Source organism: Melanerpes formicivorus, unplaced genomic scaffold (genome assembly GCF_026170545.1).
Source record: "Melanerpes formicivorus ecotype bairdi unplaced genomic scaffold, bMelFor1.0.p_v2 SCAF_17, whole genome shotgun sequence".
Classification (NCBI taxonomy): Eukaryota; Metazoa; Chordata; class Aves; order Piciformes; family Picidae; genus Melanerpes; species Melanerpes formicivorus.
The window spans coordinates 14642333-14714421 of NW_027142369.1; the positions used below are offsets into that span (position 1 = coordinate 14642333).

General features: G+C 44.3%; 1 long non-coding RNA gene across 1 annotated transcript; it reads left to right on the forward strand.

Moving 5' to 3' along the window:
* The first annotated feature begins 27516 nt into the window (after positions 1 to 27516).
* On the forward strand, positions 27517 to 35033 carry LOC137446521 (uncharacterized). The gene is made up of 3 exons (XR_010988670.1): positions 27517 to 27548; positions 30447 to 30523; positions 34116 to 35033. It is a non-coding gene; the product is annotated as an uncharacterized lncRNA (long non-coding RNA).
* The last annotated feature ends 37056 nt before the right edge of the window (positions 35034 to 72089 follow it).

The following is a 72089-nucleotide window of genomic DNA, read 5'->3' on the forward strand; positions in this document are numbered from 1 at the left end:
AATACACAATGCAAAGCACTAGCTCACTGCATCCTTACACCCAACCACAAACATCATGTGGTACTAGCTGCTGGAAAGGGCCTTTCTAGTTAATGAAGACTCCAGTTTCCATTAGAGTTCCACAGTTAAAGTGGGTTCCCTACTCCTGCTTGCTGCTATTAGCCCAAGAGCTTCATAACGCTTCTGCACTGCCCAGATTGTCTGCCATTCAGTGATGAGTATTTTTAGATATACCTAGTGGTGAGATCTGTTATAAGACACCCAAATCAACCAGCAGAATCTGCCCTGTGATCCCAAATATGGAAGTTGGAGTGCAAGGCAGGCTGACTGCCCTCCCCTCCATGAGGCTGTGCACACTGTGGGATGCAGCCCCATGGGAAGCAGGTGGTCAGAGCTTGTGCTTCTCCTCTCCCTCTGCAATACCTCAGATGGTGTAGCAAACTATACCAGACACAATGCTGTTATTAATTCCTTTTCCTTAGGTCATGCTAGATCAAGGACCATGATGTGATTTCTTTAGGCACAATAAGGCTGGAGGGCTGGACATCTTCATGTTGCCAGGTTCTTAGAGATGATGATAAATTCTGCCATGGAGCTCTATGAAATAGTCCAGCCAGTGCTGGCCTGGTATTTTCTATACACCATTCATCCCACTAAGCCCATTTGCCTCCCACAGTGTGCTCAAGCTTAGGACTACTCAGCCTTCTATTTCCCCACCTCTGTTTGTAGGAAACAGTAGGGGTAGATCCTTTTCTAAGGCATCAAAATGAACCAGTTACTTGTGATGTTTGGAACTGCTGTGATTCTGAAGGCTGCTTATAGCAGGGTTTACTAGAGTTGTATAAATCTTTGCTTTAAATCCACTGTAAATATGTTACAGAATCTGCCAAACATGCACTAAAATATTTTGCTCCAGATATGCCTATGTCTAACCTTTTGGTTTCTAAGAGCTTTAATCAGTAATCTTCGGGTAGGAAGTTATTCATCTTTATTGCCAGGCAGTTCTCAGTGGTGGTCGTGGCAACAATCTTTTCATTGCTTCTGTGTTTAGTTGTTCTTTGACATGATAGAAGTCAGCTGCAGTTCAATGAGCTCACTATTTGTGCAACTTAATTGCTTGCTTCCTTTAATATGTACTCAATTTTTCCTTTTATGAGCAGGGTTGTTGGAAAAATTAAGCTTAAGGATACAGCTATCCACTGTTAATTAACCTCCTTCCCAAACACATTAGTAAAATAGGTCAAATGACTGTTGAGTGTTAAGTGTACCATTACTAAGGTATTTCTCAGCTGGAAAATGAAGTGTATATTGGATAAGACAGGAGTTTCCAAAGGAGCTTCCAGGACTTAGGTGTCCATATTGCACTGAAATTCAATCAGACCCAAGTGCCTAATTCCCTTAAGCTGGATTTTACAGAAGCTCTTAGGAGAGTGTCTGTAAGGAGTTTTGATTTGGTGCATGTTTAGAGCACTCATTTAAAAATAGACTGGGACTACTTCCTTTTGTTGCTCTCCAGTGGAATTGTTGGTTCCACTGGGATATGTGATCTGTGCACGCATGCGTATGTGTGTAGCCAGGAGCTGGCACAAAATGGGAATCGTTTTCATAGATATTTGTACTTTGCATTAATAAGGACACTGCATCTGTTTATTCTGTCCAAAATGACTAATATTATTATTCATATTTGAAATTCCTAGAATAGCTCTGTTATGTGAGGATGTATAAATAGTTTTGATGAGTATAAAATGTGCTCAGTGAGGGAACTGATCTATCAAAACAGCTTTATACAGTGATAGTGTAATTTCTTTCCATGTCAGAGAGATATTCAGATGGAAAAACCACTTTAATTGCAGTGATGATAGCTTGATTGGAATTTTGCCCATTTACCCCCAAAATCACACAGGAATGTAAAAATCATATTTAGAAATGTGGGTTCAGTTGGAAAGTTCTTAATTTTTTCAAGTACATGTATTTTACAAGGAGGTGGATAAGGCTTATATAAATGGAAGCTTGAAGATTTCCCATGGGAAGATAAAAGGCTGTGTTTCATTATGATTACATCTCTCAATCGCAGTTCTCTATCAGGAGACTTTTTCTAGAGGCCAGTGGGTCTTCCCATGTGTGTAAACTCTACTCATCCAGATATTAACGTGTGTAGTGGCCAGCCAAGGCCTGAGCCCACTATGTTAGGCATAGTCCATGTATGTAGGAGGCAACCCTTGCCTCAGAGAACTTCCACTCTGGACAGTGGTCACAAACTAGAACCCAAGAAGTTCCCCCTCAGCATAAGAAGAAAATTCTTTGCTATGATGGTGCTGGAGGCCTGGAGCAGGTTGTGGAGTCTCCTCTGGAGAGATTCTAAACCCACATGGACATTGTGATCCTGGGCAAGCTGCTATGGGTGACCCTGCTTTAGCAAGATGATTGATGATCTCTGAAAGTCCCTTACAACCCCTACCATTCTATGATTCTATTACTCTGTGAAGAAGCAAATGGAATCTCTATTTTATAGAGCAGGAATAAAATGCCCAAGGTGATAAGGTGGATCTGTGGCCTCCTTGCAACAGCAAGGAGGGATGTTATAACTTTGGGTTTGAATTGTAAACAGGAGGTTTGGACACTTAGTGCTGTATTTCCACAGGGAAATGCTGGTCTTTGAAAGGGCTTCTCCAAGCAGGGTTTCCTGGCATCATATCCCAACCCTACTGCACAGGATGTGCAGGGGCAAAAGACCCTGATCCCCCAGATCTCTCCTGTGCACTGTATCAACACATACCCCACTCAGAGAGTGAACACCATCCTTTCCACCACATTCTGCTTCTGCTCTAGTGGTTTTCCCTGCTATTCTAATATAGCTTCATAAAAGGCTTAATGGGTGCAAGAAAGTGAAAAATAAATCTGTTAGTGGAGGTGAGGCTCTGCATTTGAAATGTCTTCCCAGCTCACCAAAGCCAGGGGTGCTGGAAAACGTTTGGCTTCCAGGATGCAAGCTGGAGCTGTACACTCTCTGTCTCTTTTGTACCAGATCAGAGTGCCATAAAAAAGTGTCTGTAAATGACATTTCTGCCAAAAATCAAGGCCTCTTTAGCCACTGCCAGTAGTGTAATGGGGCCTATAATAAATGAGAATTAAGTCTTTACTCAGAGAGATGCACTGAAATTGCTGAAATGCTGCCTATGTGATACAGGCATCAGGAAATCACATTTGTTCCATGTGGCCAAAACCCACAGAGAAGCTCCACAAAGCACTTCATTTTTCAGTATGGCTGTAAATAACATTTTAGAGAATTAATAATGAAGCCCAGAGAACTTCTAGGCATGCATTTTCACCTTCCTTTGTAACTGATGATGCTGCACTTCAGGACACAGATATGATATGAGGTTATCTTCAGTAGCAATGCACCTGTACAATGCACTAGTATGTAGAGAGTGTGAAGAAGCTGAGGAGCTCCTACAAGCTGAGTGACAACCTCCAGCAAAGCTGCTGCTGGGGGCATAGTGGATGCTTCTTTCAGGATGTGGATGCTAGAGCATAGTTCATGTACTGCTGCTTGCAGCAACAGAAGCAGCCTATTTGTAGATCCTGGGACACCAGGCCAAGAAAACAGTGCAGGGAATTGGCAGTTGCTCCTTCACTTATATATCCTCTTGTGAAGTAAAACAGTGTGAGCATTGCCAAGCTGGTGTGCGTGGACCTGGAGAAAACGGTGGCAGTTGGTTGTGCCACAGGGAGGAGTGGAGCATGTAAGAGGAGGAATGACTCATGTAATAGAATCATAGACTCATAGAATCACAGAATGCTTCAGGTTGGAAGGCACCTTTAAAGGTCATCTTTGTCATATTGCTTGTGCTTGACACACCATCAGGACCCAACTGCTTCGAGCTGTTCAGTCTGGTGAACTAAAACTGGCCTGCATTTTTTGGGGACCATCTTAAAATGATATCTTGCATGTGGCCGTGAGAGGTGGTAGCCACGGAAGGGACAGGCGGATCGGCAAGGCTTTCTGCATCAGGGTCTTGCTGGGTGGCTGGGATTCTTGTCGCAGGCCAGAAGGTGGCACTGCGGATACTACGTTGGAGAGGTCCCATCTGCACCCGATCACAGAAGGAAAGAGGGGAAAATACTGCAGTAATGAGACACTGTAGATCGGGTTAGGTGGAAAGGTACCAGGGTCTGAGAGAATGTAAAGCAAGCAGGATGAATGGACAAGACAGCAGTTTGGATATGAATGGTGGTGAGGGTACACAGAACATCGTGGTGCTTAGCTTTATGCTTGCAAGATTTCAATCTGATCAATCACAGAACCAGACTGTGCAAAATATTGAAACTTGCAGTTCTATTGCAAACCCCCAAAGCAAATGAGCTTGGCAGGAAGGATACAAAGTGAGCATTGCAGAGCAGGTCTTGGCTTTGGCTGGACATTGTGGAAGGCTTGGTTGTTTTGAGATGAATCTAGGCAAAATGTTGCCTTAATTTTAGCCCTTCTGTGGATGACTTGGCAGTGCTAGGTTGGGAGAACCACTCCTACCTCTTGATTTCTTTCTGTCAGCAAATAATCACCTTTCTGTCAATGAATGTTCAGTAGCAGCAAGGAACAAAATGATGGACTTCGGTTTTGCTAAAAGAGGAGACTGGCATTGGAAGGAAGGAAGGAAGGAGCAGGTGAACAACTGGCTATGAGCTCATTGTTAGCACAGAACTCACCTCTGAGGTTACACACCCAGCTCCTTCAACCTGAGACTCTGTGTATATTTTGAAGAGGATTTTGTGCTTGGCTCCGAGGGAAGCCTCCTAAAGACAGTTTGATTGGAAGTGACTCGGGAAGGCCAGTGGGTGATTCATCATCTAAATGACTTATCCCTCCCCCAAAGGTTCTCTAAAGTTTCCTGTTAGAGCTCATGTGACCTGGGGAAAAGTGCTTTTTCTTTTCTCATTCATTCACTCTTCGCTAGCTGCTTGTGTAGGTATCCTGGGGTCTCAGAGAAAGTGGTGCTGTGCTTGGATTTGTCTCAGCTTAACTCCACTCTGTTTTCATCCACCCCAGTGTCAATCTGGAGGCACATATTAAAGTTAATTGTGATCCACTTGTGGACAGACTTACTGAGCACATCTCTTGGGTAGGGGCTTTAGCCTTTTCCAGAGCATTTCTCTACTGCTCCCTCTCTGCAGTTACATGGAGACACCTCTACAGGTGACAGGAGAATGAGGGTCTCTGTGTCTTAAACCTGCTAAACCCCTTGTGAACACCCACTCTGGGTCAGGTTCAGTGCTGACCAGGAATTGTGCAAGGAGCAGAGCAGAGCCTACATGGGGATGCTCGGAGCTTACAGCCCTATAGGGAGCAGCTGGATGAGAACATAAAAGGTGGTAGATTTCCCTTCTGCTGTCCTGCTATGGGTAGTAGCTGCCAGGTCATGGACAGTAATAAGCAGTTGGAAAGAAGAGACTTGCAAACTGGGAAGTGAAGAGGCACAGAAGCTGAGCAAAAGCATGAAGATCAGTGTTTTGGCCCAACCCTTTACCTGGAAGAGTGCTGTGCTGCAAGGGGGAAATAACTCACTGTGCTCTGCTCTTCGTCTGAATGCATAAGAAATTACTTCACTGCAGAGGGCAAAGCTCCCAGGCAGATGCAAGAGGCTTGTGCAGGGGAGGTAAGGTCTGCTGCATCCTACCCTACTCCCTTTTCCCCTCTGTGGGCAGACAGGGTGGCTCGCAGTGTGACCAAGCGTAAATGGTGTGGCTCTCAGAATTGGCAGGGAGGGAATTTTGTTGGGTTTTTGTTTTTTTTCTCTTGGTCAGGATTGCACTTGCAGTTTATGGCAAGCTGGTCTCTGCCCAGAGGCGGATCTAACTTCCTTGTCCTGAGAAGCCAGCCCCCATCCCTCCTCTTTCGGTGCTGGTGGAGCCCTGAGGTGGGGAAGGCCATGCACAGCTCCGAAGGGCACACGTTTCCTGTCTCTTCTCTCCTGGCAGGTTTTGTCTGCAGACACTGGCTTCAGTACCCCGTAATTACCTTTTTGGATTTTTTAATATAGTAACACATGGCTGGGCTTGTGGGAGTGAGCCAAGTGATGTCTTTGGACCATGAGGACTATAAATAACCAAAGGGATCATTTTATTTGGTTATGGAAGGAAGAAGGTCTTTCTTCAGCAGTCACTGCACAAACACAGCTTTGGAGCAAATAAAGAAGGTTGTTTTTTTTCTATATGTTAGGGAGCTATACCCTCAGATTCAACAGAACCCCTGAAAAGACAAAAAAATCTTTGAATTGCATTTCTCTGCAGAAGGACTTCACACACTGTCGAGCTGTCCAAATTATAGCTTTGTTTTCCTTTTAGTTGTGGCAATTATTGTGCTTTTGTTAAAAATACTATTCTGTGTCAATTCTAAGCTCTCGGCAGCAAGGACTGTCTTAAAATAAATGCATGTACAGTGCCAGGCACAACAGGCCTCATCTGTGCTGGGACCTTGAGGCACAACTGCCATATATACAGCAAATAGCTGGTTTGTCTAACAAGATGCAGCTTTTCAGGTCTAGATCTTGGCACTATGAATCTTGAAATCCCAAATTCCTCCTTTCCCTCCACAGTGTGCTCTGGGATCAGATTGCACTCTGCTGTCAAGTAGCCTCCCCTGCATATTTCACATATGTGGTCCCCAGCACATATTTCCACCATGGTGGTGATGCTCTTTGCCCTGTGTAACACCCTGCTCTCCACATCCAGATACCTACTGGAGCTGTGTGTTGCTCTGACCAGAAATGCTGAACAGCAGGCAACAACAAGACTTCATTCCCGCCCTTTTACCAAGGGAATCCCCCAGCAGCAACAGCCTGATTCTCCAGCATTTCTCCATGGGGTGGATGCCCTTCTATCACAGGATCACAGGATGTTAGGGATTGGAAGGGACCTCTGGAGATCATGGAGTCCGACCTTGCACTGATGTTGGAATACACCCTGCTCTGAGGCCTCAGTGCAGGAAGCCATCATTCTCTGGTAGTTAGCATTTTTGAGGCTGCACCTCAAATACTGGGTTTGTTTTTGGTTCCCTCACTGCAAGAAGAACATTGAGGTGCTGTAGTGGGTCCAGAGAAGGGCAACAAAGCTGATGAAGAGTCTAGAGCACAAGTCCTGTGAGGAGCAGCTGAGGGAACCGGGGTTGTTTAGCCTGGAGGAGGCGAGGTGGGTGTTGGTCCCTTCTTCCTAGTAATAAGTGATAGGACAAAAGGAAATGGCCTCAGTTTGTACCAGGTGAGCTTTAGGTTGGGCACTAATCAAAATTTCTTCCCTGAAAGAGTTGCCAAGGACTGAAACAGACTGCCCATGGCAGTGGTGGAATCCCCATTCCTGGATGGATTGAAAAGCCGTGTAGGTGTGCTGAGGGACATGGTTTAGAGCACACTTGACGGTGCTGGGTTAATGGTTGGATTTGATAATCTTAAAGATCTCTTCCAAACTAAAAGGTTGGAAGAGTGAGCAGTGAGCATCATCCCCACTGTATGGCTCACTGATGATGTAATATTTTGTGATTCCTCTAACTTGGATCTCACTGTTAACAGCTACACACAAGGCTTGGGGCAGAAATGTTTAGGCTTGTTATGTGTAGCTTTAGTTCTGCTTTGGAATGAGGATCCCACGATCTACTACCTGGGCCAAGTGCTGGATGAGTTTGTAGCACTTGAACACAAGCTTCCCCTAACTGAAAAGAAAGATAGTTGGAAGGGTTACAAAGGTATATTGTGCATCTCCAGAGCTTAGAAACCAGAGGGACCTTTCTCTACACTGTGTACCAAGATGCCTGGTGTGAATACATACATGGCATTTTGGAACATGGTTTAGTGGGCATGGTGGTGTTGGACTGATGGTTGGACTTGATGATTTTAGAGGTCTTTTCCAACCTTAATGATTATACATACACACATATATATTTATAAAGAGAGAGAGTATGTGACAAATATGGAAGGATACAATGGGGCCATTTCTACTCCATCTTGTGGATACAAAATGTGATCAAAGCGTACTCTGATAACCAAGCAAGTGAAGATTACTTAGAGCAGCCTTTCTCATTTCCTTTTGGGGAATGTTTTCTCCTGCACATGATCCAGCTCTTTTCCTAGATGAGTGCCAGACCAAGAGGTTTGGCTCCTGGCGTGTGTGTGTGAACTGCTACATTTCCGGAGGGAAGGAGCTGCTCATGCAGTTGCATCGTTACAAAGACGCCATAGTTGCATGATTGTCCTCAATTAATGGTGCTGCCAGGCCATTCCTAATATTTTTTCTCAGATGGGCACAGCAGTGCAGTGACTCTGATGGTGTGTATGTTTGATGTGGTGCACTGACAGCAGCAGTGTCTATCGAGAAGGACAACAACCACAGATTAAATGGCAGGGTGCTCTCTCTGTCGTGATGGGGCAGTAATGGGGAAAAAGCTCTCATTGTTTCCATGGCCGTATCAACTGAGGCCTACACAAGGCCCTCTTGATTAAATGAACTGGCAGCAGAACAGCAACTTCTTGTTAACCATACATGCCAAAAGGCCCTAACACAAACAATCCCCATTATAAATTAGGCCTTTTACAAACAATATTTTGAGAAACTACTTGCCCGTTTTCCATGCCATTATGCATTTTTAGGATGATTACATGTTTCTGCTGGATAATGGCCTTTTGCCAAGGGCAAAATGGAGTTTCAATAGGATTCATTATTAAGTGAAAAGTTTTTCTGCTCATACCTCCTGGAAGGAAAAAGCCACTCACAGATAAAGCTTGTGATGTAATTACGTTTTACTTTAGATAACCAGCAACATTACTTCCCAAATGATAAGTACTTGTTTTTATCCTTGCTTAATCTCACAAGCCTCTTGTAGTCTTTTAATAGGAAGTGGTGGCAGCTGTGAATGCCACTTGATCATTAGGGTCTGAGCAGAGTGCAAGGCTGCCCTGCTGCTAAAAGTCAAGACAGCTCCAGCTATCAGGATCACTGTTAGAGGAGGAAGAGCTGTCTGCAAGGGCAGACTATACCAGGCCACTTTTCAGTGCACTGCTAAATAATTATGTTCCATTATAAACCTTTCCCTTCACCCTGTTTTTTTTTACAGAGCCTGATATTCCCTTGAATTAAGACATGTTAGTCACATCTGCAAGGAACAAGACATGCTGAGCTTTCATAATGGGGTGTCAAAGTTTGATCCTACAAGGGGCTGAATGACCCTGGTAGGACCCAAACCTTGGATCCTGGTGCTGTGCACAGGAGTTCAACAGTGCCCAGTGTCACAGAGGAAGTACACACCAGCTTTGTGACTGGAAATTGCCTGGGGGATTGAAAAACAAGGCGGCTTGTAGTTCAAGCCATAATCTGGGCCTCATGAAGCCTGGCTCAGTTTTGAGTTCTTCCTCACTGTCCTCAGTTTTGGTCAGTCAGTCACTGCCATTGTTTCCCCTTTGTTAAATGTGAGTGGAAATGATTTCTCCTCATGGCCAACAGGATTGTTGGATCTTAAGATAAAGACTCTGTCATCTGTGCAGAATATCACGATCAACAGGCTTTTGCCTGTCTTAGTTGAGATACTGAGATGTTACTGTACCAGAAATCTCATTTCTCTGATGTGTGCTCATGTGACCAACTTTGTTTATAAAGACGCCCATCATTCTCCATTACATGCTTCCCCCATGATTGTTACAGGAATTTCATCAGGAGGGCAACAAAAAAAAAAACCCAAATCTTGGTTACTGTGAGAACAAAAGCTTCAATTCATGAAAATTCGAGGTGGCAAAAGCAATTTATTATATGCAGATAGCAACTATTGTCAAGTTTTACTGATGCCAGGATTTCATTACTATTACTGAGACGACAAGAAATTTACACTTTTATAGTCTGAGGTCTTTAGGAACACTAATTAGAGCATTTCAGTACTCCTGGATGGGGGGAAGATTTTATTCTGCAGGCTAACATTTGCTAGGAGGGGAATAGGGAGTTAAATCACTTGCCTGTGTGACAGGGAAAAGTCTCTCCTGACAGGTAAGGAATTAGGGGACTTGCCCTTGGCTTTGGTGCTTCATCCATCTCCCCTGGCTTATCCAAGGAGCCTGTCTCTTGATTCCTTGGAAAAGCACAGAATTAGGCACCTCCAAGTGGCAACTCAACCTACTGGACATCCACATTTCCCCTTGCTAAAATCAGTTTTCAAGGACCCTAACCAAGTAGCTGCTGTCAAGTTACTGAGGCTGGATGAGGTGATGCTGAATTGAGGCCACCTCACCCCAGTTGTGCTTGCCTAGCTGTGAAGAGCCAGGAAAACTGAGAGGAGGAGTAACTCTATGCAAGGTGTTACCCATACCCAGGGCAGGTGTGGGAGTTTGAGTGGGAAAGGAAAAGGTGGTCCTGGGATTTAGATAGTGAGGTGCATCTCTTGTGCTGCCACAGTAGTTTTGATGCCTTTATTGCCCTTTTATCTGGAAGTCCTAAAGGCAAGTTTATCCTCTCTCTGAGTGCTCGTCTGAGCTCCATCTGAACTGCAGGTTGAGCTTAGTGCTCTAAACTGTGTACACAAAAAATGCTGTAAAATGCAAATTATTTTGAAATATGCTCTGCTTATGCAATGTTTTTGAACTGTTGTCCTCTCCTTTCTGTGCTCAAAAGGAGAATCATTCTGTTTACACCACAAGGGAGACAGAGCCACAAAAGACTCGTGTAGAATTAGGGTGATTCAGAGCAAAAGAATCATAGAATCACAGAATCATAGAGTCATAGGATGGACTGAGTTGGAAGGGACCTTCATCATCTAGTGATCATGTAGTTCAAACCCCCCTTGCCATCTACAGGGATGCCTTCCACTAGACCAGGTTTCTCAAGACCACAGGAATTTGACAGATGGGTGTTTGATGGGTGTATAGGGAGGCACACAGCAGAAGCAATTCTTGTGTAGGCATACAAGGTCAGTGTCACAGAGGTGGCTGCTTGAGCACCTTTTGGAGGGAGTGCAAACAGGGTAAAACATACCCAGGTGCTGCCAGGTCCTGCCACCTCTTTTAGGCAGATTGAAGGACCAAGTGGTAGCAGGTCACAGGAAAGGATCTGTAACCTGCCATAGGAGTGCCAGAGGAGACTCAGGGATGATGCCCCTTGTGGTATTATCACAGCCGTATGCAGCTGAGTCATACAATGCTGCTCCTAGATTTACCAAGCTCTGCCTGGAAGTACTCTGGTGATCTGAGAGGAAGGACTCTGCAGGCCTGACAGTGCTGCGCTACGTTGGCTAGCAGATTACACTTTCAGCCAGCCCTGATAAAAGCAGCCGTGCTGCAGGCACAGTGTACTCCCCAAAAGGCTGTTAAATTCATTAGTCATTAGGTGTTTAATTACTTCTTTTCACTAAGGCTCAGCTGACCTCTAATGACCACTAGTTGTGTTCAGAATAGCAGGAATGAATTGAAACAAGCCCTGAGAAAGTCTAATGGCAAGTGACTTCATGCCTAAGGTTATGCAGGAAGTCTGTGTAGCAACCTCCTCTGCCATAAACCCAAAGCCATTCCTTGCTGCTGGAGTCACACTTCAGCCCCAGTGATTGTATTCCACGTACCAGGTTGTGTTCATGAGGACAAGTGAAAAGGAGGAAATCCTTTCACAGTTCTGGGAACTGGGAGCTCCATTCCCTGCTCTTGGAGATGGTGGAGAGGCATTGTCTTCTGAGAACTTGGCATGGAGCCTTTGTGAGGCTCTCCTGCACAGCACATGGGGAAACGGCAGGCCAGCAGGAGGGCTGAAGGCTGGAAAATTTCCTGAGGTAATGGGAAGGAGAGAGGAGAAGCACATTGGTGGAGAACAGCCCTTTCTGTTCTTCTAATAGCTGCGTCTGGGGCATCACAGCTACGCTCTTCTGAAGAGGAGGTCTGCCTTGCTCCACAGAACAAGTGAATCACATAGAAACACTGACCCAGAACTTGTGTGTGGAGACTCTTTTGGCATAGCAAAAATGAGGAGTATCCAAGAGAACACTTCAGAAAACCAGGTATATAGATATTACACTGAAAAGACCATGTCATTGTCTCCCAATTAGTCACTCCAGCCAGATGGTAGAAAGAAGGATAATACAAGAAGAAGGATATTAGAAGAAGAAACTATCTGGGGACATGGAAAACTAAATAGAAAACAGATTGCTTAAAAGCACTTGAATTTTCTGCCCATTTTTGATGTCAGTTACCTAAAGCATATTGAGGAACCAAGCAAAACTTAGGAAACCAAACAAATAATAAACACTGATAACCAGCAAGCTCCCCAAAGACCCTTCATGTCTCAGAAAGGGGAATTCCAGTGAAAATCACCACATTTCCAAACTGCTGATTTTAGAGTTAATCTTCCTGGAGCTCTTTTTAAACAAGGTCTGCAGCAGCTTATGTAGCCAGCTGAGCAGATGATGTGAATAAAAGAAATGAGGCACAGATCAAAAAAAAAAAAAAAAAGCATCCATGGTTTGGCTTTTAATTTTACCTCTTTGTCTTTTACCCAGATGTGGTTGTGGGTAGGTATCAGCCAAGAAATTGCAGGTGTCACAGTTATCTTGCTATTTACTGCGCGATGATGCTGGTACCAGCTATTCAATAATAGGAAATGACTAATGATGTGGTGGAAATTATGAACCAGGATTAATAAAACTTGAAAAGGAACAGTCTGGTCTGTTTGATCCTCTGAAGAGGAAGTCTGTCTGTGTACAAGTCTTTTCCCTGAGGTGATGTTCTTATTAGTCTGATCTGAGTAGGGAGCAAAATGAACTGGGTTTGGAAGTGGCTTAAAGAAGACAGGAAAAGAAGACATGAAGTATTGAAAAACATCCCTGGGTGACAGGCTCCTTTTTAGTGCTGCTGTGCAGAAGGGTGGTGCATGTGGCTTGCAAGTGAAAAAGAATTTCATGGAGAACTCCATTTGACTCAGATCTGATTTTACTGCTCTTTCTTCTGCCAAGTCCTCCTTAGGTAATTTTGCTTGATGAGGGACTACAATGCCTGGCTACTTTCAGAGCTGCTCAGCTTTGTGAATAGGAGGTGCCATTTTCTGAGTGCCATACCTGTAATATGAGTAAGTTCTTGGTGGAGAGCTGGAAGAAGACTGCTTTCTGAAGGGCTGTCACAGGTGTCATGATTTTAAAGCAACGAAAGACAAGTGGAGGGCTTGAATGGAGTAAAATCTGGAACTGAGCCTGATGGAAGAAGCTTCTGGACACTGAATGTAAAATGGGTACATAAGTCTTGCAAAACTGGAGTTTTCCTGGGTAAAACCACCACCATCTGGCATGGCACCAAGATGGAAATATGCTTGATGTGGCAAGGCTGACAATTAGGACACATGGTGGATTTCAGATTGTTACCACATGCCAATCATCTTTTCCTCCCTATGTCTAATAGCTGTGTAGCAGACGTGTAGGTTTGTCTGCAAGTCTGTAACTGACAGGGCAATGTGGCCTGGCTGGAGAGCAGTAGGACCTTGCAAACCATGGTAGTGAGGACACAAGGGAGCTCTTGAATAGAGGCTAGGAAAACTGGTCTGTCCTAAATGCCCTTTCATCTTCCAAAGAGGAGACTTGGTTTTGGTGTGGTGGTTTTTCTTTTTTCTTTTTTTTTAATTATCTCTTTCCTAGGTTCCTTGATGTAGCAAATTCCTACAACTACATTGGTGAGCCATTGGCGATCTCTTCTGCCCCTCTTGAAGCAGGTCAGAGTTGTAGGTTGCTCTTTTCCAGGAAGACTTGAAGGCAGTTCAGTGGGGTACAGAGTAGTGGTGCTGAGTGGCCTGTTTGATAATGTGTGATGAAAATGCTCTCCTGAAATAGATGGTGCTGTGTGGTTGCTGAGATTGCAGAGATGTGAGTTTGGTGTCATCCTGTCTAGTCCAATATTTCTACCAGAAAAATGTGCCAGAATTTGAAAATCTTGAATGCTCTTGTCCAATGCAGTTGTTTGCTTAAGCCCTCTTTGACTTTGCCAGTGTTTGAACCTTTTTGTTTTGTGTGAGAGAAACACCATCAAAAGGTCTCTAGCCTGGCAAGTGAAAACATGGTCAGAGTCAATGGCTTTCACTTAAACCCACTGATTTCAGAATTGTACTGGGTTTAACTGGAGAGAAGGGCTCAGGAGAGGCAGAAGAAGTGAGAGAACAAGGGAAGGGAAGAATTAGAAGGGAGTATTTGACTGCTGTCCCCTTGCACCCAAGAGAGCTCTTTTTTTGCTATACACTGGTGGCCCATGGCCATGCTAAAATCCACTAATCTTCTGGTATGTGGTTTGCCCTCTGATCTCCTTTTTCCAAGGTTAGTCTGGGGCAGAAAGCGAGTTTCAAAATCCTACCTGCCATTGTGGTAATTTGTTGCTTGTTTAATTTTCTGTATAGTCTCCAAAGTCTCTTCCTTGGAGTGTATCAAGTACAAAATATGACCCATTGTGTAATGAAACTCAGGCCATTTCAAGAGACCATGACCAGTCTCAGGTCTGTGTTCTGAGTCACAGGATGGCAACTATGTGCTTATCCTGCCTTGTCATTTACTTACTGTCTGGTAGAAAACATCCTTGTGTTGGTGATGTGGCAAGAACATGTCATGGTGGCCATGAACACCGGAGAGGTGGAGCCACGCAACTACTGAGTTGTGTGTCCATAGGACACTAATGTACCCTGCACTGTTGTTTTTTTAAGTGGCACTGTGATCACTTAGAGCTTTAACAGGGTGTCTAGAAAGGTGGTATATGCCCTATCCCTGGAAACATTCCAGGTGAGATCGTGTGGGGCTCTGAGCAGATTGCTCTAGTTGCAGATGCCCGTGCTGACTGCAGGGAGATTGGACTAGATGACCTTTACCGGTCTCTTCCAAATCAAACAATTCTATGATTCTATGATAGTGTTTAAGCTCACCAAGTTCATTAAATTAATGTAAATCACTTGGATCCACTCTAGTTCCATTTAAAGCAGTTGAGGGTCTGGCTTTAGTCTCATCTGGTCCATCAATTCAGACAGAGTAGTCATTACCTGATACCTGGGTATCTCAGGCCTTTTAAATGAATGAACATTTGGTTACATGTCAGTGTGTGCATGGAAGACAAGTCACCCCTCAGATTTTGGTGTTCAGTTAGCTGCTCCGGCTGGTGGACAAGCAGTCAGTTCATGTCTGAGCCCCAGAGGACCGTAGGTGACCCATTGGTAGTGGGGTAGTGTATGAGAGGCTGCATACCTTTTGTCTCCCATTTCTTGTGTTATCTTCCCCCAGGGATCAGTATGAATGGAGTAAAATCTTGAACTGAGCCTAATGGAAGAAGCTTCTGGACACTGAATGTAAAATGGGTACATAAGTAGTGGGAAACTGGAGTTTTCCTGGGTAAAACCACCACCATCTGGCATGGCACCAAGATGGAAATATGCTTCATGTGGCGAATCCTGTTCAACATCTTTATAAGGGACACTTATGACAGGACAGAGTGCCTGCTGAGCAAAGTTGGCTGATACACCTGAAGGCTGTGTGGCCATTCAGCGAGACTTGGACAGACTGGAGAGCTGGGCAAAGAGGAACCTAATGATGTTCAAAAAGGATAACTGCAGAGTCCTGCACCTGGGAAAGAATAATAAACTGCACCAGTACAGGTTAGAAGATGACCTGTTAGAGAGCAGCCCTGTGGAGAAGGACCTGGGAGTCGTAGTGGGCAACAAATTATCTATGGGACAGCAATGTGCCCTTATGGCCAAGAAGGCCAATGGGTATCCTGGGGTTCATTAAGAATAGTGTTTCCAGCAGATCAAGGGAGGTTCTTCTCCCGCTCTAATCTGCCCTAGTGAGGCCCCACCTGGAATATTGCATCCAGCTCTGGGCTCCCCCATTCAAGAAGGACAGGGATCTACTTGAGAGAGTCCAACAGAGGGCTACAAGGGTGATTAAGGGACTAGAGCAGTGCCTTATGAGGAAAGGCTGAGAGACCTGGGGCTGTTTAGTTTGGAGAGACGACTGAAAGGGGATCTAATAAATGTATATAAATATATGAGGGCTGGGTGTCAAGAAGGAAGGGGCATCCTCTTCTCACTTGTGCCCTGTGATAGGACAAGGAGCACTGGATGTAAACTCCAGCACAGGAAGTTCCACCTCAACATGAGGAAGAAGTTCTTTACTATAAGGATCACAGAGCACTGGAACAGGGTCCCCAGAGGGATTGTGGAGTCTCCTTCTCTAGAGATTTTAAGACCCATCGGGATGCATTCCTGTGTGACCTGTGCTAGATTCTATGGTCCTGGTCTGGCAGGGGGGTTGGACTTGAGGATCTCTGGAGGTCCCTTCCAACCTCTAACATCCTGTGATCTAGTTCTTTCCTCTATGTCAGCTCTCTTTTTCTCACTCCTCCTCTGGCTTCCCCATATTCTTTCACATTATTTATGCTTTCAAGTGAAACTCAGCTATGCAACTGCTTTTATATTTATAAATTGTATTGGGCTGACCCTCTCCTTACCCCTGAGCTGGTATTTTTAAAAGCCCCATTGTTTCCCACTGCTTCAGAAGGTTAAAAGTCCAATCTCATTACAAATGCTGTGCATATGTTGTTGTTTAGCATTGATACAATACATTACCTAAAAGTACACACAGCCAATCATAACTCTGACAGACTGTGTCTCACGTCATCACTTAGGTGGGATGGAGACACTGATGTTTTTTAGAGATGTTAAATCCTGCTCTCTGCTTTGCAATATCTGAGGATCTTCCTTTTGTCCTTTTTGGTATCATAAAGTGCTTTCACTCTCTGCCTGAGCAATACAAAGAAATATTCAGGGCTTGAAATCCCATAATCAGCTTTGATCATGCTGCTTTTGGGAAAGTAAGGACAGATGACTTTGTCTTGCTGGAATGTTCCTCCCTGTGAATACTTTTGAAGTTCTTTTTCTTACTCTTTCCCTCTTGATCTAAACCAACCTGCTCACATTTTGTTGCTATTGTCTTACTCATAAGCTATACACCGAGTTGCTCTTTTTCTTAGCCCTTTTGCTCAACCAGGATTTTCTTCAGACCAAATCTTTTACATGCTAAAGTGAACAGAAACCTGCCCAATACCTTGATCAAATTAATTTTAGTGTCATATATAATTCATCAGTAGGAATTCTTAGACCTGAGTCTTTAATATCACAAGACTTTGCTTGCATTTAGAACAGACCTGGTCCTGTCTACAATTACCTAGAAGAGGGTCGTAGTGAGGTGGGTGTTCTCTTCTCTCAAGTAACTAGTGATAGGAAAAAAGGAAATGGCATTGAGTTGTGCCAGGGGAAGTTTAGATTGGATATTAGGAAAAGTTTTGGAAGGGGTGATCAGGCATTGAAACAGCCTGCACAGGGAAGTGGTGAAGTCACCATCCCTGGAGGTGTTCAAAGAAGGTGAATCTTACCCCAGAAGGTAATGATAAAAGGTAGGCTCTCACATACAGCCTTGGCATCAATTTTGGGTGCAGAGGAGGGCCACGAAGATGATCAGAGGCCTGGAACACCTCTCCTATGAGACAGGCTAAAAGAATTGAGGCTGTTCAGCCCACAGAAGAAGAGGAGGTTCTGGGGATCTACAGGAAGGCTGAGGAGGGTCTGTGTAGGAGGACTTGTAGTAAGAGGACAAGGGGCAATAGTTTGAAACAGGAGTAAGGTAGATTCATATTGGACAAAAGGAGGAAGCTCTATACAATGAGTGTGGTAGACAGGTTGCCTCGGATGTAGTTGAGGCCCCATCACTGGAGACAATCAAGATCAGACTCAATGTGACCCTGGGCCCTGCTCTAGTTGGAGGTGCTCCTGCTCACTGTGGGGGGTGTGGAAAAGATGACCTTTGAGGGTCCCTTCCAACCCAATGCAATATGTGAATCTGTGAATTTTGTGTGTGGTAACTACAGTAATAGCATCTTTGTGTTACTGCTTCATCCACAAGAGCTTCCTGGACTCAGCAGTGGTTCCTTCTCTTTGATCTTTCCATTGGTTAGAAGAAATACTTGCAGAACAGTGTCCACTCTTGGCAGAAACGGACACTCAAGCGATTTGCTTTCTTCTTTTTGCTCTACCCTAGATGAATATAATGTTCTCTCATGTTGTAAAAGGCTGGTTTTGTGTCTCACAGTCATGTTTCAGTATCAGCAAATATTTTAGGTATGAGTAAAGAGAGGTACCCCACTGACAGAAGAAGGCTGGTGGAGCTTGTAATATCACATCGTAAATTCCCTCTTCTGCTATGAAAATGTAATAAAACATGTGGCACGGCAGATTTACAGTGGCAATGCTGCTGCTGCTGTGCTGAGGCAACTATTTTATCTCTTTGTTTTAAAACACATTTTTTACTGTGCTACACACAATGAGAATGTCCTCCAAGAACCAAAGACTATGAGTTTCACAGTAAGTCAAATACAATCTTACAGTGGCTCTTCATCAACTTCTTATACCATTATCTCTCTGCTGTTGATAAATTTTAGGAGTGAAAATCAACATGCAAATGTTTTATTTCAGCTGTCATTATCCTTTGCTTATTGTGAGCCTGGTAGTGCCCCCACCCATTTACATCATCCTTGGAAAAATTTAGTTCAATATGTCTTATATAGTCTTACTGCAACGTGATAGTTGTAAGCCTGACCACACATGTCAGGGGCTTCCCAGCTAGCTATAGCCTGGTCCTGTTGTACCATGCAGGTGGACAGGATCAAGCTTGCCTAGGAAGCTGTATTAACTCAAGTTGGTTCTGTGTAGGATGGTGGTAGAGGGGGACTGTGAGTAAAGTGGTCTGTGTCCCCATGTAAATTGCTTCTCATATCCTCTCTCAGAGTAGGTGTTTCTGGCTGTTTGCCTTGTCTGAGCATATCAGCTTTTTCCTTCTCACTGTCCTTTTTGTTGTTGTGTTCTGACTTGAGCAAGGAAAGTTGGGATGACAACTTTTATTAATCCAACTGACACCCCCATTTCCTTCTCCTAGAGACCTCTTGTGAGCCACTTTTTGTTCAGCCTTTATTTGTGCTTGGGATTGCCCTGACCCAGGTGTAGGAGCTTGCACTTGGCCTTGTTGAACTTCATGAAGCTGGCACAGGCCCATCTCTCAAGCCTGTCCAGGTGCCTCTGGGTGGCTCATCCAAAGGTGCCACCCATCCTGATTCAGCAAAGCATTTAGTCATGTGCTTACACCTATAGCAGTCCTATGAGCATTCATCATACAAACTGCAGTCAGAGTGAGAAGAACAGGAGAGAGGTACTCATGAGTTTGCATGTGCAATATTGAACAAATAAAGCTCTATTGCTTCTGGGTTGCTCACTGAAATGTTCCTGTAGGTCATGTGCCCTCAGAGGAATGGTGGGGAGCAGGAGCTGTCATCTTCTGTGCATTACTTTGACACTGTATTCATAAACCAGATAGATAAATACATACTGGTATGCTAGATCCTAGATGCTGTTTGCGTTGTTCTGTGTCTTGTGATTAAAGCATTCTGACTCTTGATGAGATATTTGATGGGAATTTCTCCATGCAATAAAACAAGTAGGTAAGTGTTTCAAGAACCTGGGAACAGGAAGGTTTCGTTGTGATGCTGCTGGTGTTCTCACACATAGGGAGTATGAATAGATTTTATCTGGATCATTTTTCTGGTGTACTGAAGAGGTCTGTTATTATTTTGTAACATGCTCAGTGGATGCATCAAAGTTAACTTTACAATTTTCTGACTCTTTTGTTGTTAGGGTAATAAAAATCCTCTCAAGGAAATTGCTCAAATTAATAAGGAGATATCCCATGATTGTTATGATTGACTTTAAATTGTTAATATATGTTTATGTGAATGCATCCATATAATGGCAATGATAAAATTTAGGAGGCCTATGCCTTCATGCTTCCCAAAGGGGGGATAAGATCATGGGTCTGGTTTTTAAGTTCTCACCAGATATTCTGGCTTCATTGTTTAAATTATAAAACTGCACAACTGCTTCCTCCCCATGTTTGCACCTCCATGATAGGCTGTACTGTTGACACCTAGATAACTCCCAAAGACTGGAAGGCTGCTATAACCAAGCAAAATGTATCTCACTGGTTTTCTACTCTATCAATGAGCAGATTGAAGACTGTTTGGGAAGAAAACTGAAAGAGTCTGTAGGTACCAACCTCAGAGGCTATGAGCACTGGAATTCTTAGCTAAAGAATCATAGAATCATAGAAAGATAGAATGATTTAGTTTGGAAGACACTTTAAAGATCACCTAGTTCCAGCCCTGCTGCCATGGGCAGGGACACCCTCCTACTAGACTTGGTTGCTCAAGGCCCCATCCATCCTGGCTTTGAACACTTACAACATTGGAGCCTCCACAAAGAATACCATGGGAGTCATGGGAAGAGAACAAGAGAGGAAGCAGCAATTGGAAAAGTGAGGAAAAAATTAGTGACACAGATAGGCATGTCAAAATTTCCTAATGGATTAGAAATATATTTTGTTGACGTCTGTCACCTGAAGGATGTCCTTCATAATTCATGTACCTTTGGAACCTCACCACAAGGGGTGAAGGGGATCACCCTGGAATGGCAGAAGAACATAAAATCTGACACCAAAAGCTCTTGTTTGGTAAGGAGAGCTTTCTATCTGGGAACACAGACAAGGCTCTGAGCCATGAAAAATGCATTTCTTTCAGAATTGCATCACATTAGCTGTGCAGGCTCGTATTTAATTACGGATTTTTTTTTTTCCTCTCATTTTGATGTAAAATACAGTATGTGTTTTCATTTCTTCAGTGGTTGCAGCATTTTCCTGTGCCACTGAACCCATCTGCTGTACAAATGTCAGGAGTGTAGTACTTCAAACACATGGGGGCTGAAATACCACTCATCTGACAAACACTTGCTCAGTAGATTGAAGGCCACAAAACAGAAGGCATTGGTAATTAGGAGCCCTGGACCTATGGAAAACAAAAATAGTGCAACTCCAAATGCTTCTAAATTTTAGCTGTTTTCTTTCTAATGCTTAAGAGAGGAGTAGAAAGTAGCAGCTACAATGGTGTGTCCGCAGGTTAGCGAAAACCTAACTCTCTTTGAAGCAAACCATGGAAGAATACCAATGAAAATCAAAGGAAGAGTCAAAATGGCTTCCACCGTTACTCACGGTCATCAGAGGAGGCTCAGCCAGCCAGTGATTTCAGATTAACACACACATCCACACACAGACAATTTCAGCCAAGCCAGGAACTCTTTATTCTATGGCTGTGAGGAAAGTTAACTATTGTGTCCTAAGTCATCTGACATTTTTCCCAAATAGCAGAGTTTCCTTTCTTCTTCTGGGGAACGTTGCATTTTGCAAAGCGAGTGTGTTTATGATAGATTCCCACATCAGAGGTGGTGACATCAGTGATTCCTCTTGCAATTTCCCATCAGTACCCCAGGGACAGGGCTGGTCTTCCTTTGGTGGCATGCATGGAGCTCTAGGGACAACAGGTGCTGTAATACACCAAAGTTCTAGTGCTCTCACCAGGCATTAGAGCCGGTGGAAACTGCAGGAAGGAGGAGCTGCACAACGGACAGCCTGTATCAAGGCCTGGTTGCTCTGTATTTCATGGAGCGCAGTGACTATTATCATCCCATTGGCCAGTGGTGGCACAAAACAGTGACTGTGTTGCAGTGGCCATTGTGATGGGAGGAATCTTGATGCTCAGTTCCAAAGTGAGAAGGTATTCTTAAGTGTGCAGCCTGATGTTCATTTGAGTGGGTTATCTTCTGATGCGGGTAATGGAAAAGGCAAACAAGAGGAGGGTGCAAATCAGCTCAATCCTCACTTGCTGCTGCTGCTTCTTTCTTTTCAGATTCTGCAGAAAAACAGACTTCCTGAGCATTAGATTAGAACCCTCCCAGACTTTGGTCTCTGCATCCCCAGGAGAAGGTCTGAAGATCCACTCCCTCCTCCTCCTTGAGGCAGAAGATGGGGGAAATCTATGCTGTCCCAAGAGGATCTGGTGGAAGCTCTACATATTCCTCCTACTCCTGTGAAACTTCCCATGCTGATGAGCCTGCTACAGGTGGTCTGGGGATGTGGGTTATCTGTAGTTTTATCTCTAAGAGAGTGAGCTATCCGTCAAATGAAAAGTAGGCTGTTCACTGAGTTACACCAAATATCACTTTTCCCTGTGGGGTTTTTTTTTTGGGTTTTGTTTGGTTGTTTTTTTTTCATTGCAGCATATACTGGGGATATCCCTCTCAGGACACTCAGTGAAATGCTCTAATCACACTCCACATTACTCCTGGAGATTGAAAAACACTGTGGAAAGAGACTGGGCTTGTTTAGGATTTAAGAAACAACTTGCTGAGCTCATTTGACTGTCCATCATTTAGCAAACTGCCCAGTGCTCAAGCATAATTTTCCAGTTAGCTTGCTGCTACTCTTTAAGGTGTCTGATGAACATCAGCAGCTGAGGTGATTAATAGCTAATCATCTAACTTGGCTGCTAATTGCTTATTTGACCAACCAGTTACCTGTTTGTTAGGTTTTCAGGTGGCCATCAGAAGCAGTCCATTTTCTGATGGCTCCATCATGACTTGGGTGTACAATGAGATGGCCCAGCTGCTAGTATATTTTCAAACCCAATCTACAGAAAGCAGTTTATGTTCTCAAACAAGGACTAAGACTCTAATGAATTTTAGACTATTATATGACTTTCCCAAGGAGACACCCCTCACCAGAGGGACTTTAAAGGTTTGCTACAAATATGGTTGGAGCTAATCCCACTGAGGTTGCCTGGTTGGAAAGCCTCTGTGTATTTTTATATCCCCACACACCATGTGTTTCTCTTCCGTGTAGTCAGGAAGCAGATTCTCATCCTCCTGCCATGTATCAGGTGTTATCTGACCTACTTAAGGAAACATCTAACTGAGGTTGATGGAAGATTCGCCCATGTAATGGCATCATTAACAGCACCCATGATAAAAGTGGAGTGTCATCCACAGTGATTGTGTAGAGCATTGCAGGTGAGCTGGGATGTCTGTAAAATCTGTGCAAAATGAACTACAGCTGCAGGATAGGTGATTAAGTTCATTTTCTCATGCTGTAGCTCAGCCCTCTTTAATACTCATTCAAGAACTCTTTCTCTTTTATAGACTGAAATAGGCATGAGCCCATTCCTTTTCACCCTTCCTATGACTCTACAGCAATGTCTTATTTAATATCCTACTTTTATTTTTATTGCATCTTGCAGTGAGTCCCCTCTCCTCACACCAGAAGGGTTATATTAGTCCCAGAGCGTGAGTAGCTTTTCCAGAGAAAGACTGGCACAGGGCAGATTTACTCTCCTTCTGTTCCTGTCTTCACACCTCTGAACCTATCTCTGTGGAGTCCATGCTTAAAAGATGCATAGATGTGATAAGGGACATAGTTTATCACCAGACTTGGTGTTATGCTGTCTTGACTTCAAATGAGGAAGAACTGAAGGTATTCCAAATGTAATTGATCCAATGTGTAGCCATCCTCTCAGCTGAAATGAACTTTTCCCTTTTTTAACCTCTGGGATCAATCACTGGGTTTCCTCACAACTCTGAGGATTTGAGACCTATTGTAATTTTTAAATCAGCTTGAAATTATTTTATAAGAACAAGCTGCTGGGACCTGGGGCTTTGAACAACATCTTTAATAATACAGGACCAGCAGTAAGATAGAGTTGGAAGGACTGATACTGCCAAGTTACCTGGTCTTTCCTAATAGCCTAAACAAAGAGACTCTTATCTGGTGAAATTGAACAGATTTGGAATACATTTATCCATTATTTTATCCAATGTGCACCTGTGGCAAAGAAGGCCAATAGTAACCTGGGATGTATCAAGAAAAGTGTGGCAAGTGGATTGAGGGAGGTTCTCTTCCCCCTCTGCTCAACCCTACTCTAGTTCTGGGCTCCCCAGTTCAAGAAGGACGAGGAACTTCTTGAGAGGGTACAACAAAGGGCTACAGAGATGATTAGGGGACCAGAACATCTGTCTTATGAAGAAAAAAAATCCTGAGGGACTTTAAGCTTTGTAGCATGCAGAAGACTGAGGAGGGATCTTGTCAATGCTTACAGATACCTAAAGGGTGGGTGTCAGAAGGATGGGGCCAGTCTTTTTTCAGTAGTGCCCAGAGACAGGACAAGAAGTAATGGCCACAAACTTGAACAGAGGAAGTTCCATTTAAATATGAGGAGGAAGTTCTATTTAAATATGAGGAGGAACTTCTTTATGTTGAGGGTGGTGGAGCACTGGAAAACGTTACTCAGAGAAGTGGTGAAGTCATCATCTCTGGAATCATGCAAAACCTGCCTGGATGACCCCCTGTGCAACCTGCTCTGGCAGGGGGGTGGACTAGATGATCTCCAGAGGTCACTTCCAACCCCTATCATCCCATGATTTTCTGATTAAATTGCTGTGCTAAGCTTCTCTTGGTCCTTACTGGACAGAAGACACCTATTCCATCCACCTCTAATCTGAGAAGCTCGTCATGTCTACCAGACCTGTCTGCAGTGAGACACTGCAGGAGACGAGATCTTGGCATGGGTGGTTGCTTTTTGCCAAGGGCTGTTGGAAGGAGAGCAGAATTCCTTGTCTGCCTCGGTCCACCCACACAAACAGGAAAGGGGCCTTGCCAGATGATAAGTCCAACTTACCATCCAGGGTAACTAGATGCCAGAGAAGATTGTTTTCATTTCCACGGGATTTCTAATTAAAGGACGTGCTTTAACTGTGTTTTCAATGGCTGAACATTCACATGACAGTTTGATATGAGCAATTTGTCTGGCAGGCCTGATAAATTCATACCAAAGCTAGAGGATTTTCCATTTAAAATAGGTGCACGTCCTTAGCTGTGAATTGGATCAGACATTCCCCTAACTAGAGAATCCCCTTTATGTAACAACTTCTTTTTAACCCTCATTCTTTGCACTTCTAACGATCAAAGTCTCTTTTTCTCTTGATTTGTCCCCAGTCATTGACTCTGCCAAGTGCTTTTTTTTTTTCCCCCTGACCTCTCAGTCATCAGTGTGATGAATGAAGGGAAATGTCTGTTCCCATTTCTTCTGTCCCACCCAGCCCTAACGAGCAGTAGCATTGTCTCACTGGCTCCTGAGGGAATTTGCTACCTGCATAACTGTTGGGCTGGGCTCCTGCAGCTGGATTTCTTTTGATGCTGTCTTTTCTAGACATGTGATCCAGGATCTTCAGAACAGGTAGAGGAGCAGCTTGAGGAGGGCAGATTTAGACTAGATTTTAGGAATAAATTCTTTACAGAGAGGGCAATGAGACATTGGAACAGGTTGCCTAGGAGGTTGTGGATGCTCGCTCTCTGGAGGCGTTCAAGGCCAGGCTGGATGAGGCCTAGAACTACCTGGTCTAGTGGAAGTCATCCCTGCCATGGCAGGAAGGTTGTAACAGGATGATCTTTAAGATCTCTTCCAACCCAAATCATTCTATGAATCTATGGAGGATGTTGCTGTCTTGCTGTTGGGGGAAGCTGGCTACAGCATGATTAGGTTCTTAGGTGCTGTTTATTTGTGGAATAGTGGAAGTCCATCCAGTCATGAAAGACGTTGCTTTGGTTGAGGACATACCACCTTTTATCACATTCACAGAACCAGCTCAAAGACAGGTTCACGATATACGTGGCCAGCAGAGATGATGTGGGTTTGTTTCTGTAGGAGTTATCAAGCTCTCTTGATAACTTTGCCAGGTGCAGATGGAAAGACTTTGACATTTAGTGTAGGTTAATGAGAACTGTGAGCTTTGAAAGTTACATGATTACGTGTTCTCCCTTCCCCCCATTATCACATGGTACCATTTGAAATATGTCTGAGTGGAGAATATAGTTATCTTTGGGACTGACCCAGAAGCTTACCAGGTGAAGTGCAATTAATGAATCAAGTGCCTTTAAAATATCTGCCCAGAAGCAGCAGGTACTTTTTGGGTGACTGACTACAAGAATTTCATTCAGAAAGATTTTCTTACATCACTTCTTCACAGTGTATTTGCTGCTTCTAGGGATGGGATATTTTTGCTATACCAATACAAACCTGCCTGCATCTTGGTGACTCACAAGACTGAAAAATCTCAGTTTGCATGTGCTAGGGGAATTTAGCTGAAACCCTTGAGAAATTTACCTGCCCTAAATCCCTGAGGGTTCTGCAGACCAGGCAGCTGAGACAACTTTCCCATATGGTCTAAGGAAGGGGTTTGAACATGACTTTGGTATTGGCTGCTCTGGGTGGGAGAAGCACACTGGCTTTAGAGTTTGTTCTGTCTGTGCTTTTCTCTCCTAGGTCATCAAATACCAGAACATGTAGGGGAATCTGTGAGGGGTCCAGGACTAGTGCCAGGATGCAGGAAGGGGAAGATGGAAGAACGGAGTCTTAAAAGGTTATATCTGAAGAAGTGGTGGGAGGAAACTAAACAGGATTTGCAGAAAGATGGGTGATAATAAGCCAAGGGAAACTGAGAATGGGTACAAGTAACAGGATAGAGTCAGTTGGCTGGGAAAGGACACAAAGAGCTGTAGACAGGGAATTATGCAGGGCTAATAAAATCAGGAATGCATGGGACAGAAACAGTGGTTTGTGAAGGAGAAGGGGAGGAGGAAGCAGGGGCAGAGAAGTAATGTGTGTGGAGGAAGGACATAAACTGGACAAGAAGTGGGGCCTAGCTGGCCAGGCAAAAGAAGACACTGTTTCTTGTAAAGAAAATCACAGACTGGTAGAAGTTGCAAGGGGCCTCTGGACATCATCTAGTCCAAGATCCCTGCTAAAGCAGGTTGTCTAGGGTCACAATGTCCAGGTGTCCAGAGAAGGAGAATCCACAACCTCCTATAAGTACCATGCTACAGGGCTCTGGCACCCTGACAAGAAAAATATTTTCCCTCTCATGTTCACATGATAGCTCCTGGGTTCCAGTTTGTGCCTGTTGTGCCATGTCCTGTTGCTTATATCCATTGAAAAGAGTCTGGCCCCATCCTCTCGTCCCCCAGCTTTTAGCTCTTGCTGAGGATTAAGAAGTTTCCCTCTAAGGCTGCTCTACTCCAGGCTAAACAGCCACAGGTCTCTCAGCCTTTCCTCCTCACAGAGGTGCTCTCAGGCCCCTCAGCATCTTTGCAGCCTCCAATGGACTCTCTCTGATAATTTCCCATCTTTCAGAAGCTGACACAAAAGCTGCAGATCATTCTCAAACAAGATCAGTTTGAAATGAATCAGACCTTGGGACAACACCATCCCATCATATGTGAGCTTTCTCACTCCACAGCTGGCCCCAGCACTGCAGGTGGGGTCTCAGCAGAGCAGAGGGGCAGAATCCCCTCCCTGCCCCTGCTGCCCACACTGATGGGGATCAGCCCAGAAATGCCTTCCCTTTTCCACTATACCTGCCCCTTTTCCACCCCAACCACCCCATTTCCCCTCAAATCCTGAGCACCTGAGCTCTGTTGGAGTCTTCTCCCACACCAGGTGTGGCCACTTTCCCTCCCCACACACTTCACCTTTTAATCCCCCCCAGGAAAGGCAGAAGTCTCAAGCTGAGCCCGTCTGGGCTGAGGGAGCCTCCTCTCATCACTGGTGAGTCCCTGTGGTGTGCACTGGGTGATGGTGGTGGTGACCAAAAAAAGGCCGGGGGGCCTCGTGGCCCCCCGGTCAGGTAGGAAGAGGAGCAATGACTACTCCAATATTATTCTGGGATGGGTGCAAAAATGGTGGTGGTGGAGCAGGAGCTGTTGAGGCTGGGGGGTGGATAGTGTAGAGGGAGCAGGCTGCTTTGGGAAGATGAAGTGGGGGAGGTCTATGTGTAGACCTTTCTTCATGAGGGGGTATCTAGCTGCTGTAGACATTTCTTCATGAGGAATAAGCAAATAATATGCTCCTGGCTCAAACAGATACCTGTTTTGTTGTTACATCAAAGCTGTGCACACTTAAGGATGAAGGAGTTCTGATTAAAAAATCTGATATGTCTTTAAATTGCCCTATGAAAATTAGAAGGAGTTGTATAAAATTGTTTTTATTCAGTCCTTGTTAGAAAAATGGAAAATGTATAGATCTGGTTTTAAGAGGTGTGACAAAATAGGTGCAGGGAGGAACTCAAGATCATGAAAGTTGCCCCAGGAAGGGTAAACCTTATGGATTAAATGTATTGTGAAAGTGATCCTCTAAGCTAAATCACTTGTTTTTAATAACAGAAATACATTTTGTATCTTACCCTTTCTACTTTCAAAAGGTAAATCTCTGGGGACACCTAGCAGCAACCTTCCAGTACCTGAAGGGGACTACAATAAAGATGGAAAGTGACTGTTTGCAGAGGGCTGCAGTGTCAGGATGAGAGGCAATGGTTTTGAACAAGAGAAGAGCAGATTTACATTGGATGCCAAGAACAGGCTCTTTACCATGAGGGTAGTGGAGCACTGCAACAGGTTGTCCAGGGAGGTGGATGAGGCTCCGTTCTTGAAGTTACTCAAGGTGGGGCTCAGCAGGGCTCTGGGCAACCTGATGTAGTTGAGGATGTCCCTGCTGACTGCAGAGGAGGCTGGAGTAGATGATATTTTGAGGTCCCTTCCAACCCAGATGATTCTATGAATTCCTCTCAACTTCTGCTATCCATAGCAGAGCATGCCTGAGGCCAGCAGAGTTAAAAAAACAGCTGGGTTAAGCATAGAAAGAAGGTGTGTACACCACTGCCAGCACTCCAAGGACATCAGCAATGGGCAGTCTTGACCTGTGCATTTTTTAACAGCATGGAATGATTGAATTTGCAACTGTACTAACATCCTCTGAATGTGAGTAACAGAGAGCAGTGGGTTAAGGAGACGGGGAAGATTTTCACTGTTTAGAAGGGAACAGCTTTAGCAGTCAAATAATTAGAGATAACAAAGGTGGAGAGCACAGGGCTGCTACATCATGTCTGAAATGCTCACACTAGGACAGTCAAGAAGGAAGCACTGTCTGTGTTCTTATTTTTGATAATACAAATCTGTGATAGTCCCCAGAGAGGTCAAGGCTCCAGTGTCAGGCACTCACCACTGTTGCAGGAAAATGGTATTTGCATTAAGGAGCCTACAGTTCAAATAGACTGGGCAGACATGGAGTGGGAGAGGAGCAGGAGCACTGAGAGTTAAAGCAGGTGGCAGGAGTTAGAGCTGATGGCTGAACTTCTGAATCCCAGTGTGCTGATGCATCTGTTAAACTCTGCTGCTGTCTGCACTCATCCTGAAGCCAAAAGGTCTGAGTAAATGCTCAGGGATAAAAGCACTATGGGATTTCTGCCCTAGAAACCAGAATCCAACATAGGCTGATTTTTAAAGGAAAAAGCAAATGGATTGGTTCCTATTCTGAACAGCTCTGCTGCCACTGTAGCACACAGTGCATGCTCTGTTAGGAGATGAGAAACCCCATTAAGAGAGTAGGATGACAGCCCTGAGCCTTGGTGGGAGATGCAGAGGTACCCAAAACTGTTGATTTTGGCCAGGAAATACACAGGTTAACAGTAGTTTTAGCATTTACACAGGACCTAGAAAGGTCTTCAATGCTTTGCACAACAAATAAATCTTCAGGACACGTCATTAAGAAGTTACTTTATATGTAATGTTAGCAAAGTTAGGGCAGCAAGAACAGCTTTGACTGCAGAGCAGATGAAGGCAGCTACGCCAGGGAACACTCCAGCTTTGTGTTCCCCCCACCCAGACCAGCCTCTTGCTTCTAGGCCATCGATTTACCCAGTGCTTGAGCAGTCAAATTCCATACTAGATTCAGCAGGAATTTACATGAGTCTTTTTGTATACAAGTCTCAGCTCCTCTTCCCTCTCATCAAAACTTGGTGGAAGTGCCAATACATTACAAGGCTTGCTTCTAGGATTTTTACTGGTCACTTTGAAAAATGAAAAACTTAAGTGCTTAGTTGCCTCTCTGTACAGAGATGTTTGATTAACACCAGCAAAACCATCAGAAGGAGCAAATCTGGGTCATTATGTCACCACTGCAAGAGAGTATGACAGCATATGCTTTAGCTGAGTTTATTTAAGACATCCTGCTGCTAAAACCAGCCTGCAGCATGGTCAGATTTCATAAAGGTAACATTCAGACTATTTGTACTCAATTATAGGTTTATTTTAAATTTCCTCTTGGTTTACTGATGGGACTGTATTGTTCATTTCTAACATACCAAGCACTGTTGTTTAGTCTCAAGGGAATTATTGTTACAAATTTAACAACTGTGACATATTAAAAAGCACATTTAAGGAAGAAATTAAAGGCTGAGAGGATATGACCCAATGTTTCCACGGGGGTTTGCCAAAATGTCACTTAAATGCCAGTGTGATTTTAATAGGAATTGCTCTTTCAGAACTCATCTTGCCCACCACAAAAAAAAAAAAAAAAAAAAAAAGAGACTAAATCTTGCCCTCCTCAGTAGCAGCCATACTGTCATGGCACATGCCAGAAAACAATTTCCTAAATTTTCTCTTCATTTAGGAAACTGCTTTTAACTCCTGGGTGATTAACGTGTTAGGTCTCTGCACTGTGCAGCTGATTAACGAGGAAGTCAATAGGTAAGTGTGTCAGAAAAAATGTTCAAATTAGATGGCTCATGTAGGCACCTGCATCCCTAATGATCAACCAGCCCATAATGTCAGGAACTGATTTTCAGGAAGTTCTTTGTTCTTTGAAAGTCAGGCCCCAAGCTGAGCAATGAAAAATAGAAACCTGAAACATTGATGATTACTTCCGAGAAACTCGAGCCTAATGTCAAAGAAAGTTGTGAATGGTGCATGTGGACGTCTGGGAAATGCTGTCTGTGCTTATTTCTCTGTAACTTTGATTGCCTTTCTAAAGGCATCCCGGTGAGATTGTTGCAAGCAGCAGTTTCACATGTATGACTTTCTATGAGCAGAGAGCTTTCCAGGGAAAGTTGGAGCAGTGACAGAAGGCATTCCAGGTTGATAGGCAGAAAAGTAGCTCTAGAAAACTGCCTCTGAGTTAATACACTTAAAACACAGATTAGATTGGAGGACCTGGGTGGAAAGTGTCATGGTCTAAAAGCTCCATATGTGATCTTCTCCTCCTCGAGTCCAGTGTGGGAAGAATCTAGTTGCTATCTGACCATACAATCAGAATAATTTTGGTTGGGAGAGATCTTTAAGATCATCAAGTTCAATCATTAACCTAACACTGCCAGGTCACCACTGAAACATGTTCCTCAGTATCACACCTACACATCTTTTAAATCTCTCCAGAGATTGTTGCTCCACAACTTCCCTGGGCAGCCAATTCCAACTGCCTGCTGGAGGCAGGTGTCCTGCTTATTCTGATGCCCAGCTGAGCGGCATGAGGAGCAACATAGGCTTGAACCCTGCAGACATAGCTCAACCTGAAACTGATGGCCTTGGGCTGAGCTCCTGGGCCCATGGGCAGGGCTGTAGAGGGAAAACTTTTCAGGGCCATTAAGGCCGATTAGTGCCTATCTGGGTCCTGACGGAGTCCCGAGGCTGATGCAGATCTGGTGGGCAATTTGAGAAACAAAGAGGTGTTTTCTTTACATTGTGAACCTTACCAGGGATGATTCACTTTGAGATGATCAAGATAACTAATGATGGTCATAGAGAAGCGCAAAACACTAGTGAGAAGAGACCAGGTCTTGGTGGCATTTTCGTCTCCCTCAAGCAGGACTGGGTATTCTCCCTTCTACAGGAAAGTACATTATTTAATTCTTCTGCAAAGCTGTGATAGTGTATGTCCAGGAAAATACAATTTCTTCCCGTCTGTCTTGACAAAAGTGTATTTAAAAAGAAAAAATAGTATCAGAAGAACATGCCTGAGAATAACAGCTGCCAGACCCTCCAGGTTTTTCTGGGTTTTCTCTGGAGAAGTGTTTGGTCCTGCCACTTGCTGGAATGTTGTTGTCAAATGCTAACTGGATATGGATCAGTTGTGGACTGATATGCCTGCAGGAGGTTTAGCGGGGCAGGTCAGCAGCTCCTTTAGACAGTTCAAGGGCACACTTGTGTTTTGGATGCTCTTAGCTATCCATGCATCATTATGGAGGCATTAGGGCCCGTGGCTTGGCAGCAGCTGTGACATTAGACTATGAGATGTTACCAAAAGAAGCAATTGGCAAAACTTTTTCAGTGTCCCCAGACGTAAACAACAAATTCTCTCAACAATGGTAGGTTATGACTAGGGGTGAGTCACTAACGTATTTGGGAGGATGTCCTCTCCCTGCACAGAGGAAACCACAATTGGCTAAATAAAGTCGAGAGGGTAACCCTCGTGGTTGAGGGGCACAGTGGGGAATTCCCAGATGGCTTTATGAAATCTATATATCATGCAGCACTGCTGTTCTGTGTGAAAGCCCTGCAGGAGCTCTCTGAATCTGTGCAAGACAGTTTCTCCAGTGCTAGAAACTGCTATGGCCCTTTGGTATCTGTGTAGATAGTCTGATTTATATCAGATGAAAGGTCCTCTTTAAGAGCAGACCATGGGTTCAGCTGCTAGGGAGAAGCTGACTTGGTGATTGCTGGTATATCTGGTAGTTGAAGGGAGGTACCTGCCATGGAATTCAAAGGGGACCTTTAAGCATCCTGTCTTTGTATCTGAAAAGCCATTTATAAAACTATTTTAACTCCTGAATTAACCTAGCACTCGGGAACTTCTCTATATGGCCCAAAACACAGAACAAATTCTTTGTTGTGCCTTAGCTTCAAAGGGAAAATGTGGTGAAGATAGTGTCGTGATCAGTCTGACCCACAGAAAAGATCTGCAGCTTGGAGTCTGCCTTCATTCCTGGGTGATGTAGTAACTGTTTAGTTTGTACAGCTGATTTTACAAAAATATTTATTTCAGAGAAATTAATCCCAGCTCATTTTTAGTTTCTTCTCTCAGTATTTTTCCTTGTTCCTTCATTTGGCTCATGATGAGGTGAGAGTTGCAGCGATGGCATGTATAAAATCTTACTTGCAATAACATTACTCCTAGCAATGCAGCCTGGTGAAGAGCACCATAAGGCTCTGTGCGGCAGTATGCACTGAGGCACCAACACCACAATGTCAAAATTCAAGTGGGAAAGGCTTCACATCTGCCTAGTAATGTAACAAAGCAATATTAACATTTTCATAAACTGTTCTGAAATCAGTTTGGCTTGGCTCACTGTTCAGATACTCAAGCCAAAGGAGACTGTCCTGAGCGTGCTGTAGGCAGAGAAGCCATACATAGTTGTGAGGTTGCAGGACCTGAAACGCCATTGTCGTAAGGCAGTTAAAGTGGCAAAGCTTTGTAAAATCATTTGGTTTTCTACCTGTGCCCACCCTGCACACACCACTGTACAGTATAGGGATACTACTTTTATTCTGATGCTCTCTAAGACATTTGTAGGAAGTTCAACCTTTGATATTTTTTTTCTGAGGCTCACCTCAACTATCCAAAGTTTACAGAAAGCTGTTGGTCAAGCAGCTGTGAGAGTCTCTGTAAGTGTTGGAAGAGGATGTGAAGAGTGTCCTTGACTGCAGTCTGCCAGTAAAAAAAAGAAAGCATCAATGAAAGAAATCCCATGAACTGATGGGAACCTTAGGATGAACACTTCTGAACACAAAAATGTCAGCAAATAGCAACACTAATCACTTCGTTTGACTGAAAGATATCTTGAATGCTTTATTACTACAAGCCTGAAGAGTCTTGCAAAGAGAGTACTCTAATTCTGCCACAGTTTAGTGGGGTCAATGCAGGAATTAAGAGGTTGAGATCCCATTGCCGTTAGGACAGAAATTTAATTAGGGGAGCTGTAACAATCTCTTCAAAGCTTGGTACTTCTTACTCCAGCTGGGATTGCCAGGCTGATTATGTTGTGGTCCTTGCTAACTCTCAGTGAGGAGGATGGAACACTGGAACAGGCTGTCCAGAAAGGCTGTGGAGTCTCCTTCTTTGGAAAATTTTGAAACCTACCTGGATGTGTTCTTGTGTGGCCTGCCTAAGTGATCCTGCCTGGGGGTGGGGTTGGGCTAGATGACCTCTGGAGGTCTCTTCCAACCCCTAACATTCTGTGATTTGCATGCTAGTCTGGGAATTGATTGGTTTTGTACATGTACTTATATTTACATGTGAACACGAATATTTGTTCTTCAGCAGCCTTTGTTCTCTTATTTTTAATAGGCTTACTCATCCCCTCAAAGATTAGAATCGGCTCCATCTGATTTTGGTGATGGTTCTTACCCCACGAGCAGCAAGAAATGGAAATGAACTGTTTCTGAAATGAGCCACAGTTGATCCAAGCTGTCCAGCAAGTACTTGAATAACAAATACCTCTTACCAACCAAGTGCTGGTTCATGAACAGAGAAGAACTGAAGTTCACCGGATTGCTTGTTTGCCAAGCGCAGTTCAGCCCTTTCTTTGCCAAAGTTGAGCTGTCAGGAACTTGATCCTTAACCACTATAAACCAGCTCAGCTCATTGACTTCAGTGCCAGGTGGCAATTTACATTAAGTGATCACCCAGCCTCAAAAGTGCAGCAGGCAGCAGTGTGAAAGAAGTGATGAGGAACGGTAGGAACAAGTTTTAGAATAATCAGAGATGTATGGGATAAATTGCAGGTAAAGATTTTCCCCTATTTTTTGGAAAAGATTTTTTGTGTGTGTGTGTGTCTCTTACCTCCTGTTTTGTTTAGTGCTCACAAAGATCACATGTGAAGCAAAACTTGTAGGAGGGATGACATTAGCACAAATGATTCAGTGAGAGGAGTGGACAGCTTTAGGAACAAAAATTCTCCCTCTTGACAATTTTTTTGCTGCTCTTTGTGTCAGTTGGTTCAGTAACAAATATCACTTGTAGCTAGAATTAAGCTTATGTTGCTGGGTCATCGCCATTAAAAGAATACCACCTGATCAAGTACATAAGATTTTCCACTGAAATTACACTTATGGGCTTAGTGCAACTGGCTTGAGTAAAAAAATCTGAGCAATTTCAAATGTTAGAAATGGAATAACTTGCTTGATCTTCTCTTATGTTGTTTGGTCATGAGACAGTTGTGAAGGAGGCATCATGCCCCAACCAGGAACACTATTAAACAGTAAATTCTTCACACCAGATGAGTGTTTTTGTAGCATTCTTCACTTCTACATTTGTTACTTTTGAAGTTGTTGTGTTTGGTTTTAGACATTATGGGGGAATATTACTTTCAGATTTCAAATGAGCCAAGATCAGGGTTTGGGGGCTGTGTAAACTGAGTGGGTCCAAAGTCAGGCAGCTGTATAAGGAAGATTGTCATCCAAACCACAGAATCAGTTAGGTTGGAAAAGCCCTTTAAAATGTTGTCCAACCTTGAATGAAACAAATTAGAGTAAAGCAACTGAAATGCCATTGCTTCACAAATGGGTCTCTAGGTCTGTGGAGGTGTGATGGTCTGAAAAGTGAATGTGTGAGCTCTGTGTGATTCAACTGGGCTGGAGAGGAATCTGAATGGAGAAGTTCCTTTCCTGTCAGAGCAGCAACTAAGCAGCTTTCTATTAACATTATTACAACTAATTTGTTACCATTTAGCAGGTAATATTCATGGTACTTGGAAGCAGGGATTAAATAAGGCACATAATGAAGGGTTCCTAGCACTATTTACTACCAGTTGTAGAGTTCAGAGGCACTTTTTTGTGATGCTTTTTGCTATAGCTTATAAAAACACCCAAGAAAAGGCAGTTTTCCAAATAATTTCCATTTAGGAACACTGTTAGCATTAATTGGAATATCTACCAAAATGGAAAGCAAGAGCTCTTTTCTAATAAACAGATAACAGCAGCTACTTGGGATACAGCTTATCTAGTTGTGCACTTGCCACTCGTATTTCATGGATGAAAAGATTTTGGTACGAGACTTCTGAATTACTTCTGCAGCAAGTAATGCCAGCAGAAATGTTTTGAAAGAATCTGTAAAATCATGTCAGTGCCAGAACACGTTGCCTATTGTAACAGTTAATGATTTGGTCAATCCTGTACTGTTACCTTGTCCCACCCACAGGAAGCACTTGTAACACACTTTTGTGGGAGATAGCGAAAATATGTAATGTAGCCATAGAATCACTTTGGCTAGAAAAGACCTTCAAGATCATGGAGGCCAACCATTATTGAATTCTGAAGTTTTAGACCATCTTAAAACATTATATGGCTCTAGAGTTTTGAACCATCTTAAAACAAGAATCTTAGTGAATAGCTTTTCTAGTACGCTGTTAAATTTCAGGAGTCCTTCAACTTCTGTAACTGGGAATATCCTGACTCACTCCAACAAAACCATAGTGGCTGAAGATTTGGCCCATGAGATCTATCCAAATTACTGCAAATTCCTACAAAAAGGAATTCTTTGTCTCCATTAGCATTTCAACACACACTCACTACAGAGATCTCACTGGGGTAAAGCATTAAAACCCTCTCGAAAGTGGTTTCGTTGGCTAATTAGACATAAGCATAAACCTGATGCATCCAGCTGTACAAATAAAACGTGACTTTAAAGTTTAATGTCCTGTGAGCACAGAGTAGTTGTGAACTTGGAGCCAAGACAGGCTGGGAGGAAGGTGGCTGGCTTACAGCTTGGTAGTGGTGTGTCTGAAGGCTGAACCCTTTGGAGAACTGAAAGAGTTTATTTTAAGTGTAACTAAAAGGAACTAAGTACCAGTTACCACAAATAGGGTGATCTTTATCTTCCTTTGTTGGCTTGCGTGGAGGGAAAAGAATCTTAAAAGACTTTGTGCAGCCGCAGGCTTCACAAAGAGTCTATCTCCCTCACATTGCTGACATGTCTCTCATTTTTTGGGTGCTACCTTGCTGGTGAAGGAAATTAACAGGTCATTTTAATGCCCTCTTACTCCCTTGGCTGCTGGGTAGGTGTGATCAAGTAGCTAAACACTTACATAACTGACATTTCTCCCCTATATCCTAATGCATCCATCTTGCAGTTCTTTAAGGAAAATTAGGCTCCTTTTGTGCAGTTTTCCACTTTGGCTATCTCAGAGCAGCACCTGTAAGGGCTCACTTTGAGAGGCTGCTAATGTGCTAATTACCCAGGACCCAAAAATGCAAGCTGTAAACAAACGAGGACTGTATTTATAATCAATCAATTTTATGACCTTCTGATGGCGATGATATCAGTGGAGTTTACATTGGGAAGCCTTGTACTCCTCCAGGGCAGCTGTGCCCTTATGTTTTAGTAACAGCTTGAAGAAGATTTTGCTAATTTACTTTATAGTAGGCATACTTAAGAAAAATATTACCTTCCCTAAGCAGCTGAGCCTGTTACCACATCTCTGTTTTTAAATAATGAAAACACAGGGGCTGTCAGTACCTTCAGGGTGTATTGTCAGGTGACGAGCTGTTTTCAAAACATTCGTCGCAGAAAGTAATGACTTCAGAGCAAAATATTGTTCTCGTTCGTATAAGTTGCTGTGAGACAAATCCCCCACCCTCTGATGTCAATGGAAAGACTTCTTTTGACTTCAAAGAAAACTGGATCAAGCCCTAAAGGAAACGTTGCCATAATAAAACACTACAAATGCTGTACGGTTTGTACGTTTAAGAAATGCTCTGCTTGCTGGTGATCTTCTGTGCAGCTTACCTGGCTACATCTCATCTTTGTGTTTGCTTTGCAATGGATTTCTGATAGAAGAATGCCCGTAAAGTCTTATGTGTGAAGTGTTCAAATGATATCCTGGAAGGCCACACAATGCCAAGGTATACAAGATGCCCTGTAATACCTCAGCTCCAGGAGGGCTATCCAACTGATGGTACTAAGTTCTCACAAAGAAAAACACTGTTGTTTAACCATAGACAGATGTATTAAAAATAGCTCAATTTTGTGCCCTTGTTCTTTTCTTGGAAGTGTTAGCTTTTTACTCTAAATCCAGGTTAGATTTTTTTTGAGGACAGAACTGCTCCTTATATTTCCTAAAGCTTCACCATAGTGGTTGCTGATTTGCACAGCCTTTACAAATGGGAACAGGATGGGGCCCCTCTCTGTCTGTCATTCTGAGCCTCTTGAGCTGAAGGCCCAGAGGTAAGATCCAAACCAGCAGCAGAAGCAAAGATACTTCTCTTCTTTCAACATTGTACCCAGATTTAAGCATGGGTTATAAACGAGATTTAGTCCTTAGGGTTCATGAGGAAAATCAGAGCTCCCTTTCTTCCTGCACTCTATCTCCTATGATCAGATGCTTGAAAAAAACCATGATAGAGCCCTGATTGAAGATCCACAGAATGATGAAGGCTGGAAGGGACAGCTGAAGATCATCTAGCCCAACCCCTCTGATGGGGGGAAGGAGGGAGAAAAAAAAAAAAGGCACAGCAAGAGTGATCAGGCATTGAAATGTGCTGCCCAGGCAGGTGTTTGAGTCACCAACCCTGGGTGTATTTAAAGGTCATTTGGATGTAGTGTTTGGGGATCTGGTTTAGGAGTGACCCTTGTAAAGTAGAGTTCTCAGTTGGACTTGATGATCCTGAGGGTCTTTTCTAACCTGAACATTTCTGTCATAAAGCAGGGCCACCCACAGCAGCTTGCCCAGAATCATAATGTCCAGGTGTGTTTTGAATATCTCTAGAGAAGGAGACCCCACACCCTCTCTGGACAGCCTGCTCTAGGGCTCAAGCACTCTCCCAGGAATGAATGTTTTTCTCATGTTCAGATGGAACATCCTGGGTTCTGGTTTGTCCCCATTGCCTCTTGTCTTGTTGCTGGTTGATTGATGAAATCAGTTGTCCAAAAGTTTCTCTGTCTCTTTTCTGAGTTTCTGTGAATTAGCACTTTGCATCTGCTGTGGGGCGTGCTGAATAACTTTGCCTCCCTGAGATCTTTGTGGGCTGGCATTGCCAACTAGAGGGGCAGGACCATGATGTCCCTTGGGGATGTTGTTTTTGCCTGGGTGAGTGGCGGTGCTGAGCAGGGGGCCTGGGGAGCCCCTGGGAGAGTGCTGCCCTCATCTTGGATAGCTGAGCTTTGGCTGTCCTGTTTGAAGGGCAGGCAGCTGGCCAGACAGCTGGATTGCCATGGTGAAGACAGTGTCTGGCCTTTTGTAGAGAGAAATTTGCTAGATTTATGTGCGGGAATGGATGTGGTCCTTCTGGAGTTGACGTGGTCTAATGAATGAATTGGGGAGTAAAATACTTTATACTTGCTATCAGGGGTTAATGACTCCTGCCCTGGCTGCTTTCCCCTGCTCATGTTTTCCCTCTCTTCCCCTCCTCCTCCCCCAGCCCTGCTGTGGGTCTGGATTTTTGGAGCAGTTGGCACCACCTGGTTTGTTTTCTGTGTCAGGTATGTTATAGACTGTCTGTCAGAGGTCAGCTGCCACAGCCAGCTCAGCCTTTTCTCATCTTGTACCTGCTTGAGACTCCTGCCCTACCAGGCTGCCTCTTGTTATGGTTCCCAGAAAGTGTCAGTACCTAGAGAAAGCAGGTTTTGGGGTCATATACAGTTTTTTGGTTAAGAGGATGGTGAAGTCAGTGTCTCTGCTTGCCCATGGTCTTGGGAAACCGCTTGGTGTTCCTCCATCCATGTATGCTAGAGCCTGAAAGACCTTACAATGCACTTAAGTTACACATCAGAGACTATGTTTGTCTTTTCTGCTCTCAAAGAAAACACTGATGTGAATTTTCCTCTGATGCCGATGTTGGCTGTGTCCCCAGTCCATATCAGAGAGGTCAGTAACCCTCCCCAGCTGCCTTCATGGAAGGGAAACTTCAGCTTGCAGCTGAGATGGGAGCTCTGGGCTGGTTGTGCAGGTGCTTGGCCTTAACCCTGAAAGAAGCAGGGCCTTCTGTTCTGGGCCAAGAGCTGGGCCCTACAGAATGTACAGAAAGTCATGGCTTTTTGCAGGGTTGAGGCAAAACAAAGAGGACACTAAAAAGGGGTTTAACGTGGCTGTGTGAAGGGCAGCTGCAATGACAAAGGGATTTAATGCAACTGTCTGATGGGCAGCTACAAAGGTGATTGGGTCAAACTCTTCTTGGTATTGGAGGTGATGCAGTAAGAGTCAGTGGCCATGGATTGCAGTATGGGAGGTTCATGTTGGACGTGAGGGAAAACTTCTTTCATGTGACAGGATTCCAACTCTGGAACAGAGTGCTGGTGGAAGAAGAAAAGAGGGAAATCTTCATCCCTGGAAGGTTTTAGGATTCAGCTAGAAATACATCATCTCACACAGGGATTTTCTTCAGTGGCTGCAAACTTAGATACACAGTTGCTCTTCAGTGTCTGTTTTAGCAGTCTCATCAACTATACACAAACCCATCCAGTCAGGAAAAGTGAGCATGTATTACTGCAGGTCTGAAAGGCCAACCCAAAACTCTCCAACCTGTGAAGGAAATACCAGCATAAAGCTGCCCTTGGTGCAACTCCCCTGTATACATGGGATAGAGACCATTAATTGTGTATCTCCACAAGCTACCTTACCCTTGGACCACTGTCTTGTTTAAGTGGGAGAAATGTCTGTACAAACAATTCTGTTCTCCTAGGAATGGGACTATTGTCTGTGAGATTCCTTTCTCTCCTGGTGCAGCAGCTGGGAGCTGAGTGATGGATGACAAGCTGGCTGGCCCCAAAATGAAGGTGTTGTAATGGCTGCCTGGGAAGATGGGGCTTCAGTGTTCTAGGTGGGGCCACCCCTTAACGGGACATTTCCTGGGGATCATTGTTCGCTTACTGCTCACCCTCTGTGTCCCTGACTTAACCATCCTACACACTGGATACGCAGAAGTGCAAAGGGCCACGAGCAGCCACTGTGTTCAACAGGAGCAGTGGTGAAGGCATCCAGCAGTATATGATGCTAAGGACCATGAATAATCACGTCCAAGGCGTATGGCGTTGGGCTTGGAAAATTAATGGGAACTTTTGACCTCCTTTCTGTGTCTCTGCTCCTTGCCTACAAAATGGGAAGTCTACTGCTTTCCCATTTTGCAGGGTGAAGAGTAATTGATTCCTATTGGGCAAGTGCTCATAATTCACACTGAAATGGTCTTTAGAAAAACCGCGAGAGAAATTATTAATCCTGCTTTCAGAGAAGGGTTTGGGTTGCAGGCATAGAGCCATGGCAGGGGGGAGGGAGGGGAAGATGTTGAACTTGTTTGTTCAGCATTGGTCACTGTGCTGAACCATAAAAATGGTCTGAAATGATGGTGCAATGAAAGACCACATCCTGGGACAGAAGCACAAGAGAACTGTAGTGAGATACCTGCTTTCCTTAGAATAATAAAGTTATTTAGGCTGGAAAGTACCTTAAAGAGCATCAAGTCCAAGCATTAACCCAACACTACCACGTTCTCTGCTAATCCATGTCCCTCAGCATCACATCTACACATCTTTCAAATATCTCCAAGGATGGTGACTCTGCTACTTCTCTGGGCAATCTGTTCCATGGCTCAACAACCCTTTCAGTGAAGAGGTTTTTCCTTATGTCCAACCTAAATCACTCCTGGCACAACTTGAGGCTGTTTCCTCTTATCCTGTCACTAGTTACTTGGGAGAAGAGACCCCACCCTCTCTCCAGTCTCCTTCCAGGGAGTTGAAGAGAGCAAGGTGGTTTCACCTCAGCTACCTTTTCTCCAAGCTAAATAGCCCCAGTTTGCTCTGCCACTCCTCACAAGACTTGTGCTCCGGACCCTTCACTAGCTTCATTGCCCTTCTCTGGATGCATTCTAGCACCTCAATGCCCTTCTTGTAGGGAGGGGCCCCAAACTGAACCCAGTATTTGAGGTTTGGCCTCACCAGTACTGACTACAGGGTGACAATCACACCTCTACTTTGGCTGGACACACTATTGCTGATCCAGGCCAGGATGCTGGTGGCCTTCTTTGCCACCCTGCCACACATTAGTATTTCACCTGCTGTCAGCCACCCCTCCTCCACCCCCCACCCCCACCCCCCCCCATGTCTTTTCAGGTTTTCCAGCCACTCTGCCCCAAGCCTGGAGTGTTCACGGGGTTGTTGTCACCCAAGTGCAAGACCTGGTACATAGCCTTGTTGAACCTCATGAAATTCTCCTCAGCCCATCAATCCAACTTGTGCAGATCCCTCTGTAGCATCTTCCTACCCTAAAGCAGATCGACACTCCCACCCAACTTGGAGTCATCTGCAGACTTACTGAGGGTGCACTCAATTCACTTATCCAGATCATTGAAAGATACTAGATGGACCTGACCCCAGCACTGAGCTTTGGGGAGCACCACCTGCCAGCTGGATTTAACTTAACTGGTAGTGCTTGATTTTGAAGCTAAAATACGGACTTTCATTAAATGCAATTTTAATTATGGTTCCTCAGGACAGAAAGTTTATGTTCAAACAAAGGTCTTTAATTTGATTAGCCAGGAACTGCATCCCTTTTAGCTTTTCAGACTTTTCATGAATCAGTTCTTAGAAGACAGTGCCCAGAAAGGAAATGCTTACTAATACAGGTTCTAGTGTGACTTCAGAGAAACAATCTAATTGTAGGAGTTTTGGAAAGAGCTTTTTGTGTCCAGAGAAGGGCAACAAGGCTGGTGAGAGGCCTGGAGCACAAGCCCTATGAGGAGAGGCTGAGGGAGCTGGGATTGTTTAGCCTGGAGAAGAGGAGGCTCAGGGGAGACCTTATTGCTCTCTACAACTACCTGAAGGATGGTTGTAGCCAGGAGGGGTTAGTCTCTTCTCTCAAACAACCAGCACTAGAACAAGGGGACACAGTCTCAAGCTGTGCCAGGAGAAGTTTAGGCTCGAGGTGAGGAGAAAGTTCTTCACAGAGAGAGTCATTCGCCATTGGAATGGGCTGCCCAGGGGGGTGGTGGAGTCACCATCCCTGGAAGTGTTCAAGAGGGCATTGGATGTGGCACTTGGTGCCATGGTTTAGTCATGAGGTCTGTGGTGACAGGTTGGACTCAATGATCTTTGAGGTCTCTTCCAACCTTGGTGATTCTGTGATTCTGTTTCTATAGCTTCAGTCACTGAATCAGAAACAGCAAGTATATCAGGTGGCCCAAAGTACACAGCAAATACAAATATCTATGGTAACAGATAAAGGAATCAGCTAAAATCAGATCTATATTTCAGGTGTATCTATGCAATACACTGGAAAACATCAAGAGACAGCAAAATCTCGGTGCAAGGCATTGAGATTAAGGTTGTATTTCTTTCTAGTTGATTTGAGACAAAGAGAGAATCCTAAATGTAGTGGATTAACTGTTACATACTAGAGTTAATTGTTGTCCCTGGAGCAGTAGGCTAAGGATGGGTTTGTGGTGCAGAACAACAAAGATGAGATATGAATCAGAACCAGTTCTCAGCAAAAAGGTTGATGCAGGGCTGTAGCTGGTAATAATAAACAATACTGTTGTTGACACACATTTCACAAAGGTTAGATTTGACCTCCGTTGCCAGAAATATTTCTACTTGGCCCTGCATTTGCTCAATTTTTCCCAAGTATTTCGAGTGGCCCATTAGCCTGTGGAGCACTAGAGCATCTCTAGCATGACTGAGCGCCTCTTTGCCAAGTTCCAGGAATAGAAGAACAGCTACCAAGAAAGGTCATTTTTCTTGGTATTCCAACGTGCATAGTGAAATGCAAAGCATCTGAAAAATCAGTCTGGGAACTTAGCTGGTGCTCCCTGGGGATTACCCATCCCTTACCCATTTGCCCTTATACAGACCAAATGGCAGACCTGAAATGGGGAGGTTTCATAAAGAGCAAGAACTTCTCTGGTTGTTTTCATACTTCTCCACCACGGAAGAGTAACGTCTCCCTCAGATGGCACATGGTACCAGGTTGTCTTCTGTCATCCAGGCATATGGCTAGCACATGAATACACAAGAAAAGATGGTTTTCTATCTCATGGTACTGCAGTTCTGTCAGACCAAACCAGAATACTGCTTAATGAGGCACACTGGGACTACTGAGCTGCTGCTTCCTCAACCATGCTGGGATGCTGAAGAGCATACTGTGAGACCATCTTTCAGGTCTTGTATTTGCTGGTCTAGCAGTCTTTGACAGAAGTGTCAGCAGTATCTGGGCTGGGATATTTTTGTCCTGCATTTTATTGTGCTGTTGTAGCTTAGGAGAAGGGGAAGAGATGTACCCTTTACAGAAGGTTAATTTTGTTGTTCTTGCTTTGAGACTTCAGCCTTTCATTTGAGTTTATGAGTGCTTGGTAGGCTGGGAGCTTCAGGTTTGTCTTTATGATTTTACAACTGTGCACGATGACAACCTGGGCAAATATGTGAACCAAGGGGGTAGGTTTGTTCTAGCTGTTTTTTTTTCCTCTGCTTTCATTAGCCCCCTGTGGATGGATTGAGATTATTCTTTGGATCACAGGTGACAGAATCACAGACTGGTGTGGTTGGAAGAGACCTCGTGAGATGATCTAGTCCAATCCCCTGCTAAAGCAGAGTCTTCTAGAGCAAGTTGCCCAGGATCGCAATGTCCAGGCATGTTTGGAATCTCTCCAGAGAAGGAGACTCCACAACCTCTCTGGGCAGCCTGCTCCAGGGCTGCAGCACCCTCACAGCAAAGAATTTTCCCTTATGTTCAGATGAAACTTCCTTGGTTCCAGTTTGTGCCTGTTGCCTCTTGCCCTGTTGCTGACCACCATTAAAACGAGTCTGGCCCCATCTCTGGGCAGCCTGTTCCGCTGCTCTATCACCTCAAAAAAGTGCCTTCAGCCTGGATGGGAAGACAGCATGTTCTGTAAAAGGGGGAAACAAGTTGGTGAGCTGCTCTGCTCTCTCTGTTCTCAGAGGGATATTTATCAGGCATTCAGTATGCACAACACTGACACCCCCCCCCTAAAAAAAAAAATCCCTTTTCCATATTTTTTTTACTTGTTAACCTGTTCCAGAGTCCTCCCAGGAAAAGAGTCTGATTTACCTCAGTGCTCCTTATGCCCTTTCAACTTGAATAACACTGCAGGCTTTTCCAGACACCCTTAAATAACACAAAGGTGACCCATGAACTTAACTAATAAACATAACCAGCCAAGCTCCTTAGGATCAGACTTCACTGTCTCAGTTTCACCATCCCTTTTGGTCACTCCAGGCTCTCAGAATCAAGGTCTTGGATTTCTCTCCCTTGCTGTTATTTCTCTGCTGTGTTTAACCAGCCCCTCATTAGCCTCCAATTGATATTAATTTTTCATAGGAGCTATTTTATTTGACCCATGCAAACAATTAATAGTTATTCTTAGAGCTAGAGTGTAATGTCTTGCATGCAGCTGCCTTTCATTACCATGTTTCTGAGACCCTCCCCCCTTATTATTTTGCCTCCTCAGTCAAGCCTTATGTGATGTTACAGTCACAGGCAGCGCAGCAAAAAAAATGCACATCCAAAGGAAAAGACTGGAAGTATTTGGAACTGCTGGCCCTTGATTCCTGCAGAGCAAGAACTAGAGTTCAGTGAGAGTGAAGTGGTTGAGGGCTTTTTTCTTGCTGAGTCCTGGTGGCCACCAACATTAGTCCTGAGAGTAAGTCTTTCAGTATTTTCTTTTCCCATATTTTCTGGATGATTGGATGGGGTTGTGGGTCTAACACATCAAGCTAAAATGGCTGGGAAAGGGCAGAGTTTAATGCCTGTGAGATCAGAGTGTTATTTTGGAGAAGGAACTTGGGCTTCCTCCTGCACAAGTCTGGAGGAGTCTTGCTGACTTGCAAGGCTGCCATGGAACTCATTAGTTTCGTATTTTTCTTTTGGTTTGTTCATTTAGGGATCTTCTAAATAGCTAAAAGGCAGGTGTCAAGAGGATGGGGCCAGACTCTTTTCAGTGGTGCTCAGTAACAGGCACAAACTGGAACCAAGGAAGGTTCATATGAACATAAGGAAAAAAAATCTTTGCTATGAGGGTGCTGGAGGCCTGGAGCAGGCTGCCCAGAGAGGCTGTGCAGTCTTCTTCTCTGGAGAGATTCCAAACCTGCCTGGACATTGTGATCCTGGGCAACTTTCTCTAGGAGACCCTGCTTTAGCAGGGGAGGTCCCTTGCAGCGCCCACCATTGTGTGATTCTGTGATTTGATTTCCTTAAAGTCCTTCATCTTTAGTAAACTCTTCCACCTAAGAAGGCATAACTGGGACTTTATTAGATCCTAAGGAGATGGTCTTAAATTGTTCTAAATGCCTCCTTCTTTGAGTGAAGAAACAGAAGTAAGCAGGAAAATGAGCCTATGAACAAAGGAGCAGCTAACACTGCCTGAAGCAACTTTCATCTTGGGTCAAGTGGTGCACAGCTACAAATTGTGTGCTGCACCTACCAGTAATCCCACAGCTGCATCCCTCTCTATATAAAGCAGCTTACTGAGAAGTTAAAATAAGTCTGTTTCATTAGCAAGGCAAGGATTTAGAGCTTGCTTCAGACATGTTATGCAGAGGTTTTTTTAAGTCCAGCACTTCAGACCTAGCTCTGCAAAGAGGGCTACCTTTGTGGCTTTTATTAAAATAAACAAGGACTCAAATCTTCATTGGATAATTTTCTGGTGCAAGAGTTTTCAAATGGTTCCATGGCTGCCAAACCCCCTCCCCCCCAAAAAAAACCCCAAACAAACAACCCAACACAAAGCCAAAAACCCCAAACACATGCACACAACACCACCCCCCCCAACCAACCAACCAGTTTAAGAAAAGACACTTTTTCATTGTAAAACAAAAAGTAGGAAAAGGTTGAGGAAAAGTTTTTTTTGTTTTCCTCTACATTTTTCAGGGGAAAACAAGCCATTTCCTGAGTAGTTCCAGCTTTAAATAGTTGCTTTCACTGTCTTGGGTTGTTGAGCTGAGTCTATAGCAAGATAAGGTGTTGTGGTTGGTGTTTTGGTTTGTTTTTTTTCCAGGCAGGCCCACGTTCACAGACACTAGCTATGGATAGAGATATGGAGAGGGATACTTAGACACATGCACAGATTTGGCAGATATGGCTTTAGCCACTAAAGAGCTTAAAACTACAATGCAGTTTGGTCAACTGTAGAAAGCCAAGTGTAATTTTTAAAACTCAGATATTTTAAGTGTGTATAAGCCAGCACACAGCTGTTGGGTTTAACTTCCAAGGGTGTAGCCTAGCTTTTAAAATGGCCACACTTGAGTCCCCAGACTGTGAGCATATTGCAGTCTTTTTGGTGAGTGCCAAAGTGCATCCAGTGCCATAAGTGCAACCTTTGGTTTTGCTCTCTCTTGTCTGCTTTCCACCCACATGGCTACACACATCAGGAATATCATGGAGGGAGCAGCAGGGCCACCTTCAATGTGTCCCTCACTGGTGTGCTTGCTGGAAATACTTGTGGGGTTTGAGTCACTCTGCCCAGGGGTTTGAATCCTTTCACTCCACATATCCCATCTTTCATGTGTTTCAGAGCAGGGGCTATTTCTCAAGCAGCCTCAAGTTGTGCCAGGAGAGGTTTAGGTTGGATATTAGGAAAAATTTCTGCACTGAAAGGGTGGTCAGTTATTGGAACAGGCTGCCCAGGGAAGTGTTGGTGTCACCATCACTGCTGATGTTCAAAAAAAAGCATAGACATGAAACTTTGGGATGTGGTTTAATAGCCACAGTGGTTAGGTGAATGGCTGAATGACCTTAGAGGTCTTTTCCAACTGAAACAATTCTGCTATTCTATGATTCCTTAATTCTGTGGTTTAGTAGGCATGGTGGTGTTGGGTTGACAGTTGGACTTGATGATCTTAGAGATCTTTTCCAATTATAATGATTCTATGATTCTTGCTCTGGAGCAGGCTCAGCGTCACAGATTTTACCAGGGGCCTCTAGATGCTACCAAACTGCAGACATTAAGAGCAGTTTGTAGGTCTGGGTACTAAGGTTTGTTACAACACTTACTTATTACCAGTCTCCTATAACTCATTAATGGTAAACAACGCAGGTTTTATTATGTGTAAGTAATTGGAGACCTTTGCTTTTTCCACTAACAAACATGCTATGGGTAATTATTCCTGTATTAAAAGGACATGTGGACATATTTGTGACATGCAACAGTTCCATTTCTTTGAAGAGAAGTATTCTTCCAAACAAGGTTAGCCACCACTTATTCTGAGGGGCTCTCGCATTTCTGTGTTGGAAGCTCTTTGTGGCTTCCCTTGTCTATTTGATAATCATTAACATGTTCTGTTGTTAACCTTCAAGCAGCTTTGCTTGAAACTTTATATGCAGCTTCTCAAACATTTGTCTTGCATTGCAGACTGTGGTTTGCTGGGGCTGTTTTTATGATCACTGGTGGTAAAATCAGGAAGATGAAAAATGGGTGTGTATTGAAGAGCAGCATATCCAGCTTTCGAGGTCTTAAATTAGAGTGATGAGCATAAACATTGCAAACAGAGCTTTTTCAACTCAATTGCAATTATATTTGAAATTACCTACAATTACCAGTAACCATCTCAAAGCTAGAAATTAACTTTGTAGGCTTTCCTCCAGATGGATCAGCTGTTAAACTTGCTGTCTCATCCAGCTGAATAGAGGGGAGGAAAAAAGGGTGAGGAGGCGTCTGAATGGCAACTGTGCTCTTTGAGCTGAGGCACAGCTTGTGCTGCCTGTCCTGAAGGTGCATGCCCTCACTTTGAAATAAACCAATGCTACTTTTGGAGACATAGTTGGGGAAACTGTTGCTTTGCTGACCTCAGTGGACTCTAACCCTGGAAGCCAGCGCAGCAAGGTGTAAGGCTGCAAAGAGGACACTGGGGAGGACTCTCTACTCTACCCTGGTGGGACTACGTCTGTGACCAGTTCTGGGCTCCCCAGTTTAAAAGACACAGGGAACTACTGGAAAGAGTTCATTGGAGACTGCAAAGATGCTGAGGGACCTGGAGCATCTCTGTGAGGAGGAAAGGCTGAGAGACCTGGGGCTGTTTACCCTGGAGAAGAGCAGCCTAAGGGGGGATCTTCTCAATCCTCAGCAAGAGCTAAAATGTGGGGGACAAGAGGATGGGGTCAGACTGGGCACCCATGATAGGACGAGGGGCAATGAGCACAAACTGGAACACAGGAAGTTCCAGCTGAACATAGCAGTGTTCCACTGCTTGCTCCTGTTAGACTGGAGGAGATGAGGAGCAGGCTGCCCAGAGAAGTTGTGAAACCTTTTTCTCTGGAGAGATTCCACACTTGGCTCGATATTGTGATTCTGGGCAACCTGCTGTGGGTGACCCTGATTTAGCATGTGAGTTGGACTAGATGATCCTCAGAGGTGCCTTCCAATCCTCACCATTCTGGGATTCTGGGATTCCAGGATTCCATTGTGCTAAGCATCTGGTAAAGGACCTTTTCCCAGCATGTCAGATCTCAGCTGATACCACCTCCCAACCTCCACCAGTTTGTGATTCTGAGAGTGAGGCCCTGGCTGCTCCCTTGGCCCTACTCCTCACCAATCCTGCTGTTAAAAGGCAGAAGCAAAGTTCCTCTGTGGTGCTGAGGATTATTGGGTGGACAGGCCTATCTTTGCAAATGAGAACCCCACCCTTTCATACTCCCCTCTACTGGATGGTGTGCAGTTTTCAGAATTCAACATCCAAAGCTAAAGTAGTGTGAGGAGGAAAATGCCCTTCAGCAGCTGCTGAGAAAGGAACCCACTACACCGACTCTCATGGCAGTACTTGGGTCTAGCAGAGTGCCCTGCCCTCCTGTGTGGAGCTTGGTGAGCAGTGCTAATGGAGAGCAGGCTGTCCATGTCTCCTTCCCTTGGGTCAAGTCATGAGCAAAAGGCTACATTTGTGGCAGAACCACTTACTGCCTGAGCAGCTAGAAAGTAATATTTTCTAATTCCTGCTCTGCTTGATGATTTCCTGCTGTTATGTCTTAAACTGACCTTCATAACTCATTTGGCTAACTCTGTACCCATTTCTTCCATAGCCAGTGTGGCCAGAGAAGTTCAGACCTTTCTCCCTCCTCTTCCAGAATCAACCCATGAACAAGGGTGTGGTCATGGCACTGTGGCTGCAGTGGACTTCACTGATTTTCAGCTGGTGGAACCGAGGGAGGTATTTTGCCCAAAGCATCTTAGAAATGCTTGTGATTTCAGTTCCCAACATGACTCTGAGCTGGGGAATGAGAACGTGCCAGGAGTGTCAGTGACAGCTTTAGAAATGGATTGTTTGCATAAACTTGAAAACAGTACAAGCATAAATGTATTTCCTTTGTTTAACTTTTCACTCTTGTTTACTCGTCTCTGCTTCTAAAAGGCTTTGCAAGTAAACTCTGCAAATCTTTAAGTTTCAGAGGGTTTAATGGGGGCTGGGAGTTCTGGGATCACTCCTTGGCCCTGCTGTCTGGGAGCTGAGGCACCGAGTTAGGATCATAAAGCTCTGATCCACAAGCCATATGAACTAGGAAGAACTTTTTTACTTGCTTTGCCTTGGAAACCTCTGTGCCCTTGAGGTGCCCTTGAACACCTCCTTGGTGCTATGAAGTGATGTCTGTAACACTCACTGAGTCTCAGCCCCTTATACATGTGCTTCAGCAGTGTGTGGGCAACAGAGAAGTGACCTGACAAACCAGACAAGCTCAGGCCTTCCTTACTGAAGCTGAGGAAAATAGAGTTCTGTGGTCTGTAGTGTTTGTTCTCTGCTAAAGAGGCTGTTAATTTTTAAAACAACTGTTTTTCAGTCCCATGTTTTACAGCACCAGTGAAGTGGACTCCTGGTGTATGCATACTGGGAGAGGAGCTTCAACTATGCATGAAATGAAAATCCAAATCTCCTGTTGCCTGTTGGAGTAATTCCTCCTTCCCTCCACTCATTTAGTCAATCACCCTATGAAACCTGTGCAGGAACCTCTGTTTGAGGTCTCTGCTCTCCATGGATATACACTGGATGCAGGCTCTAGTGCATGACATTTTAAATGGCTACTAACACTACAAACTGTCTCCTTGCTTCTTATGGCAGCTACAGAGGACTGCAAACCCTTTGGCTTAGCATCACAAAGAAAGGGAGAGCCAGGACAATGTGCAAGCCTCTTGTTTTGGAGCTCCCAGTTGGAGAGGAAAGGCCTGACTTCCCCATCCTTCTTGAGCCCTTTGGAGCCCAAGGCTACCAGGATGATTAGGAGTCTAGAATATCTGTCCGATTAACTTGTCTTGGACTTTTTAGACTGGAGAAGACTGATGGGGGGCTGGATCTTATCAATGCTTACAAATGCTTAAAGGGTGAGTGTGAGGAGGATGGGGCCAGGCTTTTTTCAGTGGTGTCCAGCCACAGGACAAGAGGTAATGGGCAAAAGCATAGGAAGTTCCATCTAAATGTGAGGAGGAATTTATGATGAAGGTGGTGAAGCCCTGGAACAGGCTGACCAAAGAGGTGGTGGAGTTTCCTATTCTAGAGTCATTCAAAACTTATCTGGATGCTGTCTTGTTCAACCTGCTCTAAGTGAACCTGCTCTGGCACTGGGGGTTGGACTAGATGATCTCCAGAGGTCCCTTCCAACCCCTATCATTCTGTGTGTTTCTGTGATCCCATAGTCATATCCATCACTGGTCCCAGGGAAGTTATTTCCTGTGGTTGCCATTCACATGTGGGAGGAAGGCTCGAAAATCAGTTCAGGCAGAAGTGTTTGGGCCAGGCTCACTGAGCAGCCTGCATGTCTTGTATGGCTTTCAAAACCAGGACAGACAGGAGGCAGCTGTAAATGGTTTCTAGAGCATTGAGAACAGGGCTTCTATACCTGGCTACTCTTTTGGGACTCTCAGACTGCTCCCATGTGGTCTCTAGAACTGAACAGAGAAAATTGTCACAAGGATCAGATTTGCTCTGCAGGAGTCCACACTAGTGCTTGAGTGTTCATAAAATTTCTGCAGCTCAGGTGTGCTGGACATGACTGGCTCAGAAAAAGTTCTGCACTTGCAGTTAAGTCTTTGAACCAACATGTGCAAGAGCTGTTTTCTCTCAGACTTCCAGGATGCCTCTGGATAGGTTGCTGAAGCCCAGTTCTGCAAAGAAGACTATGTACCTTGATTCCTGTTGAAATAAATAGCAACGAAGTGGGCATAAAAAATTATGTGAGGGCTGGAACCCCTCTGCATTGAGGACAGGCTGAGAGAGTTGGAGTTTTCTGACCTGGAGAAAGGATCCTCCAGGGGGACCTTTTTGTGGCCTGTGCTTAAAGGGGCTGATAAGAAAGCTGGGGACAGACATTTTTAGCAGGGCCTGTTGTGACTGGACAATGAGTGATGCTTTTAAACTAAAAGAATGAGATTCAGACCAGAGAGAAGGAAGGAATTTTTATGCTGAAGGTGATGAGACACTGGCCCAGGTTGCCCAGAGCAGTGGTAGATGCCCTATACCTGAAACTATTCCAGGTGAGGTTGTTCGGGGCTCTGAGCAACCTGCTCTAGTTGCACGTGTCCCTGTTGGCTGCAGGGACATTGGACTAGATGACCTTCACAGGTCCCTTCCAACCCAAATATTTTTGCAATTTTGTGTTAAGTTTCTGCACATCTTTGTAGCTCTGAGAAATGTTTTGTTGATTCAGAAATTTTCATTTCTGAAATGAAAATTTTGTCAACTTTTGTGCACAAAAGAACTGTTTTCTCAGTGCGTATGAGGGGAGCCTGGCATGAACTTTGTTGTAGTCAAGCCCTCCAAACACTACCATATGTCCAATGGGTTACAGTGTTGTGTGAAATGAGCAAGAATCTGCAGTGTGACAAGAAGTACACATGCGTTTTTGGTCACTATTTTTTTAGCCTGATTTCCTAAAGCAAAGGAAATATTTATGCAGTCATGCTCTGTGTGCCTGTCAGGTGCCTGATTCCCTATCCCTGTTTTTTGTCCCTATCACTCCCCACCCATAGCCCAGTTTCTCTGAGAGAGACTCAAAAATATTCAAACTTTGTGCAAAGATATGGCCAGGATTAGAGAGAGACCTCATTACTCCTCCTAGCACAGGGAAAGTTAAGCTCAACCCTTGTTAAACATAAGAGGATGGAAGAGAGTAAAAAGCAGGAAAAGGTTACAACACTGTGTGCTGTAAGTGGGTACTGGAGAATCTACCCTTTGATTAAAGAGATAATTTTGTGTGCTCTCTTGTGTTTAGTATGATGCACAGTAGATGATTTTCTTTCAGCTGGAACACCCTTCTCTTTCCCATGAGGATTCACTGGTTTCTTACACACTACAAGCTCCATTCAGTCATCCACAAAGAATAAATCTAAATGGATCCAGGCTTCATGAGGCCCAGAGCTCAAGTAGCTCCTTTCTCTTACTTCACTGAAGAGAGCCAGCTCACAGACCCTGAGGGTCACTAGGGATCTCCAGACACATCAGGTTGGGCAATTTCTTGCCTAAGTGACCCCAGCAAGGTCAGGGTAATGGCCAGTCTGTGAGACTGCTTGTGCTGGTAGTCAACCACTATTGTTGAAGCTCTTGTCCTCAGTAAATTAATTCTGCTACCTGCTTCATGTCTTATTTGAGGAGCTGTGACTGACCACAGTAGGAAATCTGCTGTCAACATTTTATTTCTCTGAAACTATCTCCTACATCAGAATAAGCCCTGCAGTCTTCTGACTGCCACAGGTTTCATGTGAAACCGCACACCTCACACAACAATAAGTGGTTATTTTAGCACCACTCTTTGGCAGAGTTAGATAGTGGTTGGATGCAATAATCTTAAAGGTCTTTTCCAACCAAAATGATTCTACAATTATTTTCCTTTCTCTTTTAAAGATTGCAGAGGCACCAATGTTCCCTTATTCGTGAGGCAAGGAGGATTCTTCACATCTCTAATATATGTGGTCACCCTGGATCTTTTCCTTGTTGCTCAAACTAAATAGCTGGAGTATTGCTGGGCTAAGCAATAGTCAGGCTTTGATGAGCCTCTCACCTTGTGGAGGTTCGATGCCTCAAAGTACTTGGCATAGCAGTACAGTGCTTGTAGCTTTCCCTAAGCCTGCCTCCTTTCTCTTTCCTTAAGTCAGTAGCACTGCCTGTTCTGAAAGCTGTGCACCACCACTTGTTGCCTGCAGCACTGGATGAAGCCTTTCTAGGGCTCCATGCTGAATCACCTGAGTGTTGGTCTCTTCTTCTTAGTATCAAGTGATAGAATGAGAGGAAATGGCCTCAAGTTGCACCAGGGGAGGTTTAGATGAGATAGTTGGAAAAAAAATAATTACTGAAGGATTGGTCAAGTATTGGAACAGGCTGCCCAGGGTGGTGGTGGAGTCACCATCCTTGGAGGTGTTCAGAAACATGTAGACATGGCACTCTGGGACATGGTTTAGTGACCATGGTGGATTTAGGTTGACAGTTTGACTCAAGGATCTTAGAGGTCTCTTTCCAATCAGAATAATTCTATGATTCTGTGATCATCCAGTGGTCATATGAGGCAACCTGAGGAGCAAGGAAAGCCCTTCTTCTGCAAGGTTGCCATCTTCTCTGCTAAGCTGCAGAGAGAAAAGCTGCTTCTAAGCTGGGATTGTGTCTATACTGGTAAAAAGCTCAGTTGTTATCATTGCTTATGAAGGATGACTCATGTGAAAGTACTTTGCTTGAGCTGCCTGGTAGGTCCACATTTCAGCTTTGTTCAGTAAAGCACTTAAGCATGTGCTTAAAATTAAGTGTGCTGCTGACTGGAGGCCTTGGACAATAAATATGCTACTGGAAAAGTATCTGGACCATGCATTTATTAGCCTGTCTAAAAGCCCTGTTATTTCTTTTTCAGTTCTGAAGTAAATCACTCCTTTCAAAAGCCGCACTTGTGGGCAAATGCCTGATTTTGATAGGCGCTGCATATTGCAGCTATTGCTGGTTTTAAAGAAACTTAGAGATGCTTGGTGCATCCACAAATGAGACCCAGCTTGGCTCCTTCCAGTGGTTTGGTGTTTTTTTGAGAGATCTCTCTTTGAACTACCCATCTGTAGGCTCTTTATTTTTACTGTCTGTGTGGCCATCCTGCAATTACCTGTGGGTTTATGATCCTTCTCTAGAGAACAAGTTGGTTGGACAGCCTGATGATAAAGAAAGATGGGGGTGATAAAATGAGGTAGAGTATGATATCAGTTACAAATGTCACATGAAAGTCCCTCCAGGTTTACCCTGCTGCAGCTTTGCTCCATATCTGGCTCCAAGATTTACCATAAATGGATGTTTCAATAATTTTTGAGTTTAATCTGTCAAATAAAAATGTACCATCAAGGGTTGGGGGCCTTGGTGACTGCAGGGAAGGCAGACTAGAGTAGCAACCTACTGGTAAAGTAAGTGGAAGGTAAATCTGTGGGAGTGGGAGCAAGATAACACATTTTTAAAGGGTTTATGGCTAGCAATTTATTTCTTTAACCCCTTCTTCAATCCTGGGCAACAGTAAACAATGTAGGAGTCACTGCTGCCTCTGAAATGAGATGACCATGCAAAGAAAGGCTGTAATTCCCCAAAGCAGCAAAAGATTCTGGGAACCTATTTGAAGCTGGGAAGAATAAAGTGAGTGCTTAAGGCCTCTTGGAAAACTGGATTTCTGTGATGTGGAGGGAGAACAAACCTTGAAGTCATTATATTCTTCTTAGGTGCTTGTCCATAAAAACCATCTCTGGTTATTCCTGTGCAAGGCTGAATATTCAGTTCTCTGAAAGCCTCTGAAATAAACCAGGAGAGAGGTGAAATCAGGAGCTGAAGCAAGCACGTGCAGGTCAGTGTGAATTAATGACATTGTCCAAATCCAAAGTCAGTGCAGAGCTGGGCCTTAAATCGGCCATTTTTAGCAGTCAGTAGTGCAAGAGCACAATCAATCTATATTTACATCAGATAATATTTGTGTTTAGTATATAATTACCACTAACCCTGTTTACACACATAATTAACAGTCTGACATTGCATCCTGCTGGGTTGACATCTGTAGAATTCAAAAAGGGCTCAAGAACTCCAAAGAGTGTTTTTGTTTCAGGTTAGACGTGGTCTGATTGTCTAAATTAAAGACATGTCAAACCACATGAAAAGTTCAGGACAGAAGGTAACCACACAGGACGTGGCATGTGGGCCAGGTAATCACAGTGGTGGAAAGAACAGCCACACTTGTGAGAAGCCTATTCCTCTACAGGCCTCAGCCAAAAAAAAAAAGAAAGAAAAGCTCCAATTTTGTTTTTAGTAGGAAATAAAAATTAGTAAATGCAACCCCTGGCTGCAAGGAAGCACAAATAAAGCAAACCAGATGTTCATTAGCTAATCACTTGCAATTTTTCCCCCTCTTGTTCTTCACGAAGGAAAAGAAAATTGCGCATGTGGGAACTTGCCTGTTGAGAAAACATTTGGATCTTCAGTCATTTATCTGTTTCACCTCTGACTCAGCTCAGGCCTCTGTTAAAAGGCTGGCGGGGTGTTATCAGAAAGAAAGGTCAGCTGGGATCACTGCAGATGCTTTTCAGCTGGGGCAACCCTTCAGGCTATCCTTGCTTTTGTGGGCAGGTTGGTTGAAAACAAAACAGAAAACCAAACAAAAAACCCAGTGAGTGCGGCGGAGCTTTGAACTACATCACTTGTGTTTGCCTTGTTCCCAAATTACAGTGTCATCTTTGTACAGGGCTCGTTATGATCACATACATGCATCGGGAACTGTGTTTATTACACTGAATACCAATGAATCCCGAATGGCATGCTGCTTGTTTCCCAGTGTTATCAAAGGAAAGTTAACATAACCTTTATTCCCTTCGGGCTGATGTCATTTTCTTTTCCTCGCTGCTTAAGATGAGACAAAAATAGGCACAAGTTTGTGCTAGAGTTATTGGATTTTGTCAATAGTAAAATGCTAGTACATGAAGTCATTTATGTGTGCAAGCATCAAACCACATCTCTCTTTGTTATGACATTAGGTAAAATCACAGCAGCTCAGCCTCTTTCATTCATGGTACCCGCTTCCTGCTTTAACAATGTTAATTTAACCGTGTTAATGTTAACGCTCAATACCACAGTGATTCCTAGGAACATGTTGTGGAGTCTCTTTCTCTGCAGACTTTCAAAACCCACCTGGATGCATTCCTGTGTAGCCTGCCCTAGGAGAGCCTGCTTTGGCAGGGGGGGTGGACTAATGATCTCTAGAGATCCCTTCCAGTGGAGGGCCGCAAGGATGATCCAAGGGCTGGAGCACCTCTGCTATGTGGATAGACTGAGGGAGCTGCGGGTGTTCAGCCTGGAGAAGACTCTGAAGGGACCTCACAGCTGCCTTCCAATATCTGAAGGGAACCTGCAGAAAGGCTGGAGAGGGACTTTTCATAAGAGTGTCTAGTGATAGGTCAAGGGAGCGTAGTTTTAAGCTGAGGGATACTAGGTTTAGACTGGATCTCCGGAAGAAGTTCTTCATTATGTGAGTGGTGAGACTTCAGAATAGGTTGTACAGAGACATTGTGGATGCTTCCCCCCCAGGGATGTTCAAGGCCAGGTTGGATGAGGCCTTGAGCAACCAAGTCTAGTTGAGAGGCATCCCTGCCCATGGCAGGGAGGTTGGAGTAGATGATCTCTAAGTTCCCTAAGCCATTCTATGATTCTTCCAATCCCTACCATTCTGTGAACCAGGCAGTACAGAGTTGGTAGGGCAGGTGTAAGATCTTGCCCAGCAGCAAGATGAACCATTCTTATCATGCCTTAGTCGTCATGCAAAAACTGGCTCGCTATGAGCTGGTTTACTTGGGAATGTTGGTCTGGGAGAGTTCAGTCTCTGTAAGGGTAAGGCTGTATTTGGGTTTTATTTTCCTTTCACGGTGGTAGCGCTGAGGTTCATAGTGGTTGTGCTCCTGAGGGAAATAACCTCCACAGCCATGGGCCAGCTGGCACGAGGGTGCTTACGTGGGGAGGTCTCCATTGAGGCCAGCAGAACTGTGGTTCCTGAGGGAAGTAGATGTCAAGCAAAGTCACAGGCAGAAAGAAATGGCATCCTGAAGAACTTATGTGAGTCCATGGAAAAGTAATGGCAGTTTTCTTGGATTAGATAGTTGGACTTCCTAGGCAAGAGGAATGCAATGACTCTTACCTATGGGGACATCAGTAAATCATCTGATGTTGTGCCTTTTGCATGTTTATCACATAAAGTAGAGGTTAGAATGAGTACTTTTAAGACCCTTGAAGAGCTGACTAAGCAACAAGAAGAAGTAGCATTGAAAGGGAAAGCGTCTGGCTGGGCAGATGAGTGGAGTTCTTTAAGGTTTCGTCTCGGGGACGGATCTTATTTAATATTTTTGTGAATGACCTTGGCACAAAACATTGAGTGTTGCTGGAGTCTGCTGATGACACAAACTTGGGAGGCATGCCATACCGAAAGAACCAGATGACCTTGAAGGCTGGAGTAATAGAAATGAGATGAAATCCAGTAGTGCAAAATGCAAAGTCACGAGTCTAGGGAGTAAGAAGAATTTCCACTATGAACTAGAGCCTTGTCAGCTGACAAGGGAGAAGAGACATGTGTGGATAGCTCAGCCACAGAGTGGGCTCTGAAGGAGGTAAGCACAACTTCAAATATACCCCAAGAGTTGTTTCTTCCTGGAGAAGAAAGGTATGTCATTTCCCAGGAACTGATTAGCCTTGTGTGGCATCCTATGAACAATTGTGATCCCCATGTTCTTGAGGTGTGTTTGACCCGGGCTGCATACAGAAAGGGCTCGTGAAGGTGCTGAGAGCTTGTTCTTTGAGAGAAGAATGAGAGAGTGAAGTTTTTAGCCTAGACAAAAGAAAACTTAGAAGGATAATAGTTACATATTTATCCATCAAAGTGGTAAGCATCAGCCAAGAAAGTAAACTATGGAAGCCAAAGAACACAAGGCTAAATGGGTACAAATTGGCCTGAGTACACTAGGTTCAAATCAGAGGAAGGTTTGTGACTATGCAGATCAGGGAAATTCTGAAACAGCCTTCCTGTAGGAGCTGGGGACAAATAACACCTTGTTATAAGAACAAGTTTTGGCATGTTTGTGGAAAGGATTGTAACACCTAGGCTTAGAGGATATGGACCTTGGAGGTTGTTTCCTGGGGAGTGATGAGCCTTGACTGACTTCACTTTCCGTGTGATTTAGACCACTAATCATATCAGAAGTCTTTTTGTGGCTAGGAATTTTCCTTACCTGGACAGGACCTTGTTTTCAAGGGGCTCACTTCATATTTGGTAAGGGCAGTAAGCTGTTTGTGTCTCAGGGTGCTTTAGTGTTTGCTCAGGTTTGTGTAGTTAGAGGTTGGCGGGAATCAGATGTTTTATGTTTGGACTGCCTTAGTGTGTATGTGATTAATCTGGTCCAGCCAATGGACACTGCACTCAATCCCGAGGTTTCTGTGTGCTGAGTCTGAGTGCAGTGCATATCTTCTGGGTGTTTGATTTGATTTATGTCCCTGGGTGGCTACAGGACCTGATTAGTACTTCCAGGTTAATGTAAATGCAGAGACCACAAAGGAAGGCCTGGCTAAAAATTGTGTATTTCACAGCATAGCACTGGTTATCACTGTGTTCATCAGATAAAGAGGAAATGAAATAGCCAGAAATGAGCTGGGACTTGTTAGTTTTCTCATTGGTGACTAAAAATTAAGGATGTAGGTCTGGAGTAGCAGTTACAGCATCAGCATTATTACTTTCAACTGCTAGGCAAACTCACCCCCTTGTATTTGTTGTATCCCTTGCCGCCCTCTCTGAATAAGTTTTATGTGGGGGTCAAAGGGACCTTCCATCTGTGCCTTAACTGTGGCCATTTCTGCTCCAGAGCTGAGCATCTCTAGCTTACACAAACCTATCTATCCTCTAGAGTGAATTTCCCAACACATGTTAAGCCCCCCCATATTCTGTTCAAAAAGACAAAGAGAAAGAGAAATTGAGAGATGGCAATGAAAAGAAGGCTCTAGAAGAGCTAGCTGGAATGTCTCCAGCCACTTGTACCAGGGTAGATTTCACAGGTGCTTTCGAACAGCTGGTGGTTGACTTCAAAAGAGAGGCAAGTAAATTAGATGAAGGTAAAAATGGTTGCAGAAGAGATTTCAATCCCTGAGCGCAGCCTGTTGCACGGACCCCACACAGCCTGAGCAGGTGCTGGTAACTGAACCCTCCATCTGGAAAAGTGGGCTCCTTTCACTGCTGGCACCCACTTTTACAAAGCACCACACCATCTTGCCTTGAATCAGCAGGCACTTGAATGTTTGTGAGATATGAGCATGCTGATTGTTCTGCTGATTTTGGTGGCTTATCCAGGGTTAAAGTTCAGCATGTCCTTAAGGATGTTGCTGGATCAGAGCCAGCCTCATCTACCTTGGTAGATGCTGGCCCAAAGGAATTCCTGAAAACACTTTTCTGTCTGCCAATCCCTTGACTTACCAACTGAAATTATCAACTATCAATGGATCTGCTAGGCTGTGTGTTATTTTCTGGTACCCTGCAGTTCCCTGCAACCCTGTCATTAGGAACTGGTGTAAATTCTGTTCCAGTATTTCACTTTTGGAGTTTTCTGCTGTGGACATTTCTATAGCATAGCTCTGAACATCTGGCTACTTTTAATAATCTGAAGGAAAGTATGTCAGTGTCACACTTAATGTCTCTCTTCCTATGCTTTGCTGAGCAAGGTGTTGAGCTTTATAAAAAGATCTGAAGGGATGGTGTGATGTGAAGTAAGAAAGAAGCCAAAGAAAAGAGAAAAGCCTCACTACAAGAATGCTATCAAGGTCCTGGAGTGGGTCCAGATAAAGACGACAAAGCTGGTGAAGGGTCCAGAGAACAAGTTCTGTGAGGAGCAGCTGAGGGAACTGGGGTTGTTCTAGCCTGGAGAAAAGGGGGGCAGAGGGTGACTATCTGGCTCTCCACAACTTCCTGAAAGGAGGCTGGAGCCAGGTGAGCGTTCTCTCAAGTAGCGAGTGACAGGACAAGAGGAAAGAGGCTCAAGTAGCACCAGGGAAAATTTACATTGGATGTTAGAACAAACTTTTTCCCTGAAAAGCTTGTCAGGCCCTGACACAGGCTACCCAGGGAAGTTATTGGATCATCATCCCTGAAGGTATTTAAAAGACATGTAGACATGGTACTGTGGGACATGGTTTAGTAGTGGACTTGGTAGTGTTAGGTTAATGGTTGCATTACATGATCTTAAAGGTCTTTTCCAGCATAAATGATTCTGTGATTCTGTGACTTTCCTTTTGTTTGATTTGACCTAGAAGACAGAAAGCACTTAGCATTGCTGTGGAGGTGGGCAAACACATCTGTAGATGACAGTTGTCACGGTTTAACAGGTACTCACACTGTGTTCCTTTTGGTGTATATGGAGTGGAGACTAAACAAAGTGGATTAGGTAGTAAATCAGGTTGGATGTTTTCATTAGCAGAAGGACTGGGTGAGAAGAAGCAGCTGACAAACAATCCTTCCCTTGGAATCTTTCATGAGTGAAGGTCATACATCATTTTGGAACAGTCTGCCCAGAGAGGCTGTGGAGTTTCCTTCTCTGGAGACTTTCAAAACCCACCTGGATGCAATCCTGTGCAACCTGCTCTAAGTGAACTTGTTTTAGCAGGAGGGTTGGACTATATGACCTCCAGAGGTCCCATCCAACCCCTACCAATCTGTGATTCCATGATCTCTAGGTGCTTCAGGAGCTACCATTTGAAAAAATGCTATGGGCCTCTGCTGAGAAAGGGATTACAAAGACTTGTCTCCACAGGATCGTCTCCACAGGATCCTCTCCTCATAAAGAGGTGGTAGATCTAGTCTGTAAGGAACCTTCTTGGTTGAGAGGGCACCACTTCTCTCTGACAAGTCTCCAAGAGACTCAGGTAAGGATATGGAGGGGAAAGCATGACAAAGACATGATGCTCTGATTCCCTGGCTGAAGAGGTATATGAGAAGGGAGGATTTTGCTGGTCTACAGAGACCAGAGTTTACTTGGCTGCTGAAGCAGAGAGGGGCAGTGTATCTCCTGTTCCCTTTGCCCAGGGCATGTTGGCTTTTCATACAGGTTTTGATTGCACCCTTCATTGAATGAGCTATTCCTCCCTCCAAATTAGGTGGAATCCAGCATGAAAGAATCCAGCCCAAGTCCCAGTTTATTTCTCCATAAAACATCTGTATTGTTCTTCCAGGGTGGCTCTGCCAAATGAGTCTTCAATAAACCCAAAAACCTGGCAATAGACAAAACGCTAAAAAGCGCCTTTTTAATATGGAAAAGTATCCTGCAGTGTTGCAATCTTCCAGTGGAGACCACCCCCTACCCCTGAGAAATGCAGAGTAGCACCAGGCCCACAATTTGCCTGGGGTAAAGCAACAGAGCTGGGCTTGGGCTGATTTACTCCAGGCAGAGGAAATGGCCTATAGTTTTTCAGGGGGGTTTTCCTTTTTTTTTCCTCCCTTCCCCCCCCCTTCCAAAGATCCTTAACTTCTTTTTCCTGTTTTTTTTTTCCCCCCTTCTTCTTCTTCTTCTTCTTTTTTTTTTTTTTTTCCTGTGGATAAAGGCTTGCAAGTTCCTTCTTTTATTGTTAGCTCATTTGGCAGGAGCAGCCAAGCAACAAAAGTGTTTTATTTGGAAATAGTTGAGGGGGAAGTCGACAACGTCCGAGCTCTCTTCTGCTTGCGTGAGCTCTGGGAGGTTTTCACCTCTGCTTCCAGGCTGCACCAGGCTGGGATTATCTCATTTGATTTCATTGGATCTGTGTGCAGTTAAGAAGTGGGGAAAATTAAAGGTTAGTGAAGTTTGCCTTTGTGTCACACTAGAAGCTTTTAGTTATTTAGGTGTGAAGTACTTGTGCTCTCTCCCTCCTCTGCGGACTGAAATATGCAATGTTCTACTTTAGCTGCTTTGAAAGCAAAATGAGACCTATGGGGCTTTGGGTGTTGGTCTCTTCTCCCATGTAACTAGGGATAGATTGAGAAGAAATGGCCTCAGGTTGTGCCAGGGTTTTACACTGGATATTAGGAAAAAATTATTTACTGAAAGGGTCATAGAATGCACTGGGTTGGAAGTGACCCGTAGATGTTAGCTAGTCCAAACCTCCTGCAGTAAGCAGGGACATCAGGTTTCTCAGAGCCCCATTGAGCCTGACCCTGAATATCTCCAGGGACAGTCAAGCATTGGAACAGGCTGACCAGAGAGGTGGAGGGGTCACCATCCCTGGAGGTATGTAGACATGGCACTTGGGGTATGGTTTAATGTCCATGGTGGTGATAGGTTAAATGGTTGAACTCGATAATCTTAAAGGTCTTTTCCAACCAAAACAATTCTATGAGTCTCTGATTTCACAGCTTATATTCCATTGCAGAAGAGATCCTGAGGAACATGCACAGGGGAGATGCTTGTAGTGGTCAAAGTGGGAAACGTAGTGCAGGAAAGGCACTAATAGCTGAATCTGCTCCATCTGAGTATCACACTCAGAAAAGCTTGCTCTTTTATGGCTAGCTATAATGCAGGCTATTATTTCAATCTCTGGTGATGCCTGTGTCCCTTGATATCTTTCCAAACCTTTAAGACCCCTTCACAAAAGCTGCACTCAGCATAGATTAAAGGCTCCACTCAGCAAAGACTCAAAATAAACCAGAAGCAGTGAAGAAAGAGAACTTTCCTCTTTCCTTCCATGCTTGAGGCTCCTGTGAATCAGTCAAGATCTGCCCCCTTTTGTGCATGAGCTGAGGTTTGTCTTTCCTGCTGTGCTCTACAGGGCCAATCCAAAATAGCTCAGGGCCAGATTTCTAAGAATTCAGCACCCACAGTGAGGACCAAGTAAGGCAGTCAAGAGTGATTTTAATGTAATGAGTAGGTAACAGGCTTGTGGCATGGGGAGGAGCTGTGTATCTCTGTATGTTTATGTGGGTGTTAAATGATTCACCCAAGGCCAAAGAGGCCCTCAACATCAGATTTGCCTTTCAGAGTATGGTTTCAAAAGCCCAGCACTCTGGCCCAGGAGCAGATTTTTAACCTCTCATTTTCCACTGGAACAGTTGTGATGACATCTTCAGAGCACAGTGCACATGGACAAGCTGAGCTCTTTGTAAAATCTGGCCATGTTTTGTGGTGTTTCTGAGCATGGGGTTACGCAGGGAAGCTCACCCTCCACCTAAACGCTGAGCTGTTGAGGAGACAGCCCTGACCTTGACAGTCTGACAGGCCTGGGGTTGGGATATGGAGCTTCTATGCACTTTCAGAGCTTCCCCAGTCACCACCTGAAAAAAATGTTTCCTACACGGGATGTTGTTTGACAGCCAGCTGCATACGAACCAACAGTGTGCTCAGGTAGCCAAAAAGACCAACAGCATTCTGGCTTGAATCAGGAACAGTGTGGTCAGCAGGACCAGGGCAGTTATTGTCCCACTGTACTCTCACTGTTGAGGCACACCTCAAATACTGGGCTCAGTTTTGGGATCCTTACTACAAGAAGGACATTGAGTTGCTGGAGTTGGTCCAAAGAAGGGCAACAAAGCTGGTGAAAGGTCTGGAGAACAGGTCTTGCAAGGAGTGGCCAAGGGAGCTAGGGTTGTTTAGCCTGAAGTAAAGGCTCCTGAAGTAAAAGAGGCTTGCAGACCTCGCTCTCTACAACTACCAGAAAGGAGGTTGGAGCCAGGTGGGGACTGGTCTCTTCTCACGAGTTACAAGTGATAGGATGAGAGGAAATGGCTTCAAGTTGTGCCAGGGGAGGTTTGGGTTGGACATTGAAAGAAAATTCTTCACTGAAATGGTTACCAAACAATGGAACAACCTCTCCAGAGAAGTGGTTGAATTCCTATTCCTGGAGGTGTTTAAAAGATGCGGAGAGTGGTGCTGAGGGACATGGTTTAGCACCAGACTTGGTAGAGTTAACTTGAAGGTCTTTTCCAAGCAAAATGATTCTATGATTCTATACTTTGCCAGTAGAGTTAATTAACTGATGCTTCTAAGACAATGTGATGATAGAAAGTGCTGCTTACCAGACAAGTATTACCAGCACCCTGGGGGCATTTGCAATTCAGATGTGCTATTCCCTGCAGGGACTGACTGATTGCTGCAGTGTCATTACTGTAAGGTCATTCCTGCAGAGCTGATTAGACAACTTTCAAATAGATTCATAGAATGCTTTGGGTTGGTTCTGGAGGTCCAAATGCTTCTCACCCCCAAGAAACCAATACTTGTCATCAAACTATGCACTGTCCCAATCAGTTGGTGGGATCTTTATAGCTAGCCTCCCTAGGTCACGGGTTGGGCCTCCAGAATCGTGGAATCATAGAATAGTAGCGGTTTGAAGGGACTTCTGGAGATCATGGAGTCCAATCCCCCTTGCCAAAGCAGGATCACCTATGGCAACGAGACTTTGAAAAACCATGAGATGTTTTTATTCTCTGAATGCTACTTTTAGCCTTTATCATGTGTTCAGGCCATCTGCTGCAAAGTATTTTCTTTAAGACCATAAGGACCACAGATTTTGTTTCTTCTTCAAGTGAAAGTGCTGGATAGAGTGGCATATCAGGAGCTTGGGTTTTGTGTAGCTTCAGGGAAGATCTGCAGTGAAATCAGAACAGTTGGCAGCAAAGGGGATTTCTTCCTGCAAGGGCCAGCACAGCTCAATAGGCAGATGTTCCAGTGAGCAATTCCTTCACTGGTGCAGCTCCAGCTCTACAGATGCTGGGGGATAGATGCAAAATGACAGTTGCTGAGGACCTGCCACCCTCAGGCTCATTGCTGGTCAGTCTCTTCTGCATTTTAAGGACCACAAAGAAGCACTAGCTGATGTGGTGCCTTTCTAGGGACGTGTGCCAGCTAGTGAGCATAGCTGTTAATCATCTTGCCAGAGATCTGCCCTCTGTGTGATGAATAGGAGGGAAAGCTGAACCCCCTTTCTCTCTGCTCTTCATTTTAGGGCTCCACAAAGGAAAGTGCTGTGGTTGCTCTTCACCCCAACAGTCCTACAGCCCTAACAGGGAAGAAAAGATTTCAACATGGAAAACTGTGCCTTTGCACCAGTTTTTGCATCCAAGCAAATGCAGCCTGTCCCTGCTCTACTGAATCAGACTTTTACCTGGAAAAGAAGGTTGGCTTTGGAGACAAAGGTCCTAGTTTGATTTTAGGAGTGGACCTTGCGAGGCTGGGCATGGGAGATTCTTTGTATATTCTGGGGACAGAATGGCTTCAGGGCTTGCCTTCTGCACTTTCCCTGCTGAAATACCACATCACAGTGCTTCCCGGGGTCAGCCTGACAGCGCCCATCCAGCCGGCACACAGAAAGCGCAGCTTTTGGAAAAAGCGAATACAATTTTAAAGTTGGCCTGAGAAGCCTCCATCGAGTTTTCAGGGTTCCAGAATGTTGTTTTATTAGGATTACAGTCTTGTTCTTCTTAGGTTTCAGCAGGCGTTTATGACTGTTACAACAGGAATGAAAAGCTGGGGCTGGAATCGGCACTGCTTTCTCCTGCCAGGCGCAGGGTTCACGGTGGAGGCCAGACATATGTCTTTCTCCCACAGATGCTACTTTTTTTTTCTGGATGGGGAGGTGATCTGCATCCTCTGCCTGGAAGAGAGGGCTGGCAGCAGCTCTGAGCTGAGACGTGGGGGCTGCACAGGGGGCCCATCTGCTGAAGGTAATTGCCCTGTTGGTTCACATCATTCCCCTCTGCCCTTTAAGAAGAGGAGAGACCAGGTCTTGGCAGTTCTGCAGAGAAGGTCATGTTTGTGTAGGATGCTGTAGCCTTGTGTTGTTCCTCTCCTTTCTCCCATGCTCCTGGGACACATTTCCCTGGAGGCTCTGAGGGGGTTGTTGAGGGAGAGAACACTTCAGGGCCAAAACTATCTGTGTCTACATATATTCCATAGAATCAGAGACTGGTTTGGGGTGGAAGGAACCTTTAAGGGTCATCTAGTCCACCCTCCTGCAGTGAGCAGGGACATCTTAAACTATAGCAAGTTACTCCTTTTTTTTTTTTTTCCTGTTTTTCTTCTTTCCTTTTTTTCCCCAGCCTCCATTATTCCACACTTGATATCATTCATCTAACCATATTCCTCTCTTTGCAGGCCAAAATGTCTCCTCAAGTGCTCCTGAGCCAGAGAGGAGTTCTCTGTCCATGCTGCTTACATGTGAGAGGCATGGGCAGGAAGCAATCCCCCTGGGCCACCACAAGTCCCCAGCTATCTTGCTAGATCTTGAGTGTTGGTTTGTGGATCTAAGTCCCCCACATTATCCCCAGAAATGGAGGAGTTCAGCCTGCACAAAATGTGGAGTTTGGGGGAAAGAACTCAGCCCTCTTGTTGGGTAATTTCTGGCTAGAGGATATTTGCACGGTAATAATTAGCAGACAGATCTGGCTGACTTGGGAAACTCGTCTGAGGGTTTGTTTGTGTGTTTGTTGTTTTTATGAGAAGGTCCATATGCCTTTCAGATTTTGTTATTTTCAGAGAGTTGATGATCTGAGGAACAGAATGAAGAGCTGACATTGTTGGTTGTTTTCCTGGCCTGCTTTAAATAGCAGATGTAAGTTGGTAGGAGGGCTACAGCTTGTTACTTTATGCTGGTAGAATTTGATGAGTTTTATTGCAAAGACAATAGGGTAGCTCATGACAGCACTCAACCCAGGGAGAAAAGAGAAGGCTTTGTACCTGGTGGGTACTGATCATCCACCAGTGCACCCCTTCCTATGTTGGATCTTATCCAAGAGGCAATATGGGAATTTCTGCCTGCAGTTAAATCTTATGAGACTGCCTGGCTGAATGCACGTGTGTGTGTATGGGGGGAGTGGAACAAGGATCAGTGGTACAGTATTAGATAAAATTTCATTTCACCAGAGGGGTAAGACAGATCAAGCACCAACTGAATATCATCCTCAGGGGCTGCCCCTACAGTTTAGGCATTGTGTTATGACATACACAGTAACTGCCAATGTACATAGAATCACAGGGTCATTTTGGTTGGAAAAGACCTTTAAGATAAGTCTTAACCTCCATCCATTAACCCAACACTGCCAAGTCACCACTAAATCTTGTACTTCAGCACCACATCTACATACCTTTTAAGCACCTCCAGGGATGGTGACTCCCATATTTCCCAGGGTAGCCTGTTCCAGGAATTGACAACCCTTTCAGGGAAGAAATTGTTCCTAATGTCCAACCTAAACCTCCCCTGGTGCAATTTGAGGCCATTTCCTCTTGGCCAGTTACTTGTTATTTGGAAGAAGATAGTGGCCCCCACCTGGCTCCAACCTCCTTTCAGGTAGTTGTAGTGAGCAAGAAGGTCTCCCCTCAGCCTCCTTTTCTCCAGGCTAAACAACCCAAGTTCCCTAGGCTGCTGCTCATATGATTTGTTCTCTAGACCCTTCACCAGCTTGACTGCCCTTATTTGGACACACTCCACATTCTGTATGATTTACTCCAAAACCTTGTATCTGACCTGGATTTTCCAAATCAGAACCTTGTTTTAATCTGAAGATAGCAATGCCTAGTAACTCATGCACTCACTACTTCAGTGCAGGCTTCTTTCTAGGGGATGCAAATCCCATTTAACATGCAGTGCCTTTTGCATCTGATTGTTACTCTGAAATATGCTCACTCAAACTGTTTAAGAAATATGGAACAGAGTTTGAGCCACAACTTTATCAGCAGAGAGCACAGATATTCAGCCTTAAGTGCTTGCTAAGTCATGTTTCTTCTTTCAACACTTTCCTCCTCCTGCTGAATAACACATATTTAGTGTTGTTTTTATCAGAGTTTTGAGATTAAGTCTCACTCCCTGTTGCTAGCTGGGCTCCCCATAAATGGCAAGAAGCAGCCTCATTTGGTAATTGTTTCTAAATTAACAAGGGTGTAACTTCAGAATTTTGGGGCTCCTCTTGGGGTTCTGTTTGTGAATAGAATAGAATAGAATAGACCAGACCAGGTTGGAAGAGACCTTCAAGATCATCGCGTCCAACCCATCATATTCTCCTCCTTACTCTTGGTCACATTCACCAGTTTTGACTCTACTGTAACAATGTTGAGGTGACTCCTCCAAGTCTTTGATCTACTTGATTTCACCAAGCCAGGCTGCTGTAGCTGACCTTTGTCGTTAGTCCTTTTGGGTCCTGACCAGCCTTTTCACCTGTCTTCCACTCTTATCCCAGTTTGAATTAATCTAATTCAAATACAAATGAGCAGAGAAGTCTTGAGGAAGAATCATGAGTGCCCAACACAACATCAATGAACCTCACAGGATGTTGTATTAGACCCTGAGTTATTTTGTCATTTGTATATTGTTTCCTCAGGTTTGATACTCTGATTTTCCTGGAATTAATGATGTCTTTTAACTCCATGCCTCAGGCAATTTGATTAGAAATAGTGCTTCATTTTGCAGCAGCACTGGTAGAGGCAGTGTTAAATGCAGCTATCCCACGGCTGATAGTGAGAATTCCTCCAGACACTTCCCTTCAGCTCAGTTGTTCTGTCAGTGTAACATGCCATCATCTCCATTTTATCCAATTTATTATCTTCCTTATCCCCACCTTCTCCAGTTTAACTAGTAATTTGTGTGGCACCTGATACCTGGACAGAGTAGCCTGGTACAAAAGCCCAGTGTTGTTAAACCAAGATTCAAGTTTGTCCGCTCCATCATGTTTTGCCACAGCTGTCTTCCTGTCTTCCAGCTGTAAGGAAACCCAGGAGTTCTTCTGAAGCTTTGACTTAAAAGGAACAGCTGAGGGAGCTGGGATTGTTTAGTCTAGAGAAGAGGAAAGTGAGGGGAGGCCTCATTGCTCTCTACAACTACCTGAAGGAAAGTTGGAGTGAGGTGGGGGTAGGTCTCTTCTCTCCAGTTTCAGGTGAAAGAATGAGAGGAAATGTCATGAAACTGTGCCAGGGGAGGTTTAGATTGGGTATTGGGGAAAAAATTCTTTATTGAAATAGTGGTCAGGCATTAGAACAGGTTGCCCAAGGAGGTGGTGGAGTCACCATCACCTGGAGGTGTTTCAAGAAATGTGTGGATATGGCACTTCAGGGCATTTTTTATTAATGGCCACAGTGATGTTCAGCTGAAAGTTGGACTCAATGATCTTAGAAGTCTTTTCCAACCAAAACAATTCTATGAATCTATGGTATTGATACTGGTGTCATGAGCCCATGAGTCATTCAGCTGATTTTTTTTTTCTCCTTAAATAAAGGCAAGGATTTTTTTTCCTCTGGGATATCAGCTTCAATATAACAAATCTTATCACCAGGTTTGGAATTCATTACGCTGCAGTTTTCAGTATTCAGAGCTGAATTCACATTGCTTCCTCCCAAATTAAGCACATCTTAGTTTTACTTTGGTGAGAAAGGACAATGAAGCTGGTGAGGAATCTAAAACATGAGTCTTGTGAGGAGCAGCTGAGGGATCTAGGGTTGTGTAGCCTGCAGGAGACTGAGGGGGGAAACCTTCCTGCTCTCTGCAACTACCTGAAAGGAGCTTGGAGCAAGGTGGGGGTTGCTCTCTTCTCCCAAGTAACAAGTGATAGGACAAGAGGAAAGAGCCTCAAGTTGTGCCAAGGGAGGTTTAGGTTAGACATTAGGAAATGTTTCTTCATGGAAAGGGTTGTCAACCTCCAGAACAGGCTGCTTAGAGAAGTATTTGGGTCACCATTTGCAGAGCTATTTAAGGGATGTGTAGATGTGGTGTTGAGTGACAGGATTTAGCAGTGAACTTGGCAGTCCTGGGTTAATGGTTGGACTTGATCATAAAGGCCTTTACCAGCCAAAATGATTCTATATTTCTGCTTGAGGGACAGCTGGAGACTGTGTTCTAGAATGTACCAAATGTAGTTAAAATGATGAAACTTTTAACTTTGTACTCCTGTAGCATTCAACTTGAATCTTGCTGTAAGTCCATGCCTTATATTCCAGGGGTTTCTACAGCTCGGTTGCATCTCTGCAGCATCCCAACTGTCTCTAAACTTGTATGTGAAGTTTTTACTGGAACAGACTTAGGTGTGCACAAAATGGATGTAAGACTGTTCTGTTAGCTCTGTGTTTAGAGGAAGAAGCCTTTCACTTTCCTGAAAAATAGAGGTTTTAACATCTGGGGCTTTCATATATCTCAAGTTAAGTATATGAAAACTCTGTTACCTTTCCAGCATACACTGCCTAGGTAAGACAAACTGATGTTCACTTGAAAGCATGGCTGAAATAAGCCTAAACTGCATCAGACATCTCTGGATGATATGATGGGATTTGTTGTGAAAGGAGGGACCCTGTCATGAACTGACAGATGGAATGGCTGAGATCCATGAGGGCAGCCCTTCTGCAGGCTCACAGAGGAGTCTCTACCCAGTGTGAATATACTGGAGTTACCACAGCAGTGCAAGGGTGTTATCCCTAAGTGTTACAACTTTGGGTGTTAATTTAGTGGTGCTTTTGTTTTGTTTTGTTGTGTTTTGTTTGGGGTTTTGTGTGGGTTTGTTTGTTTGTTTTGTTTGTTTTTTTTTTTCCCAGCAGAGGAAAGCTCCAGAAATTAAATCTGAAAAAATTATGACTTTCTAGAGAGGATGAAAAATGTCTAACCTTAGTTATTAGCATCACCTAAGCTAATTTCACATGGAGGTGACAGTGGCAGGCTCTTAGTGTGTCACAGGAGCTGGAACTGGAGTGTCACATGGTGCTTCAGATCATCAACATCATGTGAACTGTGCACCTCTGCCAGTAATAGCCTTGAACTATGAGAACAGGTGTGTCATCAACTGTTGGGGGTGCTGTCTGTGAGGATGTTATTTTCCTCACTGTAAAGTTTCTTTCAGACAAGATTTTAAAAGGGGAATCTTCTAAGCGTGGAAGACAGCTTCAAATTGGAAGTGAAGTTAAAATTTTGCTCTCCACCTTTTTATCTCCCTTTTTTTCTTCTAGAGTTACCATGTGCAAACCTTCTCCCTGCCTGGGCATTTGTGTGTAGTCCCCAGCTCTGTGCAATCACACCATCCAATTTGTACAGAGGAGCAAAGCAGTTTTACAAACACTTGTAATCCGGTTGCATTTGGGGCCATTTTCAGGTATCAAGTGAATAGTCTATTCCTTATCCTTGCTAGCAGGTTTTAAGCCTGTGTTACAAAGAATTAGGACATCAGAACATTTTAAAACAAAGAGTTCAGGAATGGTTTGAGAAAACCCTTGAGCAGTGTTTGTCCCCTAGGTCTCCTTCTCTGAAACAGGTGAGTCATTTGGGCTGACATAAAATAAAAATAACAAAAAAATCCTCCCCACACACAACCCCCCCCCAAGGCCCATGATTAGCATGAGCTCTTTCACCCCTATGGCTGGAGGAGGGCAACGTTTTAAGCCACTGAAGCCATGTCCT